General features: G+C 40.1%; 1 protein-coding gene across 4 annotated transcripts; it reads right to left on the bottom strand.

The window, feature by feature from the left end:
- Positions 1–11,929: 11,929 nt before the first annotated feature.
- On the bottom strand, positions 11,930–68,198 carry GBP4 (guanylate binding protein 4). Of its 4 annotated transcripts, none has more exons than XM_005204307.5 (11): positions 68,094–68,198; positions 45,316–45,511; positions 42,264–42,391; positions 32,419–32,525; positions 32,018–32,214; positions 30,221–30,466; positions 28,841–29,121; positions 18,674–18,886; positions 17,061–17,163; positions 16,548–16,741; positions 11,930–13,009 (listed from the first exon to the last, which is right to left on the bottom strand). In XM_005204307.5, exons 2-11 carry the CDS (start codon positions 45,482–45,484, stop codon positions 12,824–12,826), a joined length of 1,824 nt encoding a protein of 607 aa, XP_005204364.1. In that variant the 5' UTR covers positions 45,485–45,511; positions 68,094–68,198; the 3' UTR covers positions 11,930–12,823.
- Positions 68,199–72,089: the final 3,891 nt, after the last annotated feature.

Here is a 72,089-nt window from a genome sequence, read left to right as displayed (position 1 = left end):
TATCTTCTTCTAGCTAATCTATCTCTTTAGTTAGCTCCTCAGCTTCCTTTTTAAATCCTTCTGTAAGTATTTCTTTTTGCATCTGTAAAAAAGGAGATCCCCCTTTTGAAAATGCCCCAGATTAGCATTCTGTATCAAAGTTACAGGTGATATGCATGTGCATCTATTTCTCTAATACCTTAGATGCTTTTTGATATTAGACTAATATTTGCAAACATTTCTACTAGGGAAGAGAGAACATCTAGGGTTTGGAGCTTCCATGTTCCCTCAAGACCATCTTTCTGGGCACAGAAGACTTGGGCCTAGGTCATGCCTGAAAACTACCCCAAGAGGGGGTTCCAGCCCTAAGAATACACTTTGGGAGAATATGTGAGTGCACTCTAAATATTTGTCAGTTTCGCTGAGGTAAAATGACCACACACATGTCACCAAAATGGTACTCCTGACTTGCTTTAGAACTCTGGCCATCAAATTCCAGACAAAGAAAGTGTTTACTCTAGGTGTGTAAAATGAATCAGGCAGACATAGAAACAAATGTAGTAAGTTTTACAGTTTAGTACCCTGTATTTCATACCGGCACAATCTGATACCTTCAAGAGCAGATGGAACTATTCCAGGTCTCTGATGGTTGTCCCCCAAATTCTAAGGACTCTAAGACTGAGGTCCTATTCACTTGGGAACAAATGTGATGCTGTAATCACCATGAACAGCAGCCCAGGAGCCTGGGCCATGTTATTGGTCCCATTCAAACGGTAACACTACAGAAGGTGCTGAGTCTTTCAGAGGTAAACCTTCAGCAAGATTCACATCTCTTTGATGTTACAGTGAATGCTATGTTTTTGTATTTCCCTCCGGGATCTGATTTAAGGTCAAATTCCTGTCCCTTTATTCCTGAGGAGTTAGGGGTTCCCCATCAGGCCCAGCCCAGGCCCATCTAGACTTACCTTCAGCTTGTGCTCTGGCTTCGCTTCCTGCTCTCTCAGAAGGGTTTCTCTTTCCCTATCCATCTTCTCTTACAGTTGGGTGAACTTTTCTTTGAAGCTTCTCTCTTGTGCTTCCATTTTTTGTTCCTCTTCATTCTGTTTCTCTCTTAGCAGCTCCTGTTCCCTCTTAGCTGTATCCTTTTTGGTACACTCAGCTCTTTTACAAGAGTTTTAAAGAGGGAAGAGTTATGCTGAGCTGTCACCTCCTTTGCTCAGAGATAAAGTGGCTTTAATATTGTGGGAAGGAGTCTGACTGTTCCTGCTACCACATCAGACAACATGTTTCAGCCCATGATGTAGAAGCACTGATTGGATGTACATAAAACCCAAACTCCCCCGTTTATTTCCACATGTAGCAGAGAGGTTCCATGGAAGAAGAGGAAGGTCTGGTGTCAGGAAGTGTTTGTTCCCACATCTGCCAAAGGGCAGCACAGGAACCACCTTCCCCTCTGAGAGCTCAGTCCTCCCTGTACCTGCCATGGCCCTGTCCCCATCAGTGAGGGCCTGGTCTGCCTGCAGGATGGCTTCCTCTATTCCTCCCTATGACTGCAGGAAGCTCTGGAGGACCTCATTGGCTTGAGGAAACAACAAGGAGCAAAGACTCATCAGGCAGCAAAGATGTAGTGTCTTGCTATGGAAATCATTGTTCAATAAACCTACAGACTGGATCCTGTAAATTCTCCATCCTTTGTAGGCTCCCCAAATGGTTATAGACCCTAGAATTCTGTACAGGTCTACAAACCCCCACCATCCATTGTTCACATCTGCCATATCTACATGTTCTTTTTCTCTTGACTAATGCTCATCTACTGTTCCTTTATTAGGGCATCGTTTATGCATACTTCAACTTGTCCTTTCTACCTCATCTTCCTGGAAGCTTTCCTAAGCTATAGTCTGAGTTCTGAATGGCTGCCAAGAACTCACAGCTACCCCACCAGTAAACCAATTGCTGGCTGTGTTGTCTTAAGCAAATTAATAATTTCTCTGTACATCAGAGTTCTCAATTTTATTATGGCATGACAGCAGTACCTAATTCATTATTCTGAGGACTAAAATCATTGTCTCATCAATATAGTGGAGTGGAAAGATCCTGAGTTCACCCTCAAAGTCTGTTTGCAAAACAACCATTGGTGAAAAACATGGAATCTATCAGAAGAGATCTCCTACAAATGGTCATATAAAGGAGGAACCACATTGAGATGAGTAAGAGTAGTTGAGTCTAAATACAGTCAAATTCCATACCCCTGTGTGGGCTATTCACTATTGAGAGGATAATTATAATGCTAAACATTTTCCAAGGAGTGAGAATTCCTAGGTTTGTATCATCACCCACCCCTCCACCACAGCCATGGATCTAGCACCTTGAAGACAATCCTCAAGAACTTTGCTGTGAAGCCCAGTGAGGCTGACTTTCAGCAGTCCCAGAGGGCTTGGGGAAATAAGAATCCTAGCTCTTACAGGGTGCACACTAAATGTCACATGTCCCAGGACCCAGAGAATAAGCGGTAATTTGATAGGAGCCTGGGTCAGACCTACCTGCAGTGTGGGGTCTGAGCAAGGGGATTTATTGTTATTTAATGGAATGGTTTTTCCAAAAGTCATGTATGGATATGAGAGTTGGACTGTGTAGAAAGCTGAGCACTGAAGAATTGATGCTTTTGAACTGTGGTGTTGGAGAAGACTCTTGAGAGTCCCTTGGACTGCAAGGAGATCCAAACAGTCCATTCTAAAGGAGATCAATCCTGGGTGTTCTTTGGAAGGAATGATGCTAGAGCTGGAACTCCAGTACTTTGGCCACCTCATGCAAAGAGTTGACTCATTGGAAAAGACTCTGATGCTGGGAGGGATTAGGGGCAGGAGGAAAAGGGGACGACAGAGGATGAGATGGCTGAATGGCATCACTGACTCGATGGACGTGAGTCTGAGTGAACTCCAGGAGTTGGTGATGGACAGGGAGGCCTGGCGTGCTGCGATTCATGGGGTCGCAAAGAGTCAGACATGACTGAGCGACTGAACTGAACTGAACTGACTGAATGAAAGTGTGCTCAGAAGGTCAAATTTAAGAGCAAATTTATCTGGAGCTGCAGCCAGGGGTCAAGTCAGCTGCCCTGGCTCGCCCCTAGGGCTCCTCCTGCATCTGGCTCCTCTGGAAACCCGACTCTTGTATTCAGAAGCTGAAAAGAAAGCAAGTTATTAAAGGCCATTCAGGTATTGATGGGTTTATGAGAAAAGAAATCAAAATTGAAAGAACATGGAATAAAAAAAAAAAAAAAAAAAACAGAGGTCGGAATCTGGATGAAATGTGGGAAAGACAGGGGATGACTGTTCCTCCACGCCTGGCTGGGTAAGCTTTTGTGCCTCCTACACAAGTGGCTTGAATGTGCCCAAGTAATGTGCAGATGAGAGTTCAACAGTCTGTCTCTCAGGGGTGTTTTTGTGAGAGAGGGGTTTGTTTATAAATTTTTCTCCACTTGAAAAATGTTTCATTTTTTCCTTTCTAAATGTTTCTTCTTTTTAACTCAGTGATTTTTTAATATAAATTTATTTATTTTAATTGGAGGCTAATTACTTTACAATATTGTATTGGTTTTGCCATACATCAACATGAATCAGCCGCGGGTATTCACATGTTTCCCATCCTGAACCCCCCTCTCACCTCCCTCCCCGTACCATCCCTCTGGATCACCCCAGTGATTTTTTTTTCATTAGTAAAAGAAATATGTGTGTGTACAAAATCCTTAATTTTATAGCCCATAGTCACTATTTTTTTTTAAATAGGAGAATAATTGCTTCACAATGTTGTGTTGATTTCTGCCGTACACCACCACAAATCAGCCATAATTATGTGTATATCCCCTCCCTCTTGAGCTTCACTATTATTTTGTTAGAGTTTTCCTCTTTTCTTTTACTAGCGTGGATCCAGATTTGGAGGTTAAGGCTTGATTCATCCCTTCCATTCTTTTCTGTATCCTTTAAGGCATTGTGCTAACCTGCAAGTTAAAAGTTTGACTGCTGCTGTTAGGGAACCAGGTTCTTTTGCCCAAGGAGCTGCAAGCCAAAACATTGAGACCCCAGGTTTGCAGCAGAGAGTTTATTTGTGAGGTATCAACTAAAAAAGATGCACAATTTGAGAGTTGTGAGTTAAGTCTTATTTGGGGCAAAATGAGGACTGTAGCCCAGAAGGCAGCACCTCAGGTAGCTCTGAGAGACTGCTCCAAAGAAGTAGTGGGGGATGTTCAATATATAAGGTTTTGGTGAATGGGGAGTTCAGTGCAATCAAGTGCTTACTTTACAAGAGTTTTTCTCCTAGTCACGAGGATCTGATGTCACCATGAATGGATTTAGTGGTTTTCTAGATATGAAGGGGCTCTTCCCTGATAGCTTAGTTGGTAAAGAATCCACCTGCAATTCAGGAGACCCTGATTCGATTCCTGGGTTGGGAAGATCTCCTGATGAAGGGATACTCTACCCACTCCAGTACACTTGGGCTTCCCTGGTGGCTCATCTGGTAAAGAATCCACCTGCAATGCATGAGACATGGGTTCAATCCCTGGGTTGGGAAGATCCCCTGGAGAAGAGAAAGGCTACCCACTCCAGCATTGTGGCCTGGAGAATTTCAAGGGCTGTATAGTCCATGGGGTCGCAAAGAGTCAGACATGACTGAGCGACTTTCACTTTCACTTTAGATATGAGGAGATGCAGGGATTGGTATCATAAAATCTGTTCCCCCAAAATATCCAACTATATAAAGACCTGTCCCATCAGATTCTGTGGAGCACAGAGTGCCTCATTCCACCCTGAACTTCCTCAGGGGTTGTTGAAGGTCAACAGCTGCAGCAGCACAGGGTTCAATCTCCTTAGAGGCAGATGGCAAATGCCTTTATTGTTCAGTTATGGGCAAGTGCCCATTTATAGTTGACAGAGGCAACCCAGTAAGGCTGCAGGGGCTGTGATGACAGTAGGTCATGGGACAAGCAGGTCTCTTCTGAGCAGACTCTGATGAGCTATATTGGTTTCCCTGGTTTCAGCCAGGTTTGTTGGGTTACAAGAGGAAGGAGTTTTCAAACAAGCTCTTCCCTTATCTGCTGTTCTGTAAAAGGAGCTCAAGAATTTCCCTTAGGTACCAGTTTCTGTTACAGGTTTTTAACCCTATGAATCAGGGTTTGGCTATCCCATCTTTATTTCAGATGGCAGTGAGGGAAAGGAAGGACATGCAGAGTATAGTCTCAAAATTCTATGCCCAAGCCTCCCCAAGAGCAAGGGCAGTTGCACATATTCCCTATGCAGACTTCTCTAGCTACAAAGGCAACTAGAAAAGTATAATACCCTTGGATTACCATACACTTATTTCGTAAAATAGAATGATACGATATTTGGAGCAGCTGCTGCTGCTAAGTCGCTTCAGTCGTGTCCGACTCTGTGAGATCCCATAGATGGCAGCCCACCAGTTCCCCCATCCCTGGGATTCTCCAGGCAAGAACACTGGAGTGGGTTGCCATTTCCTTCTCCAGTCCATGAAAGTGAAAAGTGAAAGTGAAGTCGCTCAGTTGTGTCTGACTCTTAGCGACCCCATGGACTGCAGCCTACCAGGCTTCTCCGTCCATGGGATTTTCCAGGCAAGAGTACTGGAGTGGGGTGCCATTGCCTTCTCCGATTTGGAACTGCAGAGTGTGTTATAACTGTATAGGTGTATGTGACGATATCAGGGACAGATTTTTCTTGAATTCTGAGACCACACTTAGTATATTCAAGACTTGAACCCAAGCTGGGAAAATTACTGTGGCCCCATAAGCCTGAGTCACTGAGATTGATTCAGAGGGAGGTTGGGCATGTGACCTAAAACCAGATAAAGTTAATCTTTTCTCAGTTACCTGTATCCAAGAAAATTTTCTCTCTTTTTCTCTCTTACTCTTTGTCTTTTTTCAGCTCTCTTGATTTCCTGAGAGATTTCTTCATTAACTTTTTGTTGTTGTCAGCGAGGGAATAAAGATGTATGATTCAGAATGAAAATAGTAATGCCATTTAGATATGTTTGGCTCTGCAACATGATGTATATTATAAACATGATATACGTTATTACTTACAAATAAATTTGGAGGCTTTCAGTTTCCATAGTTTGTAATTGCTTCAGGAAAAATACTTGAAAAGTTATATCCCATAACTCTAATTCACAAAAGTATAGTATTAGGAAAGAAAGAATGAGTAAAATGTGTTCATAAATGGAAGGCAGTCAATGAGATGATTTACCTGAAGATTTTTATAGTTACTATTTGTTTAACTCCAGAAAAAGTGGTCTTCCATCTTGTTTTAGAAGTTGTGCTTCTTTGTCACCTAGTAAGGAAATCAGTCCTGAATATTCATTGGAAGGACTGATGCTGAAGCTGAAACTCCAATACTTCGGCCACTTGATGCAAAGTACTGACTCATTTGAAAAGACCCTGATTCTGGGAATGATTGATGGCGGGAGGAGAAGTGAGCAACCAAGGATGAGATGGTTGAATGGCATCACCAACTCAATGGACATGAATTTGAGTAAGCTCTGGGAGTTGGTAATGGACAGGGAGGCCTGGCACGTTGCAGTCCATGGGGTCGCAAAGAGTTGGACATGACTGAGTGAACTGAACTGAACTGAACATTGAACCTTGTGTCCAGTGAAACATCTGAGAGGAAGAATCTCATTTCCACATCCTCAGAGTTTAGTGCCAGACCACAGGGTGTGGACGGACCAGCATTATAAACAGCTCGAACATGAAGTACTTGCAGTTCAGAAATATGAGTGCAGTTCTTCACATGGAAAATGTGGGTACAAAGAAGTACTAGCTCTTTGGGGGATAAAGTTCCTAGGCTTGGGGAGCTTTAGAATTGGAGAGAGTAACCGTTGAGGCAAAATGTTTATAAAACAAGGCAAAACTAAAAGCACCTTGGATGTTGCTGAGCACAGAAATAAACAAGATAAAAGAATAGGCATTCAGGACTATAAAATTGTAAGGTGATAGACCTTGATTGCTTATTTAGCTATAATAAGTATGTCACTCTGCTTCCAAGTTGGAGTGGAGGTATATCACCTGAGGAAGTTCAGCCTCAGTGTATCTGCAACACGAGGTAAAGGGATAACTGATAGTGTTCAAGCTAATCTCTCTTTAGATCTCATTTTTAAAGGAAAAAGTTATTTCTGGCATAAGGTTCCTTTTACCATTTTTGAAGTGTCAGAAATGTTCACATGATCAAAGTCTGCAGTTAGTTGGGTAGGAGTTTAATATAGTTTAATATAGTTGGGTAGGAGTTTCGGGGGAAGGTGTCTACTAGAGCTATACAGAAACAGAAAGCAGGATCTAATACAAACCGAAAGCCCCAAGTGTCTGTGTATTCATCCACCATTAGTCTCATTCTGTGTTGTCCATTCTTCTAAATTTTTAGGATCCACATGTACTTCACCAGGAATGGTTACCTTCTCATTCATCTCCACTACCTTTTAAGAATATTGGAGCCAATAGTCATATCATAATTGTATTATAATCTAATTGTATTTGTATTGTACAATGTAATTGTATTATATATTACAGTTGTATTTATATGTAATACATATAATAAATAGATTTGTTAGCCTAGACCTGATGAATAGAGTGCCTGATGAACTATGGCATGAGGTTTGTGACATTGTACAGGAGACAGGGATCAAGACCATCCCCATGGAAAAGAAATGCAAAAAACCAAAATGGCTGTCTGGGGAGGCCTTACAATTAGCTGTGAAAAGAAGAGAAGCAAAAAGCAAAGGAGAAAAGGAAAGATATAAGCATCTGAATGCAGACTTCCAAAGAATAGCAAGAAGAGATAAGAAAGCCTTTTTCAGTGATTAATGCAAAGAAATAGAGGAAAACAACAGAATGGGAAACACTAGAGATCTCTTCAAGAAAATTAGAGATACCAAGGGAATATTTCATGCAAAGATGGGCTCTATAAAGGACAGAAATGGTATGGACCTAACAGAAGCAGAAGATATTAAGAAGAGATGGCAAGAATACACGGAAGAACTGTACAAAAAAGATCTTCATGACCCAGATAATTACGATGGTGTGATCACTGACCTAGAGCCAGACATCCTGAAATGCGAAGTCAAGTGGGGCTTAGAAAGCATCACTACGAACAAAGCTAGTGGCAGTGGAGCTATTTCAAATCCTGAAAGATGATGCTGTGAAAGTGCTGCACTCAATATGCCAGCAAATTTGGAAAACTCAGCAGTGGCCACAGGACTTGAAAAGGTCAGTTTTCATTCCAATCCCAAAGAAAGGCAATGCCAAAGAATGCTCAAACTACCACACAATTGCACTCATCTCACACGCTAGTAAAGTAATGCTCAAAATTCTCCAAGCCAGGCTTCAGCAATATGTGAACCGTGAACTTCCTGATGTTCAAGCTGGTTTTAGAAAAGGTAGAGGAACCAGAGATCAAATTGCCAACATCCGCTGGATCATGAAAAAAGCAGAGAGTTCCAGAAAAACATCTATTTCTGCTTTATTGATTATGCCAAAACCTTTGACTGTGTGGATCACAATAAACTGTGGAAAATTCTGAAAGCGATGGGAATACCAGACCACCTGACCTGCCTCTTGAGAAATCTGTATTCAGGTCAGGAAGCAACAGTTAGAACTGGACATGGAACAACAGACTGGTTCCAAATAGGAAAATGAGTACGTCAAGGCTGTATATTGTCACCTGCTTATTTAACTTATATACAGAGTACATCATGAGAAACGCTGGACTAGAAGAAGCACAAGCTGGAATCAAGATTGCCAGGAGAAATATCAATAACCTCAGATATGCAGATGACATCACTCTTATGGGAGAAAGTGAAGAGGAACTAAAAAGCCTCTTAATGAAAGTGAAAGTGGAGAGTGAAAAAGTTGGCTTAAAGCTCAACATTCAGAAGACGAAGATCATGGATGAGAAAACAGTGGAAATAGTGTCAGAATTTATTTTTTGGGGCTCCAAAATCACTGCAGATGGTGACTGCAGCCATAAAATTTAAAGACGTTTACTCCTTGGAAGGAAAGTTATGACCAACCTAGATAGCATATTCAAAAGCAGAGACATTACATTGCCAACAAAGTTTCATCTAGTCAAGACTATGGCTTTTCCAGTGATCATGTATGGATGTGAGAGTTGGACTGTGAAGAAGGCTGAGCGCCAAAGAATTGATTCTTTTGAATGGTGGTGTTGGAGAAGACTCCTGAGAGTCCCTTGGACTGCAAGGAGATCCAACCAGTCCATTCTGAAGGAGATCAGCCCTGGGATTTCTTTGGAAGGACTGATGCTAAAGCTGAAACTCCAGTACTTTGGCCACCTCATGCGAAGAGTTGACTCATTGGAAAAGACCCTGATGCTGGGAGGGATTGGGGGCAGGAGGAGAAGGGGATGACAGAGGATGAGATGGCTGGATGGCATCACAGACTCGATGGGCATGAGTCTGAGTGAACTCCAGGGGTTGGTGGTGGACAGGGAGGCCTGGCATGCTGTGATTCATGGGGTCGCAAAGAGTCGGACACGGCTGAGTGACTGAACTGAACTGACCAAATCCTAAGGGCATATATGTGTCTTTGCAGACCTTGTTTTCTTGGGAGCAGAATAAAAGCACTGTTGTTGTTGTTATTCAGTCACTAAGTCATGTCCAGTACTCCTGCCTGGAGAACTCCATGGACAGATGAGTGTGGCAGGCTACAGTCCATAGGGTCTCAAAGAGTTGGATTTTCTATTTGCATTTCTAATGAGTTCTGACAATTCATCTGTAACACTAAAGAATTTCCTTAATAAATACATTCTGTGAGGACTGTGTAATACCCAGTCAACAGGCAAGAGACTCTCATGAGCACACCATACACAAGTCTAAGGGGAAGGGGAAAGAGATGTAGTAATGTCCAGAGAAGCTCACTCTTCCTGTACTAAGTACTGTGTGAAAAAATGGTTGCCTTGCTGTCTTCCTCCAGAATTGTTCAACAAGTACTTGTGTAGAACTTTGATTCCATCAGTAATTTAACAAATATTTATTAATTATAAAGTCTGGAAGAGGCCTGGAGCCTTAAAATGTGTGTAACTTTATTCCAACAGACGACCACTTGGGACTAAACATCAGAGCAGTGCAGATTCCTTTCTCTCTGCTTTAACAGTGCTTTCCCTCACTCCTGACCCCTTCCTTTCTCTAAGTCACGATCACTTCATGGCACAAATGCATGTGCCTGTTTCTTGTTTGCATTACTTGTCATGTGTGTCAGGAAGATTTGATGGGGAAACAGAACTCCTCACTGCCCCCTCACCCCCTTTACCAGACCATCCAGACATCCAGTGTTCAGGATATTCCTCTGATGACACCAGAGGGTCTTTGGGGATTGGACCAGCTGAAGGACTTATTCCAGAGACTTTGGTCAGAGAAGTGGCAATTGAGCATTAACCCTGAACCCTTCAGAAAGCAGAGTCATCCTACAGACTCTGTAGTTTGTCAGCATGTGGGTGGCATGTTCAGTGAGAAATGGATCCTCCTCACATCAAAAGCAGTTTTATTTCAATAGACATTCCTTGAACTGGTAACAGTTATGGTGACAATATGACTTTTGCCAATTACTGGATCTTTTTTTTTGTTTTGCTATTTTAAACAATATCATTGTTCTGTGAGCCAAATGTGGTGGCTTCATTGCTGGGCAAGTCTCCTGGGAGAGAAACTGGAGGAACTCAGAGCACATGGGTTGTGCAGTCTGTCCCAGAGAAAAGTGGCAGGTTCAGATGGGTGTGTATGTACTTTCTGCCTGAATTCTTTCAGTACCAGTTCCTAAAATTGTGCCCTTTATTTTGAGAACCCTAAGCAGCAATTAATGTAGTAAGGAAGTGGCAATTTGGGCCCCTAATGGGTGGAAGTTTATGTATTTATTCATGTGTATTGTTTGAACACCTGAAGTCTCAGTGGTGGTCTTTGTGGTGGGAGCTAAGTATACAGTGAAAATCATCTAGTAGACAGGATCATGAGGTGGTTGCTGCTAAGTCGCTTCAGTCGTGTCCGACTCTTGTGACCCCATAGACGGCAGCCCACGAGTCTCCCCGGTGCCTGGGATTCTCCAGGCAAGAACACTGGAGTGGGTTGCCATTTCCTTCTCCAGTGCATGAAAGTGAAAAGTGAAAGTGAATCGCTCAGTCGTGTCTGACTCTTAGCGACCCCATGGACTGCGGCCCACCAGGATCCTCCATCCATGAGATTTTCCAGGCAAGAGTGCTGGAGTGGGGTGCCATTACCTTCTCCACATGATGTGGTAGAGGAGATAAAATGTAAACAAGTCATTTCAATGTCGAAATTATATAAAAATCCTGTGCTCTGAGTGAAACATGGTACAATGGGGGCGCAGAGAAGGGACACCACGCCCAGTTCATTTTAAGCACAAGGTCTAGCATTAGACAGCTGAGAATTCTTAAATGTTGTGTTGAAATTGAAGAAAACCTCTTCTTTGAACACACTGTCTTCATAAGGTGTAGCAGGAATTTGGAGGTCATAACATTCCAGCAGACTTTACACCTAAAAATCACTTAGGGACTAGAAGTTCAAAGCCTTAATGACAACAACAGTATGATACACATCTAGTGCTTTCTGCTTCCTGCTCTAATAAGTAGATTCCTCCTGCGGAGTTGACTTTTTATTTCTCACAGTATTCAACACTTGCATCTTGTCATAAGAACTATTCCATCCCATGTATTATTATTTCTTATTTAATGTTAATAATTCTATTTATGTGTGAATAGGTGATAAATCATACAAAATATAAAGCCCACAGAAGAATATGTCAGGTATTTTTTGTCTCAAATATGCAGGTCCATTCCTATTTTGCTCATGGATACCAGTTTCTTTCATGTTTCCAGAGATAGAAGATAATATATTCATATATTGATTATGTTTTAAATCAGTAATGCAATTTACACACTTTCTGCATCTTTATTTATTTATTTACTTATGATACATCTTGGAGATTTTCTCACATTACCACAAATACAGCTTCCTTTTTACTTTAGTGATATAGAGCATTCCTGTGTAATTGTGTCTCAGCATTTACCTCACTAGTATGTGATAGGGGGACTTTAAAGATGTTTCCAGTCTTTTGGAATTATAACAATCCTTCAATGAATGTACCACCATTCATTCCATATTCAGCTTGGGTACACAAATGTTTAAGATAAGTCCTTAAGTGAGAACTTGCTGGATCAGCAGTGTTTGCATTTAAATTTTGGTATACATCTGTATCAATCTGCACTCCTCCTAGCAAATATCAGGCTGCCAATTTCCTGTAACCCTTGCCAGGCCAGTGTCCTGTCAAAACTATACTTCTTGGCCCACTGAGAGGTGACACAGTTATCTCCTAATTATACTTTGCATACCTTTTATAATCAGCAAAGGTAAACATTTTAATTATCTTCTTATATGTTTACCCATTTAAAAAATGTGGTTGTTGCCCTTTCCTTGCTGATTTATGTGGGGTTGTTAGATCGAGTCTAAAGAAACTCTCTCCATATCTATATCATAGGTGACTGTCCCTTCTCTTTATGCTTTGCTGAAAACTTTGCTATGAATCAATCATTATCTTTTAACTCATTTTCCATTTCTTTAAATCAACCAAGTCAATCAAAATTATTTAGATATTTAGATATCAGGCCCTGATTCTTTGGTAATAATTTCTTATTTTTAAACTTTTCTTGACTGAAACTACTGTGACATATACTTCAAGGATGAGCCACCCTTACATGAAGTTTTTTTTCATGTACTTAACAGGAGTTGTCAGCTCATTTAACAACTCACCTGAGATCCATCATATCTATACACGCATAAAAAATTTAAATAGTGAGAATGCTAACATAAGGCCAAATGCTGTCAGAATTTTTAAAATTTCAAAGTGCCTATCATTTTTAGTTCTTTTGATTTCCTTTTGTAGTTGAAGTATCTCAATATGTAATTCACTGGCTTTCCTTTCAAATCCTTCAGTAAGCATTTCTTTCTGCATCTGTAAAAAGAAGACAGTGCCCTGTTGAAAATATCAAAACATCAGAGTTTTATATCTAATAACTACAGGAGCTCAGCACCTGTGTCTATTTCTATATGGCCTTAGATGCTTTTTGATGAGTTTGTCCAATATTTCTAAATGTTTGGATGTGGGTGGGTAGAGAGAATATTTAGAGTTTACAGCTTCCCAGGATTTACCTAAATCAGTGACCCCAACCTTTTAGGCACCAGGAACCAATTTCATGGAAGACAATTTTTCTACAGACCAGAGTAGGGGGGAATGGTTTCAGGATGATTCAAGCATATTGTATCTATGTGCACACTATTCCTATTATTATTACATCATGATATATAATGGAATAATTACACAACTCACTATAAAGCAGAATCAGAGGGAGCCCCGAGTTTGTTTTCCTGCAACCAGATGGTTGTGTTGCTTATATCCAGTCTACTAGGCAATATAATTTCAGTTGCTGTTACTGCAAAAAACCCTGCTTAGTGAAGACAGGATGATGAAATGGAAGCAGGCTTTTCAGTGCTTTTGTGGCAACCTCAGGATATTTCACTTTGCCATTAATCTGGAAAGTATTTGACATTTGAAGCTATCTCAAACATACTTTTAAGGCCACTGTCGTTTGGGATTTCATGCAAATTCATCCTGTTCTACAATGGATAAAGTTGATTCATTTGGTTATTCACAAATGCGTTTCGGATTCTTTCCTTTCCGGTTTAGGAGTCTTTTGTGTTTGGGAAGTGATGTTCAAACTGTTTGGAAAGCCGAGATAGGTGTTCACACACCGGTTGGGAGAAAGAGGCCCTGGCTCATTCTTTTTCAAAATCTCTGCTAATGTTTGAAACATGCCAAAAATCCCAGTGTTCACCCATCATCTGCATACTTACAGTTTGCCTTTGAATGCAGCCACTTTATCTGCTGACTTGAACACAGTTGTCATTCTCCCATGAAGTTGACAGATTTTGTTGAATATGTCACACAAGTAAGCAAGTTTGGGTCACAACCCATTCTGTGTCACTGAAATGTGCCGCCAGTGCTGTCTTTCTAAAAGGAATCTCTGGAGTGGCTCTCAACTCAAAAACTCTGGCCCAGGACCTACGTTTAGAAAGCTATCCCACTTTTGTGTATAAGAGATGTGTGTGCTCTACATCTGTTTCCTCACAGAGCTAGGCAAACAGACATGAGTTAAGGGCAGATATTTTAATGTGGTTGACAATTTTAATCACATCGTGCAAAATGTTGTTACATTCAGGTGACATTTTTCATCTAGCCAGCATTTCTCTAAGGATAACACAGTGCGTAGACTCACATTCAGAAGTGAGCTCTTTGACCTGAATAGTGAATCGAGAAAGCCATTCAGTCATGGCAGCCACTCCATCCATGCACATACCAACACAGATGCCCAATTCAGGTGTCCTGATGTGTAATCATTCAAAGACTTGAATAGTTCTGTGGTTGTGGTGTTGGTTGGCAACAAAACTGCACATAACATATCTGCATGCACATCCTCTCATCCTCTGAAAAATAGATTCCTCAAAAACAAGACTGTTGCTTTGTTGTCAACATTCATAGACTTGTCAGCCTGGATTGCATACCACTGTGACTCATTAACCTCTAACAATTGTGCCTCAATGCCCTCTGCTATTTCAAAAATTCATCTAGTTTCAGTGCTAGCCAAAAGAGGAACACGTGCCATCTTCTGAACTGCAGCCTCTCCTAAAAGTTCCTGACAAATGTCCTTGGCAGTTGGCAGGATCAACTCTTCACCAACTCTTCTTAGCTCAAGCGTGTGGTTAGCCACTAAGAATGATGCTTTCAGTGCAGACACGTTTGATGAAGTGGTAGCCTTCAATAACTGCTTCTGTTCTTCTTGTTCACATTTTTTTTCTTTTGAAAAACTACAAAAGCTTGTCCTTCAATGCAGAGGGCTTGGTTTCTATGTGGGGAATCAGTTTTGAAGGTTTCATGGCTTCAATGTGTACCTGGTCCCTACATCTTATGCAGAGTGGGTTGAAGAATCTGAACCACCTATTGCAATGAACCTGTAATTTAAGTAGGACTTCTGGTAATTTCTTTTAAATGCAACTTTCATTTTGTTGGCAGTCTTAGTGTCTTCTGGGGTCTCATCATTGGGTCTTTCCCCCTTTTCAAAGAAGCTGTCCAGTGACATTTTTTTTTTAACTTATTTTGGCTAGGCTTAGCTTGTGAGCTCACCAAAACTGTGATTGAGACAAGTGAGCAGTGTGGAAAAGAGGTGGGGACAGAAGTGGTAAATAAAATAATCAGTGGGCCATATATGGCCTAAAATATGTGTTGGATTCTTATTTGAAACCTGCCACCAGATGCACAATTGAAGTACATCAACTCTTGCCAGTATAGAACCTGCCACTAGATGCAGCTTAATTGTCACTTGCCACTCACTGATAGGGTTTTGATATGAGTCTGCCAGCAATTGATTTATGATGGCTCTGTGCAGTCAAACCTCTCTGCTAATGATAATCTGAATTTACAGTCACTCCCCAGCATCACTGCCTCAGCTCCAGCTCAGATCATCAGGCATTAGATTCTCATAAGGAACACACAACCTAGACCCCCTGCATGCACAGTTCACGGTCGGGTTCAGGCTCCTCTGAGAATCTAATGCCGCCACTGATCTGACAGGAGACAGAGTTCAGGCGGTAATGTGAGTGATGGGGAGTGGCTGTAAATACAGATGAGGCTTTGCTCACTTGCTTGCTCACCACTCACCTCCTGCTGTGTAGCCTTGTTGCTAATAGGCCACATCTGCTGCCAGTCTGTGCCTGTGGGCTGCCAACCCAAGCTCTGCACCATCTCCCTGGGTAGGGAGGATCTGTTCCTCAGTCAGGCCTTAAAGCTATACCAGTGATGTGTTTCAGCCCTAAGAATGCACTCTGGGAGGGAATGTAGGTGAATTCTGAATATTTCTCAGTTCCCCTGAGATAAAATGGCCACAACTCATGTCACAAATAATGAGATCTGCTGACCCTCTTTAGGACACTGACTATCAAACTCCAGGTTTGAACAAAGAATATATTTACTCTAGGTGTGTAAAATGAATCAGGCAGATCTGGAAATAAATGTAGCAAATTTTAGAGCTTTCAGCATCCCATATATCATACCAGGCACAATCTGATACCTTCAAGAGCAGATGGAACTATTCCAGGTCTCTGATGGTTGTACCAAAAATTCTAACGACTCTAACACTGAAGTCCTATTCATGTTGGGGCAAATATGACACTGTAATCGCCACAAACAGCAGTTCAGGAGCCTGGACCATGTTATTTTCCCTTCCAGACCCTAACAGTACAGAAAGTGCTGAGTCTTACAGAGGTGAGTCTTACAGAGGTGAGGCTTCAGCATGATCCACATCTCTTTGATATTTACATTAAACATATGTCTTTGGATTTCTGTCTGGGATCTGACTATAGGTCATATTTCTGTCCCTTTATTATAGAGAAACTAGCATTTTGCCTATCAGACTCTGCCCACGCCCATCTAGACTTACCTTCAGCTTGTGTGCCAGCACTGCTTCCTGCTCTCTTAGAAGGTTTTCTCTTTCCATCATCAACTTCTCTTTCAACTGGGCTACATTTTCCTTACAGCTTCTCTCTTGGGCCTCCATTTTTTGCTTCTCATCATTCAGTTCCTGTGTTAGCAGATCCTGTTTCATCTCTGCTTCTTGTCTCTTTGTACATTCCTCTGTTTCACAAGAGTTTTAAATAAATAACAGTTATGCTGAGCTATACCTTCCTGAGCTCAAAGACTAAAATGATATTAAATTGGTGGGAAGGAGTCTGACTGTTCCTGCTACCACATTAGACAACCTGCTTCAGCATATGAGGTAGAAGACCTGATTGGATGTACATAAAACCCAAACTCCCCTGGTTATTTCCACATGTAGCAGAGAGGTTCCACAGAAGAAGAGGAAGCTCTGGTTCCAGGAAGAGTTTGCTCCCACACCTGCCAAAGGGCAGCACAGGAACCACCTTCCCCTCTGAGAGCCCAGTCCTCCCTGTACCTGCCATGGCCTTGTCCCCATCAGTGAGGGCCTGGTCTGCCTTCAGGATGGCTTTCTCTACTCCTGCCTGCGACTGCAGGAAGCTTTGGAGGACCTGGTTTGCCTGAGAAAACAACAAGAAGCAAAGACTCATCAGGCAGCAAAGACTAGAGTCTTGCTGTGGAAATTATTGTTCAGTAAACCTACAGACTGTGTCCCTATATGTTCTTTATCCTTCTTGGGGCCCCACAGTGGTTAAAGATCCTGTAATTCTGTGCAATTGTACAGACACCAATCCTCGACTGCTTGCAGCTGTAGTCTCTGCACATTGTTTTTCTTCTAATGCTCATCTACTCTTTCTTTACTGGATACCATTTACTGACAGTCCAACTTGTGGCCTTTACCTCCTCTTCCAGGAAGCATTCTTAAGCTTTATTCTGAGTTCTGAATGGCTTCCAGGAACAAAACAGCTGCCCTGTAAGCACTACTACTTGACAGTTGTGTGATCTTGGGCAACTTAGTACATCCTCCCCATGTCATATTTCTCAACTTTATAATAAAGATGATAGCAGTATCTAATTTATATTATTCTGAGGACTAAATTGATAATCCAACCAAATCACCTAAGGTACAGTTGATGTAGTGAGTGCTTAGCATACATCAGCCATCGTCATCATCACCACCACCATCACTATCACTCATCCCTATCAATGTATATAATAACCATTGTCCCACCATATCCATTGACTATTTACATGTCCGTCTCAGGTAAGACCATAAGCTTCTTGAAAATAGCAGCTTTTCTTTAATTTTCCCTATTCTTTGCAGAAAGCCCATTTGAGGGAAATTTCTTTTTAAAATTTTGTTATTTTATTTTTATGCAATTTTTAAAGGTTACACTGCATTTAAGGTTACTACAAAATATTGGCTATATTCCCTATATTTTGCAATACATCTTTGTAGCCTATCTTACACCCAACCATTTGTACCTCACACCCTCCCTCCTGTATTGCTCCCACTCCACATTAGTAACAAATAATTTGTCCTCTATGTCTGTGAATCTTCTTCTTTGTTATGTTTACTAGTTTGCTGTAGCTTTGGATGTCAAGTATAAGTGATATCATCAGTATTTGTCTTTCCCTGTTTAACTTATTTCTCTTAGTATAAGTCAATCCATGTTGCCACACATGGCAAAATTTCATCCTTTTATTTTTTTAATAACTGAGTAAGTAGCATTCATATATATGCACACTCCACATCTTTATCCATTCATCTGTTGATGGATATTTAGGTTGCTTCCATATCTTGGCTATTGTAAATAATGCTGCTATGAACTTTGGGATGCGGGTATCTATTTGAATTGGTGTTTTGCAAAACCTAGTACATTGTTTGAATAAAAGGAATAGTCTCTTTCATCTAGATCCTTGATAATAAGTCCTGTCTTTGGGTAGAAATATTTCTGGTTTGTTGAAGAGTAGCTAACATGCTGTAGATATAAAAGCTGAAAACGTGAAGATATTGCCACGCTCTCCTTTCTCTACAAAAGTTGTGCTATGGTCTTAGAATTTCAAAATAACCAACAAAAACCCTTGGACTCAAATCTGTTGTTCTTTCCCAATCCCCTTACTCCTCACCTTAACTCCTTTCCTGGGAATGAGTTTATAGTTCTCTTCAAACTTGTTCCTTGCTTCTAAGTAGCAATGATATCCTCCAGGGACAAAGAAAGTTCCCTCTGAAATACTCGTCATTAAGGGCTCTGAAAGCTTTTTAAGCTCAGCCTGACAATATCTGACAGATGCTTCTTCATTTTGCAACAAGAAATCATCTTTCTTTTTCTTGATCATGATCTGTTGGAAAAACAAGGAGAAATGCAATAGAAAGGAGCTGTTAGAAGAAAACATCCAACTGTGATCCTCTTGAAGGAAGCAATGGGACAACATCGGCACACATGAGACACAGAATAATAGATATAGAGTCAGGAGACTAGCTTTAGTCCCAGGTATGACCAACTCTGTGTGACTTATAGGAAGTCCCTTAACTTTCTTGTCTCTGTGTCAGCATCTGTGAAATGGTGGGTTGGCAGATGTGAATTTCATTGTTCCTTTAACAGTAGTAGGATTAATAGTGATAAATCCATCAACAATGAAAAATAGCAAGTTCAATATGATTTGAAGTAGGCTTCCTTATGCATACTAGGTGCTTTAAATAAAATATACACATAGCAAATCAACTGCCTAACATAGTGAGTGAAGTATACACTGAACAGAGTTTTGAACTTTTTCTGAATTCTTGTTTCATTGAGGGTTTGATTGTGTGAAAATATAGGAACAGAAATTTTGTACTTGTGCTTATAAATTACAGTTGGGCTGGTTTTCCTCTAAGAGATTTTTGTAACTTGTAGGATGGACAAAGGTAGACAGAAAGACAAGGTTTCAGTGATGGTGCTAATGGTAAGTAGAATTATGAACTCTAAGAATTCTCTCCCTTGGTGTTCACACTGCATAGTCCCTGGACCTATGAGCACGATGAATGTTGATCCTGTGTTTAGATTATGTCTTATGGCACAGTCTACTTTAAGAAAGTGAGATTACCCAAGTGGGCATTACATAATCACACAAGCCCTTTCCATGCAGTCTTCTCTAGTTGGTGGCAGAAGAGGTAATTGGAGTGATTAGAAACAAAAGCAGAATACAATGCACCATTGCTGGCTTGAAGATGAAGGGGGGTTCCGCAGAGCCCATATGAGTTCTGATGAAAAATATATTCATATATTTACATATGGGTAGGACACTCTGGCTTATACATGATTTAAATTAAACTTTATGCTAAATACAATAACCTGTTTTGTGGCCTATCAAACATGTACATCTGCTCTAACCATTAAAAAAGAATGTATTTAAAAATCAAAATGGAAGGGGCAGTCCTAAGATGGCAGAGAAATAGGATGGGGAGACCACTTTCTCCCCCACAAATTCATCAAAAGAACATTTAAACACCGAGTAAAACCCACAAAACAACTTCTGAATGCCAGCAGAGGACATCAGGCACCCAGAAAAGCAGCCCATTGTCTTTGAAAGGAGGTAGGAAAAAATATAAAAGACAAAAAATAGAGACAAAAGAGGTAGGGATGCAGCTCCATTCTGGGAAGGGAGTCTTAAAAAGAGAGAAGTTTCCAAACACCAGGAAACACTCTCACTGCCAAGTCTGTGGCAAGCCTTGGAAGCACAGAGGGCAACATAACAGGGAGGAAAAAAAATAATAATTAAAACCCATAGATTATGAGCCCAACGGTAACTCCCCCAGCGGAGAAGCAGCTCAGACACCTGTACCCACCACTAGCAAGTGGGGGCTGGGCAGGGAGGCTTGGGCTGCATGGCTTAGAGTAAGGACAGGGCCTGAATGCCCCAAGGGCACTCTGAGAGAACTAAGTTGGGCTAGCAAGTCAGACTGTGGGATAACTACCATGCGCAAAGCCAGCCCTAACCTAAGACACCACCAGGCCTGCGCATAGAATAAAGGACTGAACAGAGATAGCCGGCTGCAGACCATGCCCCTCCAGTGACAGGCAGCCAGAGTCAGAAAGGGGGCAATCGCAGCCCCAGAGAGACATTATCTACCAAACTGCAAGCAGGCTTCTTTGCTAACTAAGATTTCTTGGGGTTCTGGACAGTCAACATCTGACTGAGAAGGTGCGCTGGTTGTACACCCAGAAAACTGAGCGGCAGGGACAGGGGAGGCAATAAGTCGCAGCAATTGCACTCACCAAACATCTCATTACCTGAGCTACTCGGACCTGGGAAGGGCACAAAATGCAGGCCCAACTGAGTCTGCACCTCTGAGGACAACCCGAGTGCCTGAACCTGAGCGGCTTAGACCTGGGAGGTGCATGAAGCCCAGGGCCAGCCTTGGATGGTTCCTGGAGGAGCAACATAGAGCCTGAGCAGTGTGGACAGGAAGGGCACATGCGCTGTGAGTTGGAGCAGGCCCAGTGTGGCTGAGGCACTGAGAGCACAAGCCAGTGTTATTTGTTTGTAGTGTCCCTCCCTCCCCACAGTGTGACTGAACAAGTGATCCTAAAAGAAAGTGTCCACCACCGTCACCTTTGTGTCAGGGCAGAAATCAGACACTGAAGAGACCAGCAAACAGAAGAAGCTAAAACAGAGGGAACCGCCTTGGAAGTGACAGGTGCAATAGATTAAAACCCTGTAGTTAGTACCAACTACATGGGAAGGGGCCTATAGATGTTGAGAAATACAAGTCAGACCAAGGAACTATCCGAAAATGAGCTGACCCCACAATACCCACAATACCACCAGAGAAAGTCCTAGATATATTTTTACAATCATTCTTTTATTATTTTTCTTTTTAATTATTTTTCAATTTTTACATCCTCTATTACTCCTTTAATTTTCACTTTTATAACCTACTAGTACTTTGCAAAAAAAAAAAAAAAACCCTATTTTTTAAAAGCAAACTTCATATATATATATATTTTAATAATTTTTGTGGCTTTGTTTTTTTTTTCTTTTCTTTTTTCTCTTTCTTTTTTTTTTTCTTCTTTTCTTTAATATTGTACTTTTTAAATTCCAAACTCTACTCTAGATTTTTAGTCTTTGCCTTTTGGTATTTGTTATCAATTTTGTTCCTTTAAGAACCCAATCTTCAGTACACATTTTTACTTGGGAGCAAGACTACTGGCTTGACTGCTCTCTCCCTCTTTGGACTCTCCTTTTTCTCCACCAGGTCGCCTCTGTCTTCTCCCTATCCCCTCTCTTCTCTACGCAACTCTGTGAATCTCTGTGTGTTCTAGACAGTGAAGAACACTTAGGGAACTGATTACTGGCTGGATCTGTCTCTCTCCTTTTCATTCCCCGCTTTTATCCTCCTGGCCACCTCTGTCTCCTTCCTCCCTCTTCTCTTCTCTGTATAACTCCATGAACATCTCTGAGTGGTCCAGTTGGGGAGTGCACATAAGAAAGTGATTACTGGCTAGCTTGCTCTCTCCCCTATTGATTACACCTCATCTCATTCGTGTCACCTCTAACTCCCTCTTCCCTCTTCTCTTCTCCATGTAACTCTGTGACTCTCTCTGGGTGTCCCTCACTGTGGAGAAACTTTTCATCATTAACCTAGATGTTTTATCAATGGTGCAGTATAGAAGGAGAAGTCTTGAGACTACTGTAAAAATAAGAATGAAAACCAGAAGTAGGAGGCTTAAGTCCAAACCCTGATTACACCAGAGAACTCCGGACCCAGGGAACTTTAATCGACAGGAGCTCATCAGATGCCTCCATACCTACACTGAAACCAAGCACCACCCAAGGGCCAATAAGTTCCAGAGCAAGACGTACTATGCAAATTCTCCAGCAACACAGGAACGCAGCCCTGAGCTTCAATATACAGGCTGCCCAAAGTTACTCCAAACCCATTGACATCTCATAATTCATTACTAAACACTTCATTGCCCTCCCGAGAGAAGAAATCCAGCTCCACCCACCAGAACACTGACACAAGCTTCCCTAACCAAGAAACCTTGACAAGCCACCTGTACAACCCCACTCACAGTGAGGAAACTCCACAATAAAGAGAACTCCACAAACTGCCAGAATACAGAAAGGCCATCCCAAACTCAGCAATATAAACAAGATGAAGAGACAGAAAAATACCCAGTAGGTAAAGGAACAGGATAAATTGCCCTCCAAACCAAACAAAAGAGGAAGAGATAGCGAATCTACCTGATAAAGAATTCTGAATAATGATAGTGAAAATGATCTAAAATCTTGAAATCAAAATGGAATCACAGATAAATAGCCTGGAGACAAAGATTGAGAAGATGCAAGAAAGGTTTAACAAGGACCTAAAAGAAATTTAAAAAGAGTCATTATATACTGAATAACGCAATAAATGAGATCAAAAACACTCTGGACGCAACAAATAGTAGAATAACAGAGGCAGAAGATAGGGTTAGTGAAGTAGAAGATAGAATGGTAGAAATAAATGAATCAGAGAGGAAAAAAGAAAAACAAATTAAAAGAAATGAGGACAATCTCAGGGACCTCCAGGACAGTGTTAAATGCCCCAACATTTGAATCATAGGAGTCCCAGAAGAAGAAGACAGAAAGAAAGACCATGAGAAAATACTTGAGGAGATAATCATTGAAAACTTCCCTAAAATGGGGAAGGAAATAATCACCCAAGTCCAGGAAACCCAGAGAGTCCCAAACAAGATAAACCCAAGGCAAAACACCCCAAGACACATATTAATCAAATTAACAAAGATCAAACACAAAGAACAAATATTAAAAGCAGCAAGGGAAAAACAACAAATAACACACAAGGGGATTCCCATGAGGATAACAGCTGATCTTTCAATCTGAAACTCTTCAGGCCAGGAAGGAATTGCAAGACATACTTAAAGTGATGAAAGAAAATAACCTACAGCCCAGATTACTGTATCCAGCAAGGATCTCATTCAAATATGAAGGAGAAATCAAAAGCTTTACAGGCAAGCAAAAGCTGAGAGAATTCAGCACCATCAAACCAGCTCTCCAACAAATGCTAAAGGATATCTTCTAGACAGGAAACACAAAAAGGGTGTATAAACTCAAATCCAAAACAATAAAGTAAATGGCAACGGGATCATACTTATCAATAATTACCTTAAACATAAATGGGTTTAATGCCCAAACCAAAAGACAAAGACTGGCCAAATGGATACAAAAACAAGACCCCTATATATGTTGTCTACAAGAGACCCACCCCAAAACAGGGGACACATAGGGACTGAAAGTGAAGGGCTGGAAAAAGATTTTCCATGCAAATAGAGACCAAAAGAAAGGAGGAGTAGCAATACTCATATCAGATAAAATAGACTTTAAAACAAAGGCTATGAAAAGAAACAAAGAAGGACACTACATAATGACCTAGGGATGAAACCAAGAAGAAGATATAATGATTATAAATATATATATATTTATATATGACCCAACATAGGAGGACTGCAATATGTAAGACAAATGCTAACAAGTATGAAAGGGGAAATTAACAATAACACAATAATAGTGGGAGACTTTAATACCCCACTCACACCTATGGATAGATCAACTAAACAGAAAATTAACAAGGAAACACAAACTTTAAACGATACAATAGACCAGTTAGACCTAATCGATATCTATAGGACATTCCATCCCCAAACAATGAATTTCAACATTTTCTCAAGCTCACACGGAACCTTCTCCAGGATAGATCACATCCTGGGCCATAAAAATAGCCTTGGTAAATTCAAAAACACTAAAATCATTCCAAGCATCTTTTCTGACCACAATGCAGTAAGATTAGATCTCAATTACAGGAGAAAAAAACTATTAAAAATTCCAACATATGGAGGCTGAAAAACACACTGCTGAATAATCAACAAATCAGAGAAGAAATCAAAATATGCATAGAAATGAATGAAAATGAAAACACAACAACCCAAAACCTGTGGGACACTGTAAAAGCAGTGTTAAAGGGAAAGTTCATAGCAATACAGGTATACCTCAAGAAACAAGAAAAAAGTCAAATAAATAACCTAACTCTACACCTAAAGCAACTAGAAAAGGAAGAAATGAAGAACCCCAGGGTTAGTAGAAGAAAAGAAATCTTAAAAATTCGGGCAGAAATAAATGCAAAAGAAACAAAAGAGATCATAGCAAAAATCAACAAAGCCAAAAGCTGGTTCTTTGAAAGGATAAATAAAATTGAGAAACCATTAGCCAGACTCATCAAGAAACAAAGGGAGAAAAAGCAAATCAATAAAATGAGACATGAAAATGGAGAGATCACAACAGACAACACAGAAATACAAAGGATCATAAGAGACTACTTTCAGCAATTATATGCCAATAAAATGGACAACGTGGAAGAAATGGACAAATTCTTAGAAAAGTACAACTTTCCAAAACTCGACCAGGAAGAAATAGAAAATCTTAACAGACCCATCACAAGCACGGAAATTGAAACTGTAACCAGAAATCTTCCAGCAAACAAAAGCCCAGGTCCAGACAGCTTCACAGCTGAATTCTACCAAAAATTTAGAGAAGAGCTAATACCTATCCTACTCAAACTCTTCCAGAAAATTGCAGAGGAAGGTAAACTTCCAAACTCATTCTATGAGGTCACCATCACCCTAATACCAAAACCTAACAAAGATGCCACAAAAAAAGAAAACTACAGGCCAATATCAATGATGAACATAGATGCAAAAAATCCTTAACAAAATTCTAGCAATCAGAATCCAACAACACATTAAAAAGATCATATACCATGACCAAGTGGGCTTTATCCCAGGGATGCAAGGCTTCTTTATTATCTGCAAACCAATCAATATAATACACCACATTAACAAATTGAAAAATAAAAGCCATATGATTATCTCAATAGATGTAGATAAAGCCATTGACAAAAGTCAACATCCATTTATGATAAAAACTCTCCAGAAAGCAGGAATAGAAGGAACATACCTCAACATAATAAAAGCTATATATGACAAACTCACAGCAAACATTATCCTCAATGGTGAAAAATTGAAAGCATTTCCCCTAAAGTCAGGAACAAGACAAAGGTGCCCACTCTCACCACTACTATTCAACGTAGTTTTGGAAGTTTTGGCCACAGCAATCAGAGCAGAAAAAGAAATAAAAGGAATCCACACTGGAAAAGAAGAAGTAAAACTCTCACTGTTTGCATGTGACACGATACTCTACATAGAAAACCCTAAAGATTCCACCAGAAAATTACTAGAGCTAGTCAATGAATATAGTAAAGTTTCAGGATATAAAATTAACATGCAGAAACCCCTTGCATTCCTATACACTATAATAATGAGAAAATAGAGAAATTAAGGAAACAATTCCATTCACCATTGCAATGAAAAGAATAAAATACTTAGGAATGTATCTACCTAAAGATACTAAAGACCTATATATAGAAAACTATAAAACACTGGTGAAAGAAATCAAAGAGGACACTAATAGATGGAGAAATATACCATGTTCATGGATCGGAAGAATCAATATAGTGAAAATGAGTATACTACCCAAAGCAATCTATAGATTCAATGCAATCCCTATCAAGCTACCAATGGTATTTTTCACAGAGCTAGAACAAAGAATTTCACAATTTGTATGGAAATACAGAAAACCTCTAATAGCCAAAGCAATCTTGAGAAAGAAGAATGGAACTGGAGCAATCAACCTGCCTGACTTCAGGATCTACTACAAAGCCACAGTCATCAAGACAGTATGGTACTGGCACAAGACAGAAATATAGATCAATGGAACAAAATAGAAAGCCCAGAGATAAATCCAGGCACCTATGGACACCTTATCTTTGACAAAGGAGGCAAGAATATACAATGGAGAAAAGACAATCTCTTTAACAAGTGGTGCTGGGAAAACTGGTCAACCACTTGTAAAAGAATGAAAGTAGAACACTTTCTAACACCATACACAAAAATAAATTCAAAATGGATTAAAGATCTAAACATAAGACCAGAAACTATAAAACTCCTAAAGGAAAAGATAGGCAAAACACTCTCTGACATAAATCACAGCAGGATCCTCTATGACCCACCTCCCAGAATATTGGAAATAAAAGCAAAAATAAACAAATGGGACCTAATTAAACTTAAAAGCTTCTGCACAGCAAAGGAAACTATAAGCAAGGTGAAAAGAGAGCCTTCAGAATGGGAGAAAATAATAGCAAATGAAGCAACTGACAAACAACTAATCTCAAAAATATACAAGCAGCACCTGCAGCTCAATTCTAGAAAAATTAACGACTCAATTAAAAAATGGGCCAAAGAACCAACAGACATTTCTCCAAAGAAGACATACAGATGGCTAACAAACACATGAAAAGATGCTCAACATTACTCATTAGCAGAGAAATGCAAATCAAAACCACAATGAGGTACCATTTCATGCCAGTCAGAATGGCTGAGATCCAAAAGTCTACAAGCAATAAATGCTGGAGAGGGTGTGGAGAAAAGGGAACCCTCTTACACTGTTGGTGGGAATGCAAACTAGTACAGCCACTATGGAGAACAGTGTGGAGATTCCTTAAAAAACTGGAAATAGAACTGCCATACAACCCAGCAATCCCACTGCTGGGCATACACACTGAGGAAACCAGAATTGAAAGAGACACGTGTATCCCAATGTTCATCGCAGCACTGTTTATAATAGCCAGGACATGGAAGCAACCTAGATGTCCATCAGCAGATGAATGGATAAGAAAGCTGTGGTACATATACACAATGGAGTATTACTCAGCCATTAAAAAGAATGCATTTGAATCAGTTCTAATGAGGTGGATGAAACTGGAGCCTATTATACAGAGTGAATATGTAAAATTTTTCTTTCCAGAAAGAAAAATACCAATACAGTATACTAACGCATATATATGGAATTTAGAAAGATGGTAACTATAACCCTGTAAGCGAGACAGCAAAAGAGACACAGATGTAGAGAACAGTCTTTTGGACTCTGTGGGAGAGGGAGAGGGTGGGATGATTTGAGAGAATGACATTGAAACATGTATAATATCATATATGAAACGAATCGCCAGTCCAGGTACCATGCATGATACTGGATGCTTGGGGCTGGTGCACTGGGACGACCCAGAGGGATGGTACAGAGAGGGAGGAGGCAGGAGGCTTCGGGATGGGGAACATGTATATACCTGTGGCAAATTCATGTTGATGTATGGCAAAACCAATACAGTATTGTAAAGTAATTAACCTCTAATATAAATTTAAAAATAAAAATCACAATGGAATAACTGTAGGGCAGGATTAAAAATTGAGATTTGTGGCCATTGTAGATGTGGTTTCAGACATGTTTCTGCATCCCTGAGAACTTGAGTCTTCTGAACTGTATCAAATTCAAGGATGCCACCATCCATTCTCAAAAGAGTGTCTGCTAGTAACTGGGAGCTGCACACTTAGGAACTCAAAGTGTACAACTGTAAAAATGCAATAGTTTCAGACCCCAAACAATCCTTCTTTAACAAGCACTCTTATTTCTTTCCAGCTACAATCTTAATTCTTGACAAATAATACAGGTAATTTTGTGGGTTTTGCCTATAGTAAGGGTTTCCTGCACCCTGCATTTTGTCATGCAACAGAACAGAATTCAAGTTCTTCTTTAATCTGTATCTTTGGGCTCTAGTCCTCATTTGGCTCAAGTAAAACTCTTCTCTTATCCTGAGAAAAGTTGTTTACTGATTATTCTTGGTGGTATTGCTAAACCCATTTGAACCTTGATTTGTTTTCAGCTTGCTGTACTCTGAGCACATCACCCATACACACCCTGCACTGGCATGTGACCTAAAAAAGTGTGAGCTAATAACTGTGTGCTGTTTTAAGCACCAAAGCACAGGGTAATTTGTTTACAGTAGAAAATAAAAAGGCCAGTTTTTAGGGAAAAAAGAAGGAAAGTGGCCTGTAGGGTCCTGTCATTCACAAGAATCCAAACTCCTTTTACAATGAGAAGCATATGAATCATAGGTGAATAGAAGGCACCTAAGAACATTTCTCATCCTCTGCAGAGGAGGAGATGGTTGGATGGCATCCCCCACTCAGTGGACATGAATTTGAGCAAACTCCAGGACATAGTAGAGGACAGAGGAGCCTGGTGTGTTGCAGTCCATGGGATCCGAGAGTCGGGCATGACTGACCTACTACTGAACAACAGCAACAACAAAGAACATTTCTAGAACCACAGGAATCAGGAAGGATATATTCTAGGCCACATTACCACAAGTTTCGTCTGGAAATCCTGATTTTCATCCTTGAAAGAGCGCTCCATGAAGACTGCAATGGCTTCCTTCTCACAGGCTGCATGCACCTCCAGCAACTCCTTGAGTGTGTCTGTGGGGAGGCTCAGTCGCTGGGCTATCTGCTCACTGTAGTGGTCAGCTGCCTTCTGCACAGCTGCTGAGTTCTCCAGCAGGGCCAGAGTTGTCACTGCGTTCTCCAGACAAGGAACTGATCCACTGTTGATGGCATTTACATAGGCCTCCACCAGAGGCCCCAGCCCTGAATAACATATTATATTGTGTTGTCCAAAAAGTTCGTTTAGATTTTCCCATAAGATGCTACAGAAAAATCCAAACAAACTTTTTGGCCAATTCAATATTTTGAAAATACAATGTTTTCATTCATTTTATGAACCTTAGATCAGTATCCTAAACATCACTAAAATGATGATGATATCATTTATTAAATGATAAAATGAGCTTGAAATTTTCTTTTCTTCTCTTTTTTCTCCTCATCTTCATATCCTTCTCCTTTTTCTTCTATAATTTTCTTATAATAACACCAGTGTCTCCTATTCACTCTCTTTTATGGTTCTCAGTTCATCACAATACAATATTAACTGAATACCTCAACAATATGTTCAAAGTTCTCCTGGAACACTTTCCCCATTGTAGCAAAATACAGAGAACTTACATATGTAAATAAATTATGTATTTTGTGGGTACTATTTCCAAATGAAAATGCAGTGCCCCATGTAAAAATGTCATCAAGAATTTCCAGACAGTGACAAAAACATTAAAACAGACAGGGCACATCTCAGCACAGGGCACTGTGAGACTGCTCAGGCAGACTGTGCATGAAGCCAGCTCTGTTTATAAGACTGTATTTACATTTGTTTCTCAGTCTTTCAATGAGTTTATATAGATTCATGGTGTACTACTTATTTTCTGATTCATGTGAATTCACAAAATAACTTGTATATCCTCACTAGAAATACTTATCCACCGGATGACTCATCATAATGAATATTTGTATCCTTAACATAGCTTCAGTGTAAATTTGGGTTGGCCAAAAAGTTCGTTTGGGTTTTTCCATAACATCTTACTGAAAACCTGAAAGAACATTTTGGCCAGCCCTACAGTTTCATGAGATATGATAGTCTTCAGAAAACCCTCATGTAGGGAAATTTTAACGAAGTAACATGCACTTCTATATGGGGCATAAATATGTTTTTCCAAATTATATAGAGAAGACACAACTGAAAAAAAGAAAGCACAATTATTGGCAATCCTAGAGGATATTCACAACTTCAACTCCACCACACATTCCTCACCCACACTGAATCACAGAGAGACATGCTCTAGCAAAGGAGGCTCACTTTTCCCGGTGACAGTGATTCCTTCTTTTAAGGTCTTGGTCTTTGCATGCGTATAGATATATGAACAGAAATCTTTTGATTGCTTCTGGAAATCCTCATCCAGTTGATTATCTGGCATTTCCTCAAGATGGAGTAATTGTTTTTTGTTGCTTGCAGGACGGTCAAAGACAAAACACTTTCGTTTGGGAAAAAACTTCCTGATACACTCTCTGGGCAAGTTGAAATTTTGAATTTGGGGACCTTCATCTGCAAAAGTGGAAAAAGAGCAATCACAGAAGCGACAGACTCCAGGTAAGGGGGCTGAGGACTTTCATTTCCAGGGATTTTTGTATCACTCTAATTCCTGTGCCTGTAAATCTTTTTCAGTCTTACAGTAATCTACTATGGAAACTCTTTGTACTGAGCCAAGAGTGAAGAAAGTACTCCTGGGGAGGAAGAAGAAGCATCCATTCCAACGGAAGAAACCTGTGGTTGTTTTCCTCAGCCATTGTATAGTATGCCATGGATTAATTATTTATTAAATAAAGACCTCATACAGCTTATGGTGGAAACCCTGTCGGGGATTTATACAGACCTGCCAATGAACTTCCCTTGTGGCTCAGATGGTAAAGCATCTGCTTACAATGCAAGGAGACCCGGGTTCAATCCCTGGGTCAGGAAGATCTCCTGGAGAAGGAAATGGCAATCCACTCCAGTATCTTTGCCTGGAAAATCCAGTCCATGGGGTCTCAAAGAGTTGGACACAACTGAGCAACTTCACTTTCTTGAAAGATAAACTAATACAAATAATTGTCAGAAATACTTTTCTGATCTTACTGTCTCCATTTCAGATATGAAATATGGGCTCAAAAGTAAAGAAATCATAGAAATAAGGATATTCACAGTATTTCTGGGAAAGAAACCACACGGGAGACAAATGATACACAAGGCAGTGAAGTTTTACAAAATCAGAGTAAAAAAAAATGCACATTCTATAAATATGTTTTGGGATTATTTTAGCATACACAATCTCATGGTAAGATTGGCCTAAATGAAACTAGGACACCTCATCAGTCTTTTGCGTCATATTCTGTTGGAAGTGACAGTAGCATCCAGAGAGATTCTGGGCATATATCTGCAGTTCAATAAATATTTATTGAAAGAGTAAATAAATGATTAAGCAAACAAAATCAATATTTCTTCTAAGTACCACTCATTATTCTCTCTGCTAATTATAATCTGTTATAACTAATTTGTTATATAATATAACATACTATGTAAGGTTCTAGAATAAAGAGTGTGAGATTAGGCAAAAGCATTTGAAGACGTTTCACAGTCTCAGTGAAACGACATAGCAATGCTTTTCTTTGGAACTAATTAAGGTATAAATTGTCTGTCTGTGAAGAATGTATCTATATAAGATAGTAAAATACACTGTGTGAAATATATTTAAAAATTAATTATTTTGCTTACCTTATGATTTTGTATTTACTAATTTCAATTTGATGGGTTATATTTCTCAAATAGAAGAGGAGAAACACAATATGAAACACAGTATATGAGCCTTTTTTTTTTTCATGGTATTACTTTTTCTAAAGTCATTCGGTAGAATATTGGATTCTAAATTTCCTCTATGAGCTTAAGTTCTGGTGGCTGGGGTTTTCCCAGTAACAATAATGACTGAAGCCACCTCCCAGTCATTCACCAAGTACCATTAGCATGGCCTCAAATCCAACTTCAAATCAAGTTCTGACATAAAGGGCTCTGTTAACCCCACCTCCTACTGAGCTTCCTACCACCCTGGCCTTGCTCTGATACCTGGAATCAACTTCAAGGCACTCTCCAGGTACTCATCTTCCGTGATGGAGTTCCCGTCTAACTCCAGCTCCAGCATGAAATCCCGCACAGTCCAAATAAAGTCTGGAAAGAAACTCACAAATTGGGCTGAATCCTCTACTTCATCAGAGTTGGGAGATGATTTGGTTCTGATCAGCTCTGTTAATTCAGTCACATAGCTGGGATCTTAGCTAAGGAAAAAGAAGTACTCTCCAACACAGTTTCCAGATCTCACCTCAAAACAAGTTCTATCATTATTCCCTTTTGCCCCATTTTCCATCTTCATCAACCATAAGAATGAAGTCATGGGCAAGAAAAAACAGTGTCAGTTGTTATTCCCATAAACTCAATGAAACATGGCGGTTCAATTCCTGAAAGGATACTGCAGCTGCTGCAAGGCCTGATCATTGATGCTGTTCATGCTGTTGTAGATAAAGGTGCTGCTCAGGAGCACAGCCAGGGCAAAGATCCACAAGTCATTCTTGGAGTCCTAGAAAGTATGTTAGAGAGTGAGGACACTACTCCTCATGCTTTCATTCAGGTGTTCACTCACTATAACAGCTGTACTGTAACTCAGTTGTAAGGTAAATAAATTTTCAAGACAATGATAAATTCAAACTTTCTGGTATTGATATTTTCCACTTCAAGTGCTTCAGTGTGATTAGCTATTTACAGAAGTGAATGACATCTTATATGTGATTAAAATGTTTAATACAGTGCCTGGAACATAGAAGTTGTACAACAGTAAGTGGGCAGTGATTGCTTTGCAAGTTTTTTTAGATCACAATGTATACTAGAGTCAGAAATACTATTTAATTAAATTCATCAACTGCTAACTATGCATCTAGATAGCAAAAGATACTTATTTGCTTATGAGGATATAAAGTTCTGCATGATAATGCCCACCCTAGAGAGATGGCTTTCTTGAGGGGCAGATATACATGGGAACATACAAATCTATCCACAATGACAAACAGCCTGGCATGGAACCAAATGTTGTACTGTAAAAGACAAAGTGGCAACTCCCAAAAGACAGAAAAAATACTCTGTGCATTCATAGCCAGAATTAATTATGTCTGATAGTGACATGATGGAATTAGGTTGAAAGGAACTGGGCTTTCAAAACTTGACAGAATGTGGATTTGTGGAGTTATAGGGACTCTGCAGGTAGAAGGGCTCACAGAAGCTGATCACAATTGCCAGAAAGTGTGGTCACACAGAGAAATTACAAGGTTATTTTAGTTGACTGAAGTAGTTTTACCCATGTAGTAGTAGATGTTGAGGCTAAAAATGAGATTCGGAAGGTCATGAGTGACTTTGGAATTGATTTTATATATATATATATACACTACAGAAATGGGCTCCCTGCCTGACAATGCAGGGGATATGTATTCAATCCCTGAGTAAAGAACATCCCCTGGAGAAGGAAATGGCAACCCTCTCAAGTATTCTTACCTGGAAAATCCTATGAACAGAGGAGCCTGGCAGGCTACAGTCCATGGGGTTGCAAAGAGTTGGACACGACTTAGTGACTGAGTACACATGCATACTACAAAGATACTTGACACACAGTGGGGCAGCAAGGGGTTCTGCTGCACAGACACAATATATTCCAAGTGATGAAAGGTGAGAACCAACAAACAAGAATACGCTACCCAGCAAGACTCTCATTAAGATATGATGGAGAAATCAAATGCTTTCCTGACAAGCCAAAATTTAAGAGAATTCAGCACCACCAATCCAGCTTTGTTTGTTGTTCAGCAACAGCAACAGTTGCTCAGTAGTGTCCAACTCTGTAAATCCCATGGACTGCAGTATGCCAGACTTCCCTATCCTTCACTGTCTCCCAGAGTTTTCTCAAATTCATGTCCATTGAATCGGTGATGCCATCCAACCATCTCATCCTCTGTCACCCACTTCTCCTCCTTCCTTCAATCCTTCCCTGCATCAGGGTCTTTTGCAATGAGCCAGCTCTTTGCATCAGGAAGCCAAAGTATTCAAGCTTCAGCTTGAACATTATTCCTTCCAAAGAATATTCAGGGTTGATTTCCTTTAGGATTGACTAGTTGGATCTGCTTGCTATCCAAGGGACTCTCAAGAGTCTTCTCCAGCACCACAGGTCAATAGTTCTTCAGTGCTCAGCCTTCTTTATGGTCCAACTCTCGCATCCATACATGACTGCTAGAAAAACTATAGCTTTTACTAGATGCACCTTTGTTGGCAGAGTGATGTCTGTGTTCTTTAATACACTGTCTAGGTTTGTCACAGATTTTCTTCCAAGGAACAAACATCTTTTAACTTCATGGCTGAAATCACCATCTGCAGTGATTTTGGAGCCCAAGAAAATACATCTGTCACTGTTTCTATTGTTTCCCCATCTATTTGCCATGAAGTGATGGGACCGGATGCCGTGATCATTTTTTGAACGTTGAGTTTTAAGCCAGCTTTTTCACTCTCCTCTTTCACTTTCATCAAGAGGCTGTTTAGTTCCTCTTTGCTTTCTGCTGTGGCATAAGGGTGGCATCATCAGCATATCTGAAGTTATTGATATTTCTCCCAGCAATCTTGATTCCAGCTTGTGCTTGATCCAGCCTGGCATTTCTCATGATGTACTCTGCATATAAGTTAAATAAGCAGGGTGACAATATGCAGCCTTGACATACTTCTTCCAAGTTGAACCAGTCCGTTGTTCCATGTGCAGTACTAATTGTTGCTTCTTGTCCTGCATACACGTTTCTCAGGAGGCAAGTAAGGTGATCTGGTATTCCCATCTCTTGAAGATATTTCCACAGTTTGTTGTGATCCACACAGCCAAAGGCTTTAGCGTGGTAGCCAATGAAACAAAAGTAGATGCTTTTCTGGAATTCCCTTACTTTTCCTATGATACAACAGATGTTAACATTTGATCCCTGGTTTTTCTGCCTTTTCTAAATCCAGCTTGTACATCTGGAAGTTCACGGTTCATGCACTGTTGAAGCCTGGCTTGAAGGATTTTGAGCATTACCTTGCTAGCATGTGAAATGAGTACAATTGTGTGGTAGTTTGAACATTCTTTGGCATTGCCCTTCTTTGGGACTGGAATGAAAACTGACCTTTTCCAGCCCTGTGGCCACTGCTGAGTCTGCCAAATTTGCTGATATACCGAGTGCAGCTCTTTAATGGCATCATCTTTTAGGATTTGAAATAGCTCAGCTGGAATTCCATCACCTCCATTAGCTTTGTTTGCAGTAATGCTTCCTAAAGTCCACTGGACTTCATACTCCAGGATGTCTGGCTCTAGGTGAGCAACCACACCATCGTGGTTGTCTGGGTCATTAAGACCTTTTTTGTGTATTTCTTCTGTGTATTCTTGCCTCCTCTTCTTAATCTCTTCTGCTTCTGTTATGTCCATACTGTTTCTGTCCTTTATTGTGCCCATCAGTGCATGAAATGTTCCCTGGTATCTCTAATTTTCTAGAAGAGATCTCTAGTCTCTCCCATTCTATTGCTTTCCTCTATTTCTTTGTATTGTACACTTAAGTGAAAGGCAAAGGAGAAAAGGAATTATATACCAATCTGAATGAGGAGTTCCAAAGAATAGCAAGGAAGGATAAGAAAGGTTTCTTTTCTTTTATTAATTTTTTTAATTGAAGGATAATTGCTTTACAGAATTTTGTTGTTTTCTGTCAAACCTCAACATGAAGGAAAGGCTTCTTAAGTGAACAATGCAAAGAAATAGAGGAAAACAATAGAGTAGGAAAGACTAGAGATTTCTTCAAGAAAATTAGAGAAATCAAGGGAAAATTTCATGCAAAGATGGGCACAATCCAGCTTTACAAATATTAAAGGCACTTCTCTAGGCAGGAAACACAAGAGAAGAAAAGGATCTACAAAAATAAACCCAATACAATTAAGAAAATGGCAACAGAATTATATATATCAATAATTATTTTAAATGTAAATGGATTAAATGCACCAACGAAAAGGCATAAACTGGCTGGGCTGATGAAAACATATGCATGTACGCACTTCCACTTACCACATCACTCTACTTAGCCCCCCAAATTGTATGTAATTATTTTATATTGTTAGGTTAATCATGTTTTATTATGGCTTGCAATTGTAATTATCTTTTTTCTTTCTAGCTATTGATTGTGAAAACTGATACACATCTTTTATTACTGAGATTATGTAACTATCATTCCCTTAACACTGTTGTATCATGCTGCTGCTGCTAAGTCGCTTCAGTCGTGTCCGACTCTGTGTGACCCCATAGACAGCAGCCCACCAAGCTCCCCCATCCCTGGGATTCTCCAGGCAAGAACACTGGAGTGGGTTGCCATTTCCTTCTCCAATGCATGAAAGTGAAAAGTGAAAGTGAAGTCGCTCAGTCCTGTCCGATTCTTAGCGACTCCATGGACTACAGCCTACCAGGCTCTTCCATCCATGGGATTTTCCAGGCAAGAGTACTGGAGTGGAGTGCCATTGCCTTCTCCATATTGTATCATGATTGGTCAACAACAACAACAAAAGAACAGAATTCTTTTTCAGTGCAATTGCCATTTAATAGAAAACCTGTAATCACTTATTAAAATCCAGATGCATATCAGAATTATCTTGGAATTTTTTTAAAAATACAAATGCCCAGGTATTGCTTTTTTTTCCCCCAAAGCTCTAGATGTGTTTCTAATGAACAGTCATATTTAATAACAACTGGACTATATGATGATATTCTACTTTTCTCTAGGTTGTTTCACTTTTCCTATTTCATATTCAGTGCTCCCATTGGGTTTAGTTTATGCTTTTCAATTTCTCTGTCTCTTTTTTTTTTTTTTTTTTTTGATGTTCTTCTAAAGTCCTTATCAAGAATAGTAGAAAAGCTTTTGTATATATATGATATATATGAATATATTATACATAATGTGTATTATATATATATATATTTTAGAAAACATAAATTTTTGTCTGGCTAAAAATTATGACATTTTGATTCTATTTGTTTGACTTAGTATGCATAGAGTCCTAGATTTCTAATTTATATTCACTCAAAACTTTGATATAGTTCCATGTATTTTGGCAGAAGCACACTGGCTGTGATGTACTGCACAGAAGTGTGGCCGAGAGAAGCTACCCCTCGCCCAAGGTCAGGGGCAGTGACTGAGAGTGCCAGGATGCGAAGGCACAGGAGCGGCCTAGAGGAGCTATCCCACATCCGAGGTCAGGGGCAGCGGCTGACAGGAGCAACCCCACATCCAAGAAGTGGTGGCTGTGAGGGTGCAGGGGGGCTGAGAGGAGCTACTCCACATTCAAGGTCAGGAAGGGCAGCCGTAAGGAGATACCCCTCATCCAAGGTAAGGAGCAGCAGCTGTGCTTTGCCGGAGCAGCCGTGAACAGATACCCCAAGTCCAAGGTAAGAGAAACCCAAGTAAGATGGTAAGTGTTGTGAGAGGGCATCAGAGAGCAGACACACTGAAACCACAATCACAGAAAACTAGCCAATCCAATCACATGTAACACAGTCTTGTCTAACTCAATTCAACTAAGCCATTTTGTGTGGGGCCACCCAAGATGGGCAGGTCATGGTGGAGAGATCTGACAAAATGTGGTCCACTGGAGAAGGGAATGGCAAACCACTTCAGTATTCTTGCCTTGAGAACCCCATGAACAGTATGAAAAGGCAAAATGATAGGATGCTGAAAGAGGAACTTCCCAGGTCAGTAGGTGCCCAATATGCTACTGGAGATCAGTGGAGAAATAACTCCAGAAAGAATGAAGGGATGGAGCCAAAGCAAAAAGAATACCCAGCTGTGGATGTGACTGGTGATAGAAACCAGGTCCGATGCTGTAAAGAGCAATATTGCATAGGAACCTGGAATGTCAGGTCCATGAATCAAGGTAAATTGAAAGTGGTCAAATAGAAGGCAAGAGCGAACGTCAATATTCTAGGAATCAGCCAACTAAATTGGACTGGAATGGGTGAATTTAACTCAGATGACCATTATATCTACTACTGTGGGCAGGAATCCCTTAGAAGAAATGGAGTAGCCATTTGGTGACCAATCATGGTCACCAAAAGAGTCCAAAATGCAGTACTTGGATGCAATCTCAAAAACGAAAGAATGATCTCTGTTCATTTCCAAGGCAAACCATTCAATATCACCGTAATCCAAGCCTACGTTCCAACCAGTAATGCTGAAGAAGCTGAAGTTGAATGGTTCTATGAAGACCTCCAAGACCTTTTAGAACTAACACCCAAAAAAGATGTCCTTTTCATTATAGGGGACTGGAATGCAAAAGTAGGAAGTCAAGAAACACCTGGAGTAACAGGCAAATTTGGCCATGGAGTACGGAATGAGGCAGGGTGAAGGCTAATATAGCTTTGCAAAGAAAATGCACTGGTCATAGCAAACACCCTCTTCCAACAGCAAAGAGAAGACTCTACACATGGACATCACCAGATGGTCAACACCGAAATCAGATTGATTATATTCTTTGCAGCCAAAGATGGAGAAGCTCTATACAGTCAGCAAAAACAAGACCAGGAGCTTACTGTGGCTCAGATCATGAATTCCTTATTGTCAAATTCAGATTTACATTGAAGAAAGTAGGGAAAACCATTACACCATTCAAATATGACCTAAATCAAATCCCTTATGATTATACAGTGGAAGTGAGAAATAGATTTAAGGGACTAGATCTGATAGACAGAGTGCCTGATGAACTATGGACAGAGGTTCGTGACATTGTACAGGAGACAGGGATCAAGACCATCCCCATGGAAAATGCAAAAAAGCAAAATGACTGTATGAGGAGGCCTTACAAATAGCCATGAAAAGAAGAGAAGCTAAAAGCAAAGGAGAAAAGGAAAGATAAAAGCATCTGAATGCAGAGTTCCAAAGAATAACAAGGAGAGATAAGAAAGCCTTCCTCAGCGATCAATGCAAAGAAATAGAGGAAAACAACAGAATGGGAAAGGCTAGAGATCTCTTCAAGAAAATTAGAGATACCAAGGGAACATTTCATGCAAAGATGGGCTCGATAAAGGACAGAAATGGTACAGACCTAACAGAAGCAGAAGATATTAAGAAGAGGTGGCAAGAATACACAGGAGAACTGTACAAAAAAGACCTTCACAACCCAGATAATCATGATGGTGTGATCACTGACCTAGAGCCAGATATCCTGGAATGTGAAGTCAAGTGGGCCTTAGAAAGCATCACTACAAACAAAGCTAGTGGAGGTGATGGAATTTCAGTTAAGGTATTTCAAATCGTGGAAGATGATGCTGTGAAAGTGCTTCACTGAATATGCCAGCAAATTTGGAAAACTTAGCAGTGGCCACAGGACTGGAAAAGGTCAGTTTTCATTCTAATCCCAAAGAAAAGCAATGCCAATGCATGCTCAAACTACCACACAATTGCACATGCTAGTAAAGTAATGTTCAAAATTCTCCAAGCCACGTTTCAGCAATACTTGAACCGTGAAATTCAAGATGTTCAAGCTGGTTTTAGAAAAGGCAGAGGAACCAGAGATCAAATTGCCAACATCCGCTGGATCATCAAAAAAGCCAGAGAGTTCCAGAAAAAACATCTATTTCTGCTTTATTGACTAGGTTAAAGCCTTTGACTGTGTGGATCACAATAAACTGTGGAAAATTCTGAAAGAGATGGGAATATCAGACCACCTGATCTGCGTCTTGAGAAACCTATATGCAGGTCAGGAAGCAACAGTTAGAACTGGACATGGAACAACAGACTGGTTCCAAATAGGAAAAGGAATACGTCAAGGCTGTGTATTGTCATCCTGCTTATTTACCTTATATGCAGAGTACATCATGAGAAACGCTGGGCTGGAAGAAGCACAAGCTGGAATCAAGATTGCTGGGAGAAATATCAATAACCTCAGATACGCAGATGATACTGCCCTTATGGCAGAAAGCGAAGAGGAACTAAAAAGCCTCTTGATGAAAGTGAAAGTGGAGAGTGAAAAAGTTGGCTTAAAGCTCAACGTTTAGAAAACTAAGATCATGTCATCTGGTCCCATCATTTCATGGGAAATAAATGAGGAAACAGTGGAAACAGTGTCAGGCTTTATTTTGGGGGGCTCCAAAATCACTACAGATGGTGATTGCAGCTGTCAAATTAAAAGACGCTTACTTCTTGGAAGGAAAGTTATGACCAACCTAGATAGCATATTAAAAAACAGAGATATTACTTCGTCGACAAAAGCCCTTTTAGACAAGGCTATGGTTTTTCCAGTGGTCATGTATGGATGTGAGAGTTGAACTGTGAAGAAAGCTGAGCGCCAAAGAATTGATGCTTTTGAACTGTGGTGTTGGAGAAGACTCTTGAGAGTCCCTTGGACTGCCAGGAGATCCAACCAGTCAATCCTAAAGCAGAGCAGTCCAGGGTGTTCATTGGAAGGACTGATGCTAAAGCTGAAACTCCAGTACTTTGGCCACTTCATGAGAAGTGTTGACTCATTGGAAAAGACCCTGATGCTGAGAGGGATTGGGGGCAGGAGGAGAAGGGGACAACAGAGGATGAGATGGCTGGATGGCATCACTGACTTGATGCACATAAGTTTGGGTGAACTTTGGGAGTTGGTGATGGACAGGGAGGCCTGGTGTGCTGCAATTCATGGGTTCCCAAAGACTCAGACACGACTGAGCGACTCAACTGAACTGAACTGATTTTGGCATCTAGTATATTCTGAAGGAGATCAGCCCTGGGATTTCTTTGGAAGGAATGATGCTAAAGCTGAAACTCCAGTACTTTGGCCAACCTATGCAAAGAGTTGACTCATTGGAAAAGACTCTGATGCTGGGAGGGATTGAGGGCAGAAGGAGAAGGGGACGACAGAGGATGACATGACTGGATGGCATCACTGACTTGATGGATATGAGTCTGAATGAACTCTGGGAGTTGGTGATGGACAGGGAGGCCTGGTGTGCTGCGATTCATGGGATCACAAAGAGTTGGACACCACTGAGAGACTGAACTGAACTGATTACTGCTAGAAGTCTGTGTGTGTTTAGCTGCTCAGTCATGTCCTACTGTTTGCTACCCGCTGCCTGCCAGACTCCTCTGTCCATGGAATTCTCCAGGCCAGCATACTGGAGTGGGTAGCCATTCCCTTCTCCAGGGTATTTTTTGGATCCAGGGATTTAACCCAGGTCTCCTGCGTTACAGGCAGATTCTTTACTGTCTGAATCACCAGAAAAGTTTATTATCTTAGTTATTTTTTAAAAACAAGTTTTTTGAATGAGGCTTGAAACTTCTAATCCAATTCTGAGAATATAAAGAAATACTATGTTGTAAAAAAAAATAGGAATTTAACATGTGATATAGTATTATTAACTAAAGTTCAGTTTTGTTCAAATTTCACAAAACTTTATGCTTGTGTCCCTTGTTTTTATACCTTATTCAAGACTCCACGTAGTATTTAACTGCATTGAGCAGCTTCAGCTGCATATAACAAATTCTGGTAAATTCTCTTTTCATTTTTATTCTATTACAAATATTTTCTAGTTTTCCTTGTTATGGCCTTTTGGATATACCCATTCAAAAGGACATTAAATTTCTAAACCCATATAATTTTTTAAGTATATCTTTGATATTAATGTCTCATTTTGATACCAAATTCTCATTTAAATGCTTTCTACTCTGCAATCACCCTCTGTGTTGTTTTCAGTCTCCTAACTTTATTGAGGATTTCAATGGCTAAGTCAAATATCTATCTTGGTAAATGTCACAGTGCACTTATAAGTGTGTGGGTTATTTTAACATATCTTTTGATATTGGTCTCTAACATAATTTCACAATGATAAGAGAACAGATTCTATGAGTTCAATACCTTTATACCATGACTCTTTTGCACCTGATCTCACATCCCTGGATAAGTTCCCTTGTCTCCTAGTTTATAATCTATGGGTACTTGGGTAGAATTTGCATTCTACTCTTTTGTGAAAATTGTATAAATCTTAGTTATGTTGAATTGGTTCATACTGCTTTTCAGGTCTACTATATCCTTCTCTTTTTCTGAATATTCATTCCATTAATTTTCAAGAGTTTGATATTGAAGCTCCAACTAAAATCTTATCTACTTAAAATTAATTATAATATATGGTGGTACTATATATAGCTTTCTTCTGTATTTTCCAGGTCTCCTATAAATGTGTTATCATATTTTCACAATTTAAAAATAAAAATGAAAGAGGAAAAAGAGTAAAGAAGATTCCCTGCCTTACCTTCTCCACATTGCCCAGGCCCTCAGTGTCCAGAAGGACCAGGGTGTGGTTCTCCTTGGAGGGGTGGGGCACACACCACATCCAGATGCCTTTGGTTTCAGACCTCACTGTGGAGCCCAGACAGAAACCTGCACAGAAAGAAGAATGCAAAGCACAATAAGGACAGATAGTCCAGGCTGCTCATGGGTTACTTTGGGTAAAATTGTTGAAATGTGAGTGCGTGGCTGGGGGAAATGTGTTTTCATTTCAGCAAGGACTGTCAGCTCCAATGTTTACACATGCTCAAGACCTTCCCAAGAAATATTTCTTGTCCCCTATTCACCTCATAACATTAATGGCTCATACTGTGTCACATTCCAGAATTCATGTGAACTCTATTAACCTTTCTATTTTTATCAGTTCCATATTCTCCACTTTCTGATGGAGTCCCAACAGTGAGAGGTACCAGCAAGAGAGCGGAAGTCAGGCGCCTGTTCCCTTGGCTTCCACCCTGGTGAGCCATGGTGTCCTAGTACCTCTGTTCCTCTGCCTTCATCACATCTCCTTTCATTTAGCTCCATCCAGTTGTTCTGGTCTCTGTCACATTCTGGAATCCACTAACTGCCTCTTCACCCTATAGGAATTATAAAGGCTCCCTGGCCATTGTTTCTGCCACCCTCTGAGTGCTCCTGCTTCCTTCAGAAAAATGAAGTGAAGACCTGTGAGAATTGTTTGCCCTTCTTTCTAAGGCTTAAACCAACAGAAAGTGATTATGTGAGGTAATGGGCTCCCTGTTAGCTCAAACAGTAAAGAATCTGCCTGCAATGCAGGAGACCTGGGTTAGATCCCTGGGTTGGGAAGATCCCCTGGAGAAGGGAATGACAACCCACTCCAGTATCCCTGCTTAGAGAATTCCATGGACAGAGGAATCTGATGGGCTACAGTCCATGGATCACAGAGTCAAACAGGACTGAGCAACTAACACACATATGTGTAATAAAGCAAAATATGTCTTATCTATAGTCCAAGATTTTGACTGTCTGCCAGATGCCAATGCTCCCTTCAACTGAGAATAGAAATGCATATGATGAAATGCATAGGGGAGCATGGCTTAGGCCATTCAATTGCCATGTTCTGTGTATTCTGCTCTAGCGGGTATAAGACCTGAGATGATCTGTACTCTTCTACATCGTGATGACATTTGACTGCTTTCTGATTAATACAGAGCAGTCTGAGCTCCCAGTTCTCCCAGGGAGAAAGGCAGGGTATAATTGAAGTTCATCACAATCAGTTATGTGAGGTAAAGGAGAGACAAAGAATCATAAGAAGGTGACAGTAGTGAGCTGCTTCTGCTAGTGAACTTTGACTGGGCACCAATTTTGCTTGTTTGTTTGTTGTTGTTGTTGTTGTTGTTCTTCCTGTCATTTAACTGGGATAGCAGTGCCACAATTCAAGTTCTTTAAAACATAACTAGGTGAAGGATTTCCTTAGTAGTGGAAATCACCTCCTTATTACCTGATGTTATCTTGAATAAAATAAAAAGGAATATTGTTGAAACACCTTGACTGTTGAAACATCTTTGACTGATATCATTTTTTAAGAGTTCTCAAATCTTTAATCATCAAAAAAATGACCTATTAATTATTTTAGCCTGGCAAAGAAAAAATGTTCTCCCCTGACTAGTTGTCAAGAATTCCTTAAAAGAAAGACAAATATAAAATGTTTAATTTGAGGCCAATGGGAGACTGTAAGCAAAAAGAAAGAGGAAGACAGGAAGAAGTCTATCTACAAGTACTACTTACCTGTAGTGAGGCAAATAATGTGCAACTGTACAGACACCAGATCAGCCAAAGCTAAAAAACTTCTTACCAAATTTTTATGATGATGTGGAGAATTCCAGTTACTGCTAATATGTACATAAATTGCACATAAAACTTGAAATACTGTTTGATATTATCTTGAAAGCCTGAAAACATATGGACTCCATGACCCAGCAGTGGCATTTCTGAGTATATCAAACAAGGGTAGCTACTGTACACGTGCATCAGGATGTAGATACAGGAATATTCGCAACAGTGAACCCATAAATGTTGGAGCTACAAATAATACCAGTGTTCATCATCAATGAGTGAATAAATAAAATTTCCTATCCTCTGTCAATAGCGTACTCTACAGTGGTGAATATACATGAATTATAGATATGTATGACAGACTAGATGACCCTCATAAACTTCATGTTGAGCTGAAGAAGCAAGATCCCCATGATTGTCACAATGTAACTCCCTTTGTATTAAGTTTGAGCAATGCTTAACAAATGCAGAAACATAATATAAAGCCATTTTTAAAAAGGAAGAATGAAAGAATGCACCATGGAAGTCAAAACATGGGCGGGATCTAGTGAAGGTATGAGAGGGCATGATTAGGGATTTTGGGTGTTGAAGTATTTCTTGATCTGTGTAGTAATTACACAGATGATCACTTTAGGTTTATCAACTTTATTGTGTGTGTATATATATACATATATATATATATGTCTTATGCACTGTTCTATATGTAGTACAGCTCAGATAATAGAAAAGACTAAGTAGAGAAACAGGGGTATAATTTACCAAAGCTTGGAAATAAGGAAATTAAATGAAGCAAAAAATGATGGATGGTAGCTTCATTGAGATATGGGAGGTTGAGGAATTCATCTGTCTGTATTTCTTTACATCTCTTCTAAAAAACAAAGCGTGTTGAACAACATTTGTGTGCTATTTGAAATAACCCTGTCGTTTAGGGCAAAAGTGATGAAGGAGAAAGGAAGGGAGTCATTTTTGAAGATGAACCCTTGAGGAGATGGCAGTGGATGGGATTGGGACAAATTAGGCAGACATTTTGATGGGCCTGTGAACTCTCCAGTACTGGATAAAAGAGGGAACAATGTGGAGAGACAGGTTTGGAGATAAAAATTCAATGATGAGAATTAAGAAGTTGTTTTCAATGGGGGGAGTTAGAACATGGCAATAGAGGAGGATGATCAGCAGCCTGTGTTATCACTGTTTCCCAGCAAATGGTCCTGAACAATACTCACCGTGGTTCTGTCCTGCTAGGCGGTTCATCAGGTAGGACTTTCCTGTCCGATACAGCCCTGCGATGGCCACCACCACCAGAGGCTGAGATATCTGGTCAAGAATCTTCAGTGCTTTGGGATTTACTGATAATTTATTTTTCCAGTTTTCCACCAGATAGATGGGGTCCATTTTGGTAGGTCCAGCTGCAATGGGAACCTGTAACCCAGAGGAACAGCTTAGTAGACTATAAGATCTGGAAGTCATCTCTCACAGTGTACATTAGCCTTATGTTTGTGAAACTTACATATCAATTTTCCACGCTTTGCATGTTTCTAAAAGGTAAGTATTTAGCCAACCTGTGTCAAGGCCTGTACAGGTAAATTATGGAAATTATCTTATTGATCTTTAAGTGAACTCTAAAACAACCTTGGCTGCATGAGCCCTACAGTGAACAGAATGAGAAAACAAAGTATTGATGATGGAACCTTGAAAACACTAACATTTGGGGGGTACAGAGAGGCAGATGGGACATGAAGGAGATGAGGAGTGTTCAGAGATGATTTCTGGAGTGTCAGAATGATTTGGTCACTCATTAATTGTACAAATATTCACTGAGAAGCTACCATGCACTGAACACGGTTCTAGGGGCTCAGTATCAAACTGAAGAAAATGGATAGAAATCTCTGCCTCATGGTACTCTATTCCAGTGGTGGAAACAAATAATATAGAAAGCAAAACCTATATATATATATGTAAGGCTTGTACATGCTCAGCCATATCCAACTCTTTGCCACCCCATGGACTGTAGCTTGCTAGCATTCTCTGTCCTTGGGATTTTTCCAGGCAAGAATACTGGAGTGGATTGCCACTTACTACTCCAAGAGATCTTCCCAACCCAGGGAGCAAACCCATGTCTCCTGCATTGGTAGGCAGATTCTTTAACACTGAGCCACCTGGGGAGCCCTATATGTACATGAGAGGGCAATGGCCTATGGAACACTGTGGGTTGAATTTATGGAGAGAGTATCCAGGGAAGACCTTGACAATAAAGGAAAGATGAAGGTGATCAGTGTCCTCATCCTTTGATGAGGACAGACAGATGCAGGGAAGCAGTGGGAGCAGGAACAGGCTGGAAGAGGAGGGTCAGTGAGAGAAAGAAATTGAGGTAAAGAATGCAGCTTCCTCTCGAACAAACACAACAGAATTTAAGGTACCTACACAATGTTGTGTGTGTAAGAATTAATTTATTAACAGAAATTGTAGGACATTTCTTAAGCAGATAGAGAAGAGAAGCAAGCAACCAGGGTGTTGTCAGATCTGCCTAGATATGTCAGAGTCTCACATCTGGGCTAGCTTCTACTTTAAATAATTTCATTACAATGGTAGGGTGTTTTATGATCTCAAGAGTCAGACTGCAGTAGCAGTCAGAGAGCTTGGATTGTCCCTTTATTTTCTCAAAGACTATACTAAGCAACGTCCACATGTTGCCATACTTTATGAACTGTGTGATGACTGGGAAGATTAATTTCTCTGTGCCTCAAGTTTCTCTTCTGTAAAGTGGTGACATGAAAAGTAAAGATCAATCTGTCATTAAGGTCGTTGTTGTTCAGTTGCTAAGTTGAGTCCAACTACAGCATGCTAGGCTTCTTTGTCCTTCACTATCACCCGGAGTTTGGTCAAAATCATGTCCATTGAGTCAGTGATGCTATCTAACCATTTCATTCTCTATCATTTCTTCTCCTCCTGCCCTAAATCTTTCCCAGCATCAGGGTCTTTTCTAGGCGGCATTTTGCATGAGGGGGCCAAAGTATTGGAGCTTCAGCTTCAGCATCAGTCCTTCCAATGAATATTCAGGGTTGATTTCCTTTAGGATTGACTGGTTTGATCTCCTTGCAGTACAAGGGACTCTCAAGAGTCTTCTCCAGCACCACAATTTGAAAGCATAAATTTTTTGGCACTCAGTCTTCTTTATGGTCCAACTCTCACATCCATACATGACTACTGGATAAACCATAGCTTTGACTATACACACCTTTTTTGGCAAAGCGACATCTTTGCCTTTTAATATGTTGTCTATGTTGTCATAGCTTTCCTTCCAAGGAGCAAGTTTTTTTTTGTTTTTTTTTTTTTTTAATTTCATGACTACAGTCACTATCTGCAGTGATTTTAGAGCCCATGAAAATAAAATCTGTCACTGCTTCGACTGGATGCCATGATTTTAGTTTTCTGAATGAGTTATGTCAGCTTTTTCACTCTCCTCTTTCACCCTCATGAAGAGACTGTTTAGTTCCTCTTCAATTTCTGCCATTAGAGTGGTATCATCTGCATATCTGAGGCTGTTGATATTTCTCCTGGCAATCTTGATTCCAGCTTGTGATTCATCCAAAACAGCATTTTGCATGATGTACTCTGCATATACATTATTAATAAATAAGCGGGGTGTCAATATAAAGCCTTGTCATCATCCTTTCCCAATTTTGAACCAGTCCATTGTTCCATGTCCAGTTCTAACTGTTGCTTCTTGACTTGAATACTCAAGGTTTCTCAGGAGGCATTTAAGGTGGTCTGATATTCATGTCTCTTGAAGAATTTTCCATGGTTCTTTATGATCCACACAGTCAAAGGCTTTAGCATAGTCAATGAAGCAGAAGTAGATTTTTTATTTTTTTAATTCCCTTGCTTTTTCTATGATCCAACAGATGTTGGCAATTTGATCCCTGGTTCCTCTCCCTTTTCTAAATTTGTACACCTGGAACTTCTTATTTCATGTATGGCTGAAGCCAAGCTTGAAGGGTTTTGAGCATTACCTTGGTAGCATGTGAAATGAGAGAGAGTGGACAATAGTTTGAGCAATCTTTGGCATTGCCCTTCTTTTTCACTGGAATGAAAACTGGCCTTTTCCAGTCCTGGGGCCACTGCTGGGTTTCCAAATTTGCTGATATATTGAGTGCAGCACTTTAATAGCACCACCCTTTGGGATTTGAAATACCTCAGCTGGAATTCCATCTCCTCCATTAGCTTTGTTCGTAGTAATGCTTCCTTAGGCCCACTTGACTTCACACTCCAGGATATCTGACTCTAGGTAAGTGATCACTCCATCGTGGTTACCTAGGACATTAAGTTTTTTTGTGTGTAGGTCTTCTGTGTATTCTTGCCACTTCTTCTTAATCTTTTCTGCTTCTGTTATGTCCTTACTGCTTCTGTCCTTAATTGTCCCCATGTTTGCATAAAATGGTTCTCTCGATATCTCCAATTTTCTTGAAGAGATCTCCAGTCTTTACCATTCTATTGTTTTCCTCTATTTCTTTGCATTGTTCACTTAAGAACGCTTTTTTATTTCTCCTTGTTATTCTCTAAAACTCTGCATTCAGTTGGGTTTATCTTTTCCTTTCTCCCTTGCCTTTCACGTCTTTTCTTTTCTCAGCTATTTGTAAGGCCTCCTCAGACAACCACTTTGCTTTTTGCATTTCTTTTTTTTTGCGGGGGGAGGGGGAGGGATTGTTTTTGTCATTTCCTCCTGTACAGTGTTATGAATCTCTGTCCATAGTTCTTCAGGTATTGTATCAGATCTAATCCTTTGTATCTATTTATCACCTCCAGCGTATAATCAAGGGCTTCCCTCATAGAGCAGTCAGTAAAGAATCTGCCTGCAAAGCAGGAGATCTGCATTCAATTTCTGGGTTGGGAACATCCCCTGGAGAAGGAATTGGCAACCTACTCTAGTATTCTTGCCTGGAGAATAATCCCATGCACAGAGGAGCCTGGCAGACTACAGTCCATAAGATCACAAACCAAAACACTGTATAATCCTAAGGGATTTTATTTAGGTCATACCTAATGGACTAGCAGTTTTCACTACTTTCTTCAATTTAAGCCTTATCTTTTTCAATAAAGAGCTCATGATCTGAGCCACAGCCAGCTCTAGGTCTTGTTTTTGCTGACTGTATAGAGCTCATCCAATATGGGCTGGAAAGAATATATCAGTCTGATTTCAGTATTGACTATCTGGTGATGTCCCTTCACCATGACAACAAGGCTATGATCCATGTAGGTAGTGGGGTCATTAGGAGGATTACATATCTCATAATGCTTACCATACTCTTAAAATTATACAAGCATATAGTCAATCCTATACAATTTTACAATTGTGTGTTTCTGAAGTCTGGGAGGGTAATTTCTGAATGAAAGGGGAGAGTTGGCTTTGGCCTGAGAAAGTGACACTTCCTTCCCTGGTTGCAGCAGTGGGAGGACACAGCCCAAGAGGAAGATGAGCAGGCTGGGAGGCCCAAGCAGTAACAACTGAGAGGGAGAACAGCAACGGGGGAAGAGTCAGGCTGGAGGAGCTGAAAGCTGCCCCGAGATGTCCAAGTACAGGTTCTGGAGTTGGGCTGCCAGGGTTCAAACCTGAGGGTTCAAGTCACTTATTGTCTGTTGAAACCTTGAGAAAGGAACTTACGTGCAAAGCCTCCATTTTCCTACTGGTGTTATAGGAAAAACAGTAATTCCTGCCTGATTTATTACTATACACATGGTAAGATATAAGTTCTCAGAAAGTTTTTAAAACTTTTCCTGCATTAATGTATGACTTCAAGAGTAAATAGGTTGGACAATATGTTATAATGTGTTGGTACATTCTGTAAGTTGCAATTTGCCAAGAAATATAACTTATCTAAAATCTCTCAGTCAGGAAAAAACATGAATTTGCTCAAAAGAATTTCTCTCTAAAATTTCTCCTTCTCTCACTCTCTCTTACTCTTTTTTCTTTTTTTCTACAGTGGATGGGGACCAGAGACAGAGCAGTAAAATGACATTTTACTGCTGTGTTAGGTGAAAATTAATAAAAGGAATCTTCACTCAAATGGAATCAGCAGGCCAGAAAGAAGACCTCTCACACAGTACCACTGGAGATCCCCAAGGAAAAAATCTTCAACAGGAGATTCTCCAGTGAGAGTCCCCAACAGGAAAAAGTATGCCTCACATCTCCTAGAAGAACCCAGGAGTACCCCAGCAACCCAGCCAAGGGAAAAGGGTCATTACCCTGAACTCTCACTTTCCTCCAATGGACTTTCTTTTAAAACAATCCTTTCCAACTTACTAGTTTTCTTTACAAAATAAGACAGAGAAACTTCCTCTTTTTCTTGGTTGAATTTGCCCCATGTCTTTTGCTACAGGTTGCTTGTCCCAAATGACAATTCCCCTGCTATTCCTGAGTAAATCCATTTTTACTTGAAAAATCACTATTTTTAAGGTGAACAGATTTAAGCAACAGGAATAGTAGCATTCACTTCTGAGTCAGAATATTCATAAAGCTTTGTAGGAGACCATAAATTTACCATGTACTTTTTTTTTTTAATTAAAAATATTCTGAGGTTTTCAAACCAAGAAACTTCAAAACTAAATAGAATGAAATAGTGTTACTAGATGGCAGAAAATGATGAACAGTTTCCAATGGTTACTATTCAGTAGAGTTATCTGAAGTGATAGTTAAAAGTACCCCACACTCTGTATTTTCAGCAAGCATCAGAAGTTATAAGAGGCAGTATTTGTACGGGCCAGGTGTTAAAAAAAAAAAAAAAAGCATGGTAAATACACATGAATAGGCTTACAGTTAGTGTTTTTTCATTAAGAATGAGATTGAACTATTTCAAATAATAGTTTTGTATTATTCAAAATATTAAATGTTAAGAAAAAAATAATCCACTGTTAATCTGTTAGGATTTAAATTGTCTGTGGACTACCACTAGTGCCCAGCGGGGTGCAGTCATGATGGAGGGGGCTGGAGGAGGAGACTGCACCCAGGGCTTCTGCGAGCGGGCTGGGAGTTTGGGCCCTCAGTCCTAAAAAGGACTTCAGCCCCTTTTTCTCAGAAAATGAAGCATACTCTCTTCCTTGTCCCATGCCAGATTTTTGCTCCAGCCCTGCTTAGGGGGTTTCCTTGGACAACAAGGAGATCAAACCAGTCAATCTAAAAGAAATTCAATTCTGAATATTGATTGGAAGGACTATTGCTGAAGCTAAAGCTCCAATATTGGCTACCTGATGTGAAGAGCCAACATATTGGAAAAGACCCTGATGCTGGGAAAGATTGAGGGCAGAAGCAGAAGGGGTGAAAGAGGATGAAATGGTTGGATGGCATCATGGACTCAATGGACATGAGTTTGAGCAAACCCCAGGAGGTAGTGGAGGCTGGGGTGCTTCAGCCCATGGGGTCGCAGAGAGTCAGACACCATCTTAGCAGCTGAACAACAGCAACTAGTACATGCTCCAGGAAGAGCAGAGCATCAGGGTGACATGCCTCAAAGCCAACCAACTCTGAGCTGCTTGAGCTACGCTCTGACCCCACGGGGCCATCCTTGCCTCCCCTCCCCCAGGATAGGGCCTGCACTGGGGGATTTTATTGTTGTTATTTAACAGAAGAGTGCTTGGAAGGTCAAGCTTAGGAGCAAACTTACTTGGAGCAGACACTGCAGCTGGGAGTCAAGTCAGCTGCTCCGGATCGCCCCTAGGGCTCATTTTGCTTCTGTCTCCTCTGGATACTGCTCTTATTCAGAAGCTGAAAAGCCAGTTGGTTATTAAAAGTCACCCGGTGTGGGTGGGGTTTATGAGAATCGAAACTGAAAAGACAGAAGGACTTGTATTTTTTTTTCCCTTTCCTGGAGGCAGTAACCTAGATGCCTTCCAGGAAAGCCAGGGAGATAACGGTTCCTCCCTGCCTGGCTGGGTAAACCCAACTTCGTCCCTCCTCCACAGGTGACTTAGGCATTCCTGACCCCACAGTGAATGAGACCCAAATAATGGTAGGATGAGAGTTCAACAGCCTGTCTCTCAGGGGTGTTTTTATGAAAGAAGGGGTTTATTTATTAATTTTTTTTTTCAGTTGAAAAGCCTTTAATTCTTTTATTTTTCTCTTTCCTTTTTAAAAAAGTATTTTCTTTTTAACTCTATGATTTCTTTCTTCACTGGAGAAGAAAATGGCAACCCACTCCAGTGTTCCTGCCTGGAGAACTCCATGGACAGAGGAACCTGTGTATTTAACCCTTGATTTTATAGCCCAGAAATATTCACTGTTTTTTGTTTGCTTGTTTTTTTCCTGCTCTTTTACTAAGGTGGATCCACATTTGGGGTTTGGGGGTTGATTCAGATTTCTTCCATTCTTTTCTATATCCTAAGGTGTTGTACTAACCTACAAGTTAAAAGCTTGACTGCTGCTGTTAGGGAACCAGGTTCTTTTGCCCAAGGAGCCACAAGCCAAAACACTGAGACACCAAGGTTTGCAGCAGAGGCCACCCAGTAAGGAGGCAAGAGAACAAGTCTCAGGTCTGCCTCCCAAGAGGACAGGGACTTAGAATATTAACAGGAGCAAGAAGCAGAATGGTCTTAGGCCTTAGAGAAAGGTGATTGGTGGTAAGGAAAAGTGAGATAATTGGTGTTCTGTGCAAGTTTATCTTGGTTACATGCTTCTTCATGGGACATGTGCAAATACAGAGGATTTGGTGTGAAACAGGTTGGTGAATTTTGGGCTGTGATGACAGTGGATCACCTATGGGACAAAAAGTCTCTTCTGTGCAGATTCTGATGAGCTGTATTGGTTTGACCTGGTATCGACCAGTTTTATTGTGTTACAATAGGAGTTTTCAAACAACCTGTTCCCTTACCTGCTGTTCTGTAAAAGGAGCTCAAGAATTTCACTTAGTCACCAGTTTCTGTTACAGGTCTTTAACCCTGTGAATCAGGGTTTGGTTATCTGCCAGGAGCCAGCACGGGAGTTCCCACCCATGACAAAGGTCATGCGGAGAGGATTTGACATGCAAAGGCGAATCAGAACTCGAGAGGCCCCCTGGACCTGCCCAAGCATCTACCCCAAAACCAAAATCTGTCTGTTTTGCTATTTCACGACTTTCACCAACTCTTCTGACATTAACGGGGGGCTATCCGCGATCACCTTTCTCTGAAGAAAATCAACTTAGAGCTCTAGTTAATAAGTCTCCTGGGCATAATAGGAGTGTTTCAGTTCAAACCCCTCTGATGACTTTCTAGCTTGCCTGACAGGTTTGTTCGGACTCCTGCAGCTACGCATGTGATTGTTCACAGCCTCCCAACCATGAGAGGCACGGGAAGCTTAAGATATATTGTCTTCCCCACCCTCCTCAGCATTTACTTGTAGACTTTTCAATGATGACCGTTCTGACTGGTATGAAGTAGTACCTCATCATAGTTTTGATTTGTGATATTGAGCATCTTTTCTTATGGCTCTTGGCCACCTGTATGTCTTTGGAGAAATGATGTTTAGGTCTTCTCACTTTTATGATTTTGTTTTTTTTTTTTTTTTTTGATGTTGAGCTGCATGTTGGTTGCATAATTTGCAGATATTCTCTCCCATTCTGTAGGTTGTCATTTTGTTTTGTTTATGGTTTCCCTTGCTGTGCAAAAGCTTACAAGTTTGACTAAGTCCCATTTGTTTATTTTTGCTTTTATTTCTTTGGCCTTGGGAAACTGACCTAAGAAAACATTGGTACAATTTTATGTCAGAGTTTTGCCTGTGTTCTTTTCTAGAAGTTTTATAATGTCATGTCTTATTGAAGTCTTTAAGCCATTTTGAGTTTATTTTTGTGTCTAGTAAAAGGGAGAAAAAAAATAAAAGGGAGTGTTCTAACTTCAAAAAATAAAAAAAAAAGATATTCTAACACTGCAGAGCTTCTCAGAGAGTTAAAATTGTTAGAATAGAACTAGTAGAGGATTTCTTTTTTGAGCTAGTGCCTGTTGCCAAGTTTCCATATCTCTTACCTACTGTGTCCCTGGGAGTGTATTGATTAATATAGTTGGTATATAGAAATGTAAGGAGTAGCTTTAATGTTTGTAACCTTGGACCCTTGAGTTAATTCTTTTCTTGTTATAACCCACCACACTTTTGCCCTATAGGCATGCAACTTTATCTAATGCTTTCAGAGGGTGGCGCCTGACTTTAGAATAATCACCTTTAGAGAAAATAAGTTTTCTGATTGACTAACCATTATTCAGAAGAAAGGGTCATAAAATGTTAACAGGCCTCCTGGCCAGAAGATGATGTAAATCACCTAAAGCCTTTGCATATGATAAGTTTTCAGAAAGAAAGCCTGGCTTCCATAAGAGTCAAGGACTGCTGACCTTGCATGACTCCGCACCCCCTCTTATCCTCTATGCACAACTTAAGTTATAAAAGCTACTTTGGAAAATAAAGTTGCGGGCGATGCTCATCAAACTTAGTCTCCCCATGTTGTTCTTTCTTGTTTCCTTTTCTCTCCTTTTCTTCTCTGTTCTTCCTTCAGGATGACTAATTTGGAGCACAGGGGCCCTCTGAGACCATTTATTTGCCCGGGCTTCTAAGACCCACTCGAGAAGGTGCCTAAGGTGGGGCACTTTCCGCGATTTGAGAGGGCGCCTGTGGCCTCCATGGTCAGTGCAATCCTGATGTCCCAGGTTTTATTGGCTTTCTGCGTAAACCAGTTAGTTCAAGCCTCTGTCTCTTTCTCCTTTTATCTATCCTTTCGCCAATGTCATCCTCCCGAGGCAATCCCTGGATCCAACCGGGGCTGGGCACCGGTAGTTATCCCATCTGTACCTAGACGGCAATGAGGAGAAAGGAAGGACAGGCAGAATGTAGTCTCAAAGTTCTATGGCCAAGACTACCCAGGAGCTAGTGCTTTGGCACGTATTCCATATGCAGACTTTTCTAGCTGCAAAATCAGCTAGAACAGTATTAAAATCCTTAGTCAGATTGCCATATGCTTATTTTATAAAATAAAATGATACTGTATTTGGAGCTGCAGAGCGTGTTGTAACTGTAAAGGTATATGTGACAATATCAGGGACAGATTTTTCTAGAATTCTGAGACTACACTGGGTAGATTCAAGACTTAAATCCAATCTGGGAAAATTACTGTGGCCATATAATTCCTGAGCCACCAAGACTGATTTAGGGGGGAGATTAAATACGTGAACTGTGAACTTCCAGATGTTCAAGCTGGTTTTAGAAAAGGCAGAGGAACCAGAGATCAAATTGCCAACATCCGCTGGATCAGCGAAAAAGCAAGAGAGTTCCAGAAAAACATCTATTTCTGCTTTATTGACTAGGGTAAAGCCTTTGACTGTGTGGATCACAATAAACTGTGGAAAATTCTTCAAGAGATGGGAATACCAGACTACCAGACCTGCCTTTTGAGAAACCTGTATGCAGGTCAGGAAGCAACAGTTAGAGCTCGACAGGGAACAACAGACTGGTCCAAAATAGGAAAGGAGTATGTCAAGGCTGAATATTGTCATCCTGTTTATTTAACTTATATGCAGAGTACATCATGAGAAACGCTGGACTGGAAGAAGCACAAGCTGGAATCAAGATTGCTGGAAGAAATATCAATAACCTCAGATATGCAGATGACACCACCTTTATGGCAGAAAGTGAAGAGGAACTAAAAAGCCTCTTGATGAAAGTGAAAGAGGAGAGTGAAAAAGTTGGCTTAAAGCTCAACATTCAGAAAACGAAGATCATGACATCTGGTCCCATCACTTCATGGGAAATAGATGCGGAAACAGTGGAAACACTGTCAGACTTTATCTTTTTGGTCTCCAAAATCACTGCAGATGGTGACTGCAGCTTGAAATTAAAAGACACTTACTCCTTGGAAGAAAAGTTATGACCAACCTAGATAGCATATTCAAAAGCAGAGACATTACTTTGCCAACAAAGGTCTGTTTAGTCAAGGCTATGGTTTTTCCTGTGGTCATGTATGGATGCGAGAGTTGGACTGTGAAGAAAGCTGAGCACCAAAGAATTGATGCTTTTGAACTGTGGTGTTGGAGAAGACTCTTGAGAGTCCCTTGGACTGCAAGGAGATCCAACCAGTTCATTCTGACAGAGATCAGTCCTGGGTGTTCTTTGGAAGGACCGATGCTAAAACTGAAACTCCAGTACTTTGGCCACCTCATGAGAAGAGTTGTCTCAATGGAAAAGACTCTGATGCTGGGAGGGATTGGGGGCAGGAGGAAAAGGGGATGACAGAGGATGAGATGGCTCAATGGCATCACCGACTTGATGGACGTGAGTTTAAGTGAACTCCAGGAGATGGTGATGGACAGGGAGGCCTGGCATGCTGCTATTCATTGGGTCACAAAGAGTCGGACATGACTGAGTGACTGAACTGAACTGAGGCATATGACCTAAAATAGATAAAATTAATCATTTCTCAGTTACATGGATCCAAGAAAAAAATTTTTTTTTTGCTCTTGCTCTTGTTCTGTTTCTCTGAATCTCTTCTCTTGTTTTCATCAACTTTTTGTTGTTGTCAGTGAGGGTATAAAGATTTGTGTTTCTAGATGAAGACTGTAAGCCACTCAGATATGTTTGGCTCTGGAACGTGATATATACTATTACCAATGTATCTACAAGTGTTATATGAAAACAGACTATAGTGTGTGAGAGTAATACATATAGCAGCATATAAAAATAGATTTTAAGAGCAAAAATGCCTGTCTATAGGCATGCAGAAATTTGAAGACAATTTCAGCTTTATAGAAGACATAATATTGTTGTATATGTATGTACCTTGTGGCTCAGCTGGTAAAGAATCCACCTGCAATGTGGGAGACCTGGGTTTGATCCCTGGGTTGGGAAGATCCCCTGGAGAAGGGAAAGGCTACCCACTTCAGTATTCTGGCCTGGAGAATTCCATGGACTATACAGTCCATGGGATCACAAAGAGTCGGACACGACTAAATGACTTTCACTTTCACTTTATAATATGGCTTCCAACAAATTGAGAAATGGCAGAACTGAAAGAATAGGGAAAGTCACAATTTTTTAGGACACACTTATCCCACTTCAGAGATTAATTAATAGAACGAACACACAAAATCAGTAATGATGTTGAAGACTTGAAGTGAAGTGAAGTGTTAGTCACTCAGTCATGTCTGACTCTTTGCAACTCCATGGACTGTAATTCATCAGGCTCCTCTGTCCATGGAATTCTCCATCAAGAGTACTGGTGTGGGTTACCACTTTATTCTCCAGGGGAATATTCTTGACCCATATCTCCTGCATTGTAGGCAAATTTTTTAACATCTGAGCCACCAGAGAAGCCCAAAGCTTTGAAGAGGATAATTAGCAAATTGAATAAATATTTAGTATGCTTATAATTGTGATCAAACACTGTAGAAAACATTTTTTCAGGTTAACAAATTAAAGTTAAGCAGAGTATACCAATTTACCATAATATTATGTTAAAAAAATATTCCCTGGTGGCTCAGATGTTAAAGAATCTGCCTGAAATGCAGGAGACCCAGGTCCAATCCCTGGGCTGAAAAGATCCCCTGGAGAAGGGAATCGCTACCCATTCCACTATTCTTGCCTGGAGAATCCCATGGACAAAGGAGCCTGGTAGGCTATAGTCCATGAGGTTGCAAAGAGCTGGACACGACTGAGCAACTAACACTTTCACTTTTCAATGTTATAAAACAGTGACAAAAAGATAACTGAAGATTCTTATATTTTTATGTTATAATTCTAAATAATCTATACACCACAAAGAATTTTATTTTGAAAAATAGAAAATATTTTTAAATGAGCAATACTGATAATACTATATTTCAGACTTCAAGATGCAGTTAAATCACTAATTTCAGTGAAATTCATATCCTCAGGCCATAAACTAGTAAAGAATTAAAGTAGAAAACAAGCTAAATATCAATCTCTTCAAGTGATCCAAATGCAGAAATAGTAGAAGAAACCAAAATAAAAGCAAAACAGACTTAGTGAAGTAGAAAACCACTATATAATAAGAGAGTCAAAGCAACCAAAATGTTTGTAAAATTGGTAGTTTATGAAATTGGTAAACTTAGAGTGACTAATCAAGAGAAATGAGATCCATGTTCCAAACTACTAAGAATCCAAAATGTCTCAAGAGAACATTGCTCCAATCTGAAAAGAAAAAAAAGGCCAAATAATCTATAAAATCATTCTTTTAAAAACCTATCCCAAGTTAGGTCACAAAGCAAGAAGATAGAATTTCAAAGAGTTGCAATCCCTTTTGAGAAGATGAGCCACATAAACAAGTTATCTTTTATCTGATTACAGATATTAGAATAACAAAAATTTTAATAAACTTCCTGCATATTGCACAATGGCCAGAATCCCCAATAAAACTTGACATAAGAGAAATTCACACATACTCATATAAAATCTTCCATTGGCCATCAGGTATCATAAGAAATAGTAGCTGCAGGGCAGGAGATATGCAATAACCTTTGTTGGGCAGACTGACTGAGTTTTTCAAGGTTTTAGGTGCAACAGATTTACCTGGAAAACCTAAGAATATGCAGGCATTCAACAAAGCCTTGCAGTAAGTAAATAAACAACAACAAAACAAAAACAGCAGTCTACCATTGGAATAGGTCAAGAGCACAGAGACTGCCCACAAGACAAGTATGCAGGGTCTGCTAAAGGTTGAGGATGGAAGAGGAAAACTAAAAGAGTCTTCTGGTGCTTCAGGTCTTCCACTACAAATAGTAGAATTCCACTGGAGGAATGTGAAGCTTGTGGTGGACTTGATGTAGTGTAGCAACAACAAAACTCAGCACAGATGTATTACTACACTGAATAAATGCCCCCCACAATCATCCTAACCAAAATAGAGGTTGTGCTATTTTTCAACTATAAATCTTATTATCTCAATATCCACTTTTTTTTACAGTGCTAAGCATATAATAAAAATGGAGTCAAGCAAAAACAAGAAACAAACAAAAACAAACAAACAAAAAAACCCAAGTTAAAACTATGCATCATAATGAGATAAAACAAAGAACAGAAACAATATCAGAAATAAACCTAATGTGGAACAATCGGGGCCTTTGAAATCACTATTACTATGTTGAAAAATCTCCTGGAAAGGTGAATAACACACATGAACACATTAAAATTTTTTAAAGACTGCATGCTATTAACAGAGTTAAATGGAAATCCTATAAAAGTAAAGCACAATATCAGTGACTAAGAATTCTTTTAAAGGAATTAACAGAAAATATGTGAACAAATTGGTGGAAAGAACCATACAATCTGAGATAGATCAATAGTCATTAACCACATGGAAACACAGAAATAGAGAGAAAAAAATATTCTGAGCCTTCAATAGTTTAGGATATCCCCCAGTACAATGACAAAAGGTTTCCGTGCACATAACTGGAAAAATAAAAATAGAAGAAGTAAAGAAAGAGGCAGGAAAAATACTTGAAGAGAAAATTTCCCAAAATTAATAAAAGAGACAAATGACCAATCAAAGGTTCACAGAGCCCCAAACAAAACAAATATAAGATAAATACGGCCTTGCACCCCACAGACTAGTAATAAAAGCCTATTATGAACAGAAAATCTTAGAGACAAGCAGTGAAAAAAGAAACATTGCATACAAAAGAGCAAAAACTAGGCTTGGAAAGAAACATTGCTGGAAATTACATAAGCTAGGAGAAAGTGGAATAACATCTCTTTTAAAGTGTTGAATGAAAAATGTCAACCAGAATAATCTACAGAGTAACAATGCCTTTAAAGTGAATGCAAAAGGTTTTTAAACTATAGCGTTTGTTATGTACCCTATTGGTGGGAATGTAAATTGATGGAGCGACTATGAAAAACAGTATGAAAGTTCCTCAAAAGACTAAAAATATAACCTCCATAGCAAGGGTGTGGTATGGGCATGGTACGTGGTATGAATTTATGTAAGCATTACACTCATTCATGATTGTTCTGGGCTCATGAACTAATCACTTCCTAAAGGCCCCACCACCAAAACCAGCACATTGGGAATAAGTTTTTCAACATATGATATTTGAGGAGAAGTACTGATTTTGATGGTAGTATAAAATGATATCCAATCAGTCTATTCTGAAGAAGATCAGCCCTGGGATTTCTTTGGAAGGAATGACGCTAAAGCTGAAAGTCCAGTACTTTGGCCACCTCATGCAAAGAGTTGACTCGTTGGAAAAGACTCTGATGCTGGGAGGGATTGGGGGCAGGAGGAGAAGGGGACAACAGAGGATGAGATGGCTGGATGGCATCACTGACTCGATGGACGTGAGTCTGAGTGAACTCCAAGACATGGTGATGGACAGAGAGGCCTGGCGTGCTGCGCGATTCATGGGGTCGCAAAGAGTCGGACACGACTGAGCTACTGAACTGAACCAAACTGATAAAAGTTCTCTAGGGCAGGCAGGGGTCCCAACTCCCCTCACCCCCTGCTGCAGACTGGTACTGGTCAATGCCTGTTAGGAACTTTTCACAGCAGGAAGTGAGCTGCAGGGCAAGAAAGGGAAGTTTCATGTGCCACTCCCCATCACTAGTATCGCCACTTGAACTATCCTTTACCTCCACTCCCATTGTCTTCCATAAGACCAGTCCCTGAATCCAAGACGTTTGAGGACCACTCTTCTAGGGAAACCAAAAGATAGCAAAGAGACAAAAACATTAACAGTAAGGAAATTTTATTTCCTGACACAGCAGCTAAAACAAGTGGTAAACACAATCTAACCTGTTGACCGTTAACATAAAACCTCACACTATAGACATATTTACCTCAGGTCCTTCAAAATATTAAACTATGCCAGCTTTCAACAAAAAATTACTAGACATGCTAAAAGGCATAAAAGCAGTCTGAAGCATCAAATCAAGTATCAGAACCAGACTCAGACAAGGCAATTTGCAAATAATTGGAAATTATCAGACAGCTAAATTTAAAATTACTGTGATTAATATGCTAAGAAATCTAATGGAGAAGAGGAAAACGTGAATGAACAAGTGAGTAATGTAGGGAGAGAAATGGAAATTCCCACAATTGTAAGGAGATACAAGAAACTAAAAACAGGCTGACAGAATGAAGATTGTCTTTGGTGGGTTCATCAGTAGACTGAACATGATTGGGACGGACTCAGTGAATTTGGAGGTGTGTCAATAAAAACTTCTCAAATTGAAAAGCACATCATATTTAACTACAGAAAATCAAAGGCAAAGAGAAAATCTTGAAATAAGCCAAAGAGATTTTATTTTACTCATAGAAGCACTAGGGTAAGAATTATATCAGACGTCTCCTTTGAAAGCATACAAGCAAGAAGAGAATGGAGTGAAATAATCAAAATCTTGAAAGAAATAGCAGCACCAAATTAGAATTCTGTGTCTACTGAAATGATTCTTCTGAGTGAAGGAGAAATAAGTACTTCCTCAGACAAACAAAAATTGAGGGAATCTCTCACCAGGAACCCTGATTTGTAAGAAATGTTTAAAGTTCTTCAGAGGAGGAAAATGATATATCAGAAATTTGGATCTACATAAAGACTGGAAGAGCACTGAAGGAGGAATAAATGGCAAGAAAATAAAAATATATTTCTCTTATTCTAAGTTGATCTAACATACAACAATTTACTAAAACAATAATAGCACCAACGTATTTGAAGATTGAAGAGTATGTATGAGTGAAATGAATTATAGCAATGATACAAAAGACCAGAGAGAAGAATTAGGAATATTTTGTCATTTTAAGGTGCTTGTGCTATTGGTGATGTGGTATAGTGTTATTTGACACTGAACATGGATTGGTTAGAAATGTATATTGCAATTTCTAGGGCAAACAGTTTAAAACAATTTTTTAAAGGGTATAATTGCTATGCTAAGAAAGGATAGAAAATAGAATCATATAAAATGCATAATTAAAACCAAAAGTTAGAAAAGGAGTGAAAGATAAAATAGTGACAAAGATATGGGCAATGAATAGTGAAAAGTATAAAGTCAGGTGGATATTAATCCTACTTTATCAGTAATCAATTTCAATATCAATAGTCTAAATACACCAGTTAAAAGAAAGAGACTGTCATAGTGGATTAAAAACACAAAACTCAATTATCTGTTGTGTACAAGAAAACCACTTTCGGATTCACTGGTTTGAGAGCAAGTGTTTTTTGTTTGTTTTAATTTTTTTTTTTTTTTTTTACTTTACAATATTGTATTGGTTTTGCCATACATCAACATGCATCCACCACCTGTGTACACGTGTACCACATACTGAACCCCCCTCCCACCTCCCTCCCTATACCATCCCTCCAGGTCATCCCAGTGCACCAGCCCTAAGCTTCCTGTATCCTGCATCAAACCTGGACTGGCGATTTGTTTCTTATATGATATTATACATGTTTTAATGCCATTCTCCCAAATCATCCACCCCTCCCTCTCACACAGAGTCCAAAAGACTGTTCTATACATCTGTTTCTCTTTTGCTGTCTCACATACAGGGTTGTCATTACCATCTTTCTAAATTCCATATATATGCGTTAGTATACTATATTGGTATTTTTCTTTCTGGCTTACTTCACTCTGTATAATAGGTTCCAGTTTCATCCATCTCATTAGAACTGATTCAAATGTATTCTTTTTAATGGCTGAGTAATACTCCATTGTGTATATGTACCACAGCTTTCTTATCCATGCATCTGCTGATGGACATCTAGGTTGCTTCCATATCCTGGCTATTATAAACAGTGCTGCGATGAACATTGGGGTACACATGTCTCTTTCCCTTCTGGTTTCCTCAGGGTGTAGGCCCAACAGTGGGATTGCTGAGTCATGTGGCAGTTCTATTTCCAGTTTTTTAAGGAATCTCCACACTGTTCTCCATAGTGGCTGTACTAGTTTGCATTCCCACAAATAGTGTAAGAGGATTCCCTTTTCTCCACAACCTCTCCAGCGTTTATTGCTTGTAGACTTTGGGATCGCAGCCATTCCGACTGGCGTGAAATGGTACCTCATTGTGGTTTTGATTTGCATTTCCCTGATAATGAGTGATGTTGAGCATCTTTTCACATGTTTGTTAGCCATCTGTATGTCTTCTTTGGAAAAATGTCTATTTAGTTCTTTGGCCCATTTTTTGACTGGGCCGTTTATTTTTCTGAAATTGCACTGAAGGAGTTATTTGTATGTTTTTGAGATTAGTTGCTTGTCAGGTGCTTCATTTGCTATTATTTTCTCCCATTATGAAGGCTGCCTTTTCATCTTGTTTATAGTTTCTTTTGTTGTGAAGAAGCTTTTAATTTTAATTAGATCCCATTTGTTTATTTTTGCTTTTGTTTCTAATATTCTGGGAGGTGGGTCATAGAGGATCCTGCTGTGAAGTATGTCAGAGAGTGTTTTGCCTATATTGTCCTCTAAGATTTTTATAGTTTCTGGTCTTATGTTTAGATCTTTAATCCATTTTGAGTTTATTTTTGTGTATGGTGTTAGAAAGTGTTCTAGTTTCATTCTTTTACAAGTGGTTGACCAGTTTTCCCAGCACCACTTGTTAAAGAGATTATCTTTTCTCCACTGTATATTCTTGCCTCCTTTGTCAAAGATAAGGTGTCCATAGGTGTGTGGGTTTATTAATTTCATGACTGCAGTCACTATCTGCAGTGATTTTAGAGCCCATGAAAATAAAATCTGTCACTGCTTCGACTGGATGCCATGGTCTTAGTTTTCTGAATGTTGAGTTTTAAGTCAGCTTTTTCACTCTCCTCTTTCTCCCTCATGAAAAACTCTTTAGTTCCTCTTCAATTTCTGCCATTAGAGTAGTATCGTCTGCATATCTGAGCTTGTTGATATTTCTCCTAGCCATCTTGATTCCAGCTTGTGATTCATTCAAACCAGCATTTTTCATCATCTACTCTGCATGTACATTATTAATAAATAAGCAGGATGTCAGTATAAAGCCTTGTCATCATCCTTTCCCAATTTTGAAACAGTCCATTGTTCCATGTCCAGTTCTAATTGTTGCTTCTTTACTTGCATACAGGTTTCTCAGGAGGTATTTAAGGTGGTCTGATATTCATGTCTCCTGCAGATTTTTACACAGTTTTTTATGATCCACACAGTTAAAGGCTTTAGCATAGTCAATGAAGCAGAAGTAGATTTTTTTGTTTTTGTTTTGGAATTCCCATGGTTTTTCTATGATCCAACAGATGTTGGCAATTTGATCCCTGGTTCCTCTCCCTTTTCTAAATCCAGTTTGTACATCTGGAAGTTCTCATTTCATGTATGGCTGAAGCCAAGCTTGAAGGATTTTGAGCATTTCCTTGCTAGCATGTGAAATGAGGGAGACTGGACAGTAGTTTGAGCATTCTTTGTCATTGCCCTTCTTTTGGATTGGAATGAAAACTGACCTTTTCCAGTCCTGGGGCCACTGCTGGGTTTCCATATTTGCTGATATATTGAGTGCAGCACTTTAATAGCACCACCCTTTAGGATTTGAAATAGCTCAGCTGGAATTCCACCTCCTCCACTAGCTTTGTTCATAGTAATGCTTCCTAAGGTGCACTTGACTTCACACTCCAGGATATCTGATGCTAGGTGAGTGATCACTCCATCGTGGTTATCTAGGACATTAAGTTTTTGTGTGTGTAGGTCTTCTGTGTATTCTTGCCACCTCTTCTTAATCTCTTCTGCTTCTGTTACTGTTTCTATCCTTAATTGTGCCCATGTTTGCATGAAATGGTTCTCTCGATATCTCCAGTTTTCTTGAGGACATCTCCAGTCTTTACCATTCTATTGTTTTCCTCTATTTCTTTGCATTGTTCACTTAAGAAGGCCTTTTTATTTCTCCTTGTTATTCTCTGAAACTCTGCATTCAGTTGGGTTTATCTTTTCCTTTCTCCCTTGCCTTTCACGTCTTTTCTTTTCGCAGCTACATGTAAGGCCTCCTAAGACAACCACTTTGCTTTCTTGCCTTTCTTTTTTTTTTTTTTTTTTGCAGGGGAGAGGATTGTTTTCATCATTGCCTCTTGTACAATGTTATGAATCTCTGTCCATAGTTCTTCAGGTACTCTATCAGATCTAATCTTTTGAATCTATTTATCACCTCCAGTGTATAATCAAGGGCTTCCCTTGTAGCACAGTCAGTAAAGAATCTGCCTGCAATGCAGGAGATCTGCATTCAATTTCTGGGTTGGGAACATCCCCTGGAGAAGGAATTGGCAACCCACTCTAGTTTTCGTGCCTGGAGAATAATCCCATGCACAGAGGAGCCTGGCAGGCTACAGTCCATAGGGTCACAAACCAAACCAGTCTCCTAAGGGGATATATTTAGGTCATACCTAATGGACTAGCAGTTTTCACTACTTTCTTCAATTTAAGCCTTAACTTTTTCAATGAAGATCTCATTATCTGAGCCACAGTCAGCTCTAGGTCTTGTTTTTGCTGACTGTATAGAGATCCACCAATCTGGGCTGCATAGAATATATCAGTCTGATTTCAGTATTGACTATCTGGTGATGTCCCTTCACCATGAAAAGGCTGTGATCCACATAGGTATTGGGGTCATTAGGAGGATTACATATGTCATAATGCTTACCATACTCTTCAAGTTATACAAGCACATAGTCAATCCTATTTAATTTTACAACTGTGTGTCTCTGAAGACTGGGAGGGTAATTTCTGAATGAAAGGGGAGAGTTGGCTTTGGCCTGAGAAAGTAACACTTCCTTCCCTGGTTGCAGCAGTGGGAGGACACAACCCAAGAGGAAGATGAGCAGGCTGGGAGGCCCAAGCAGTAACAACTGAGAGGGAGAACAGCAATGGGGGAAGAGTCAGGCTGGAGGAGCTGAAAGCTGCCCCGAGATGTCCAAGTACAAGTTCTGAAGTTGGGCTGCCAGGGTTCAAACCTGAGGGTTCAAGTCACTTATTGTCTGTTGAAACCTTGAGAAAGGAACTTACGTGCAAAGCCTCCATTTTCTTACCAGTGTTATAAGAAAAACAGTAATTCCTGCCTGATTCATTACTATACAGATGGTAAGATATAAGTTCTCAGAAAGTTTTTAAAACTTTTCCTGCATTAATGTATGACTTCAACAGTAAATAAGTTGGACAATATGTTATAATGTGTTGGTGCATTGTGTAAGTTGCAATTTGCCAAGAAATATAAGTTATCTAAAATCTCTCAGTCAGGAAAAAACATGAATTTGCTCAAAAGAATTCCTCTCTGAAAATTCTTCTTCTCTCACTCTCTCTTACTCTTTTTTTTTCTTCCTACAGTGGATGGGGAGCAGAGACAGAGCAGTAAAATGACCTTTTACAGCTGTGTTAGGTGAAAATTAATAAAAGGAAACTTCACTCAAATGGAATCAGCAGGCCAGAAAGAAGAGCTCTCACACAGTACCACTGGAGATCAGTTATGAGAATTGACAATCACAAATCCCAAGGAAAAACTCTTCAACAGGAGATTCTCCAGTGAGAGGCCCCAACAGGAAAAAGTATGCCTCAGATCTCCTAGAAGAACCCAGGAGTACCTCAGCAACCTAGCCAAGGAAAAAGGGTCATTACCTTGAACTCTCCCTTTTCTCCAATGGACTTTCTTTTAAAACAATCCTTTCCAACTTACTACTCTTGTCTATAAAATAAGACAGAGGAACTTCCTCTTTTTCTTGGTTGAATTTGCCCCATGTCTTTTGCTACAGCTTGCTTGTCCCAAATGACAATTCCCCTGCAATTCCTGAGTAAACCCATTTTTACTTGAAAAATCACTATTTTTAAGGTGAACAGTTTTAAGCAACAGGAATAGTAGCATTCACTTCTGAGTCAAAATATTCATAAAGCTTTGGTAGGAGTCCATGAGTTTACAGTGTATTTTTTTTTAATTAAAAATATTCTGAGGTTTCCAAACCAAGAAACTTCAAAATTAAATAACTAGAATGAAATAGGGTTACTAGGTGGCAGAAGATGATGAACAGTTTCCAATGGTTACTATTAAGTAGAGTTATTTGAAGTGATAGTTAAAAGTACCCCACACTCTGTATTTTCAGCAAGCATCAGAAGTTATAAATGGAAGTATTTGTATTGACCAGGTATTAAAAAAAAAAAAAAAAAAGCATGGTAAATAAACACAAATAGGCTTACAGTTAGTATTTTTTCATTAAGAATGAGATTGAATTATTTCAAATAATAATTTTGTATTATTCAGAATATTGAATGTTAAGAAAAAAAAATCCACTGTTAATCTGTTAGGATTTAAACTGTCTGTGGACTACCACAAGTGCCCAGCGGGATGCAGTCATGATGGAGGGGGTTGGAGGAGGAGACTGCACCCAGGGCTTCTGCGAGGGGGCTGGGAATTTGGCCCCTCAGTCCTAAAAAGGACTTCAGCCCCTTTTTCTCAGAAGATGAAGCATACTCTCCTCCTTGTCCCATGCCGGACTTTTTGCTCCAGCCCTGCTTAGGTCGTTCCCTTGGACAACAAGGAGATCAAACCAGTCAATCCTAAAGGAATTCAATTCTGAATATTCATTGGAAGGACTTCATTGGAATTCATTCATTCATTCACAGTTGCTGAAGCTAAAGTTCCAATATTGGCTACCTGATATGAAGAGCCAACATATTGGAAAAGACCCTGGTGCTGGGAAAGATTGAGGGCCGAAACAGAAGGGGTGAAAGAGGATGAAATGATTGGATGGCATCATGGACTAAATGGACATGAGTTTGAGCAAACCCCAGGAAGTAGTGGAGGCTGGGGTGCTGCAGCCCATGGGGTCGCAAAGAGTCGGACACCATCTTAGCAGCTGAACAGCAGCAACTGCTACATGCTCCAAGAGGAGCAGAGCATCAGGGTGACATGCCTCAAAGCCAACCCACTCTGAGCTGCTTGAGCTATGCTCTGACCCCACAGGGCCATCCTCACCTCCCCTCCCCCAGGATAGGGCCTGCACTGGGGGATTTTATTGTCGTTATTTGAAAGAAGAGTGCTTGGAAGGTCAAGTTTAGGAGCAAACTTACTTGGAATAGATACTGCAGCTGGGAGTCAAGTCAGCTGCTCTGGATCGCCCCTAGGGCTCCTCTTGCTTCTGGCTCCTTTGGATACTGCTCTTATATTCAGCAGCTGAAAAGCCAGTTGGTTATTAAAAGTCACCCGGTGTGGGTGGGGTTTAAGAGAATCGAAATTGAAAGGACAGAAGGACTTCTATTTTTTTTTTTCCCCTTTCCTGGAGGCAGTAACCTAGATGCCTTCCAGGAAAGCCAGGGAGATAAGGGTTCCTCCCTGCCTGGCTGAGTAAACTCAACTTCGTCCCTCCTCCACAGGTGACTTAGGCATTCCTGACCCCACAGTGAATGAGACCCAAATAATGGTAGGATGAGAGTTCAACAGCCTGTCTCTCAGGAGTGTTTTTGTGAAAGAAGGGATTTTTTAATTAATTTTTCTTCAGTTGAAAAGCCCTTTAATTAGTTTATTTTTCTCTTTCCTTTTTTAAAAAAGTATTTTCTTTTTAACTCGGTGATTTCTTTCTTTACTGGAGAAGGAAATGGTAACCCACTGCAGTGTTCCTGCCTGGAGAATTCCATGGACAGAGGAACCTGTGTATTTAACCTTGATTTTATAGCCCAGAAATATTCACTTTTTTTTTTTTTTTTTCTGTTCTTTTACTAAGGTGGATCCACCTTTGGGGTTTGGGGGTTAATTCAGATTTCTTCCATTCTTTTCTGTATCCTAAGGTGTTGTACTAACCTACAAGTTAAAAGCCTGACTGCTGCTGTTAGGGAACCAGGTTCCTTTGCCCAAGGAGCTACAAGCCAAAACACTGAGACACCAAGGTTTGCAGCAGAGGCCACCCAGTAAGGAGGCAAGAGAACAAGTCTCAGGTCTGCCTCCCAGGAAGACAGGGGCTTAGAATATTGACAGGAGAAAGAAGCAGAATGGTCTTAGGCCTTAGAGAAAGGTGATTGGTGGTAAGGAAAAGTGAGATAATTGGTGTTCTGTGCAAGTTTATCTTGGTTACATGCTTCTTCATGGGACATGTGCAAATACAGAGGATTTGGTGTGAAACAGGTTGGTGAATTTTGGGCTGTGATGACAGTGGGTCGCCTATGGGACATAAAGGTCTCTTCTGTGCAGATTCTGATGAGCTGTATTGGTTTGACCTGGTATCGACCAGTTTTATTGTGTTACAATAGGAGTTTTCAAACAACCTGTTCCCTTACCTGCTGTTCTGTAAAAGGAGCTCAAGAATTTCACTTAGTCACCAGTTTCTGTTACAGGTCTTTAACCCTGTGAATCAGGGTTTGGTTATCTGCCAGGAGCCAGCACGGGAGTTCCCACCCATGACAAAGGTCATGCGGAGAGGATTTGACATGCAAAGGCGAATCAGAACTCGAGAGGCCCCCTGGACCTGCCCAAGCATCTACCCCAAAACCAAAATCTGTCTGTTTTGCTATTTCACGACTTTCACCAACTCTTCTGACATTAACAGGGGGCTATCCGCGATCACCTTTCTCTGAAGAAAATCAACTTAGAGCTCTAGTTAATAAGTCTCCTGGGCATAATAGGAGTGTTTCAGTTCAAACCCCTCTGATGACTTTCTAGCTTGCCTGACAGGTTTGTTCGGACTCCTGCAGCTACGCATGTGATTGTTCACAGCCTCCCAACCATGAGAGGCACGGGAAGCTTAAGATATTCTAACAGTGCAGAGCTTCTCAGAGAGTTAAAATTGTTAGAATAGAACTAGTAGAGGATTTCTTTTTTGAGCTAGTGCTTGTTGCCAAGTTTCCATATCCCTTACCTACTGTGTCCCTGGGAGTGTATTGATTAATATAGTTGGTATATAGAAATGTATGGAGTAGCTTTAATGTTTGTAACCTTGGACCCTTGAGTTAATTCTTTTCTTGTTATAACCCACCACACTTTTGCCCTATAGGCATGCAACTTTATCTAATGCTTTCAGAGGGTGGCGCCTGACTTTAGAATAATCACCTTTAGAGAAAATAAGTTTTCTGATTGACTAACCATTATTCAGAAGAAAGGGTCATAAAATGTTAACAGGCCTCCTGGCCAGAAGATGATGTAAATCACCTAAAGCCTTTGCATATGATATGTTTTCAGAAAGAAAGCCTGGCTTCGGTGAGGGTCAAGGACTGTTGACCTTCCATGACTCTACACCCGCTATTATCCTCTATGTACAACTTGAGTTATAAAAGCTACTTTGGAAAATAAAGTTGCGGGCCATGCTCATCAAGCTTAGTCTCCCCATGTTGTTCTTTCTTGTTTCCTTTTCTCTCCTTTTCTTCTCTGTTCTTCCTTCAGGATGACTAATTTGGAGCACAGGGGCCCTCTGAGACCACTTATTTGCCTGGGCTTCTAAGACCCACTCGAGAAGGTGCCTAAGGTGGGGTACTTTCCACGATTTGAGAGGGCGCCTATGGCCTCCATGGTCAGTGCAAACCTGATGTCCCAGGTTTTATTGGCTTTCTGCGTAAATCAGTTAGTTCAGGCCTCTGTCTCTTTCTCCTTTTATCTATCCTTTCGCCAATGCCGTCCTCCCGAGGCAATCCCTGGATCCAACCGGGCCTGGACCCCGGTAGTTATCCCATCTGTACCTAGACGGCAATGAGGAGAAAGGAAGGACAGGCAGAATGTTGTCTCAAAGTTCTATGGCCAAGACTCCCCAGGAGCTAGTGCTATGGCACATATTCCCTATGCAGAGTTTTCTAGCTGCAAAATCATCTAGAACAGTATAAAAATCCTTAGTCAGATTGCCATACACTTATTTCATAAAATAAAATGATACCGTATTTGGAGCTGCAGAGCGTGTTGTAACTGTAAAGGTATATGTGACAATATCAGAGACAGATTTTTCTAGAATTCTGAGACTACACTAGGTAGATTCAAGACTTAAATCCAAGTTGGGAAAATTACTAAGGCCCTATAATTCCTGAGCCACCAACATTGATTTAGGGGGAGATTAAATACGTGAACCGTGAACTTCCAGATGTTCAAGCTGGTTTTAGAAAAGGCAGAGGAACAAGAGATCAAATTGCCAACATCCACTGGATCATGGGAAAAGCCAGAGAGTTCCAGAAAAACATCTATTTCTGCTTTATAGACTATGCCAAAGCCTTTGACTGTGTGGATCACAATAAACTGTGGAAAATTCTGAAAGAGATGGGAATACCAGACCACCTGACCTGCCTCTTGAGAAACCTGTATGCAGGTCAGGAAGCAACAGTTAGAACTGGAAAGGGAACAACAGACTGGTCCCAAATAGGAAAGGAGTATGTCAAGGCTGAATATTGTCACCCTGTTTATTTAACTTATATGCAGAGTACATCATGAGAAACGCTGGCTAGAAGAAGCAAAAGCTAGAATCAAGATTGCTGGGAGAAATATCAATAACCTCAGATATGCAGATAACACCATCCTTATGGCAGAAAGTGAAGAGGAACTAAAATGCCTCTTGATGAAAGTGAAAGAGGAGAGTGAAAAAGTTGGCTTAAAGCTCAACATTCAGAAAACGAAGATCATGGCATCTGGTCCCATCACTTCATGGGAAATAGATGGGAAAACAGTGGAAACAATGTCAGACTTTATCTTTTGGGGCTCCAAAATCACTGCAGATGGTGACTGCAGCCATGAAATTAAAAGACAATTACTCCTTGGAAGAAAAGTTATGACCAACCTAGATAGCATATTCAAAAGCAGAGACATTACATCGCCAACAAAGGTCTGTTTAGTCAAGGCTATGGTTTTTCCTGTGGTCATGTATGGATGCGAGAGTTGGACTGTGAAGAAAGCTGAGCACCAAAGAATTGATGCTTTTGAACTGTGGTGTTGGAGAAGACTCTTGAGAGTCCCTTGGACTGCAAGGAGATCCAACCAGTCCATTATGAAGGAGATCAGCCCTGGGATTTCTTTGGAAGAACTGATGCTAAAACTGAAACTCCAGTACTTTGGCCACCTCATGCGAAGAGTTGACTCATTGGCAAAGACTCTGATGCTGGGAG

The sequence above is a fragment of the Bos taurus genome, chromosome 3 (assembly GCF_002263795.3).
Source record: "Bos taurus isolate L1 Dominette 01449 registration number 42190680 breed Hereford chromosome 3, ARS-UCD2.0, whole genome shotgun sequence".
NCBI lineage: Eukaryota > Metazoa > Chordata > Mammalia > Artiodactyla > Bovidae > Bos > Bos taurus.
This window is presented reverse-complemented; position numbering and strand designations above follow the sequence as displayed.

Excerpts from the sequence above, each read along its gene's own strand:
- GBP4 (XM_059884840.1), bottom strand. Across the intron at positions 29,122-30,220 it reads AATCACTGTCACCGGGAAAA|GGCTGGGGCCTCTGGTGGAG; the intron begins GTGAGCCTCCTT and ends TATGTTATTCAG. Across the intron at positions 13,010-16,547 it reads TGCTGGCACACAAGCTGAAG|ATGCAGAAAGAAATGCTTAC; the intron begins GTAAGTCTAGAT and ends TTCTTTTTACAG.